The following is a 72,089-nucleotide window of genomic DNA, read 5'->3' on the forward strand; positions in this document are numbered from 1 at the left end:
CTAAACCCAACCCTAACACCCTAACACCCTAACACCCTAACACCCTAACACCCTAACACCCCTAACCACCCCTAACACCCTAACACCTAAACACCCTAACAACCCCTAACACCCTAACACCCCTAACACCCTAACACCCTCAACACCCTACACACCCTAACAACCCTAAACACCCTCACACCCTAACACCCTAACACCCTAACACCCTAACACCCTAACACCCTAACACCCAAACACCCTCACACCCTAACACCCTAACACCCCTAACACCCTAACACCCTAACACCCACACACCCGTAACACCCTAACACCCTAACACCCTAACACCCTAACACCCTAACACCCTAACACCCTAACACCCTAAACACCCTAACACCCTAACACCCTAACACCCTAACACCCTAACACCCTAACACCCTAATCACCCTAACACCCCTAACACCCTAACACCCTAACACCCTAACACCCTAACACCCTAACACCCTAACACCCTAACACCCTAACACCCTAACACCCTAACACCCTAACACCCTAACACCCTAACACCCTAACACCCTAACACCCTAAACACCCTAACACCCTAACACCCTAACACCCTAACCCCTAACACCCTAACACCCTAACACCCTAACACCCTAACACCCTAACACCCTAACACCCTAACACCCTAACACCCTAACACCCTAACACCCTAACACCCTAACACCCTAACACCCTAACACCCTAACACCCTAACACCCTAACACCCTAACACCCTAACACCCTAACACCCTAACACCCTAACACCCCTAACACCCTAACACCCTAACACCCTAACACCCTAACACCCTAACACCCTAACACCCTAACACCCTAACACCCTAACACCCTAACACCCTAACACCCTAACACCCTAACACCCTAACACCCTAACACCCTAACACCCTAACACCCTAACACCCCTAACACCCTAACACCCTAACACCCTAACACCCTAACACCCTAACACCCTAACACCCTAACACCCTAACACCCTAACACCCTAACACCCTAACACCCTAACACCCTAACACCCTAACACCCTAACACCCTAACACCCTAACACCCTAACACCCTAACACCCTAACACCCTAACACCCTAACACCCTAACACCCTAACACCCTAACACCCTAACACCCTAACACCCTAACACCCTAACACCCTAACACCCTAACACCCTAACACCCTAACACCCTAACACCCTAACACCCTAACACCCTAACACCCTAACACCCTAACACCCTAACACCCTAACACCCTAACACCCTAACACCCTAACACCCTAACACCCTAACACCCTAACACCCTAACACCCTAACACCCTAACACCCTAACACCCTAACACCCTAACACCCTAACACCCTAACACCCTAACACCCTAACACCCTAACACCCTAACACCCTAACACCCTAACACCCTAACACCCTAACACCCTAACACCCTAACACCCTAACACCCTAACACCCTAACACCCTAACACCCTAACACCCTAACACCCTAACACCCTAACACCCTAACACCCTAACACCCTAACACCCTAACACCCTAACACCCTAACACCCTAACACCCTAACACCCTAACACCCTAACACCCTAACACCCTAACACCCTAACACCCTAACACCCTAACACCCTAACACCCTAACACCCTAACACCCTAACACCCTAACACCCTAACACCCTAACACCCTAACACCCTAACACCCTAACACCCTAACACCCTAACACCCTAACACCCTAACACCCTAACACCCTAACACCCTAACACCCTAACACCCTAACACCCTAACACCCTAACACCCTAACACCCTAACACCCTAACACCCTAACACCCTAACACCCTAACACCCTAACACCCTAACACCCTAACACCCTAACACCCTAACACCCTAACACCCTAACACCCTAACACCCTAACACCCTAACACCCTAACACCCTAACACCCTAACACCCTAACACCCTAACACCCTAACACCCTAACACCCTAACACCCTAACACCCTAACACCCTAACACCCTAACACCCTAACACCCTAACACCCTAACACCCTAACACCCTAACACCCTAACACCCTAACACCCTAACACCCTAACACCCTAACACCCTAACACCCTAACACCCTAACACCCTAACACCCTAACACCCTAACACCCTAACACCCTAACACCCTAACACCCTAACACCCTAACACCCTAACACCCTAACACCCTAACACCCTAACACCCTAACACCCTAACACCCTAACACCCTAACACCCTAACACCCTAACACCCTAACACCCTAACACCCTAACACCCTAACACCCTAACACCCTAACACCCTAACACCCTAACACCCTAACACCCTAACACCCTAACACCCTAACACCCTAACACCCTAACACCCTAACACCCTAACACCCTAACACCCTAACACCCTAACACCCTAACACCCTAACACCCTAACACCCTAACACCCTAACACCCTAACACCCTAACACCCTAACACCCTAACACCCTAACACCCTAACACCCTAACACCCATTGCATGCCAAACCCCCCTCCAAAAGATTGAATTTAATCAAAATTTCCCTAGATCTAACCAGTTAGGTCACCTAACCAGAGATTTCCATGGAATAGGCCGCCTTCGGCGGCTTAAAACACTTGCCTAGGCTTAACCATCGATTCCCATGGAATAGGCCGCCTTCGGCGGCTTAAAATCCTTACCTTAGTCTAACCGGTTAGGTCCCCTAACCATAGATTTCCAAACAATAGGCCGCCTTCGGCGGCTCAAAACACTTGCCAAAGCCTAACCATAGATTTCAATGGAATAGGCCGCCTTCGGCGGCTTAAAACACTTAACTTAGCCTAACCGGTTAGATCGACCTAACCAGGAATTTCCAAGGAATAGGCCGCCTTCGGCGGCTAAAAACACTTGCCTTGGCCTAACCGGTTAGGTCCCTTAACCATAGATTTCCAAGAAATAGGCCGCCTTCGGCGGCTTAAAATCCTTACCTTGGCCTAACCGGTTAGATCGACCTAACCATAGATTTCCAAGGAATAGGCCGCCTTCGGCGGCTTAAGACACTTACCTAAGCCTAACCGGTTAGATCCCCTAACCATAGATTTCCAAAGAATAGGCCGCCTTCGGCGGCTTAAGACACTTACCTAAGCCTAACCGGTTAGATCCCCTAACCATAGATTTCCAAAGAATAGGCCGCCTTCGGCGGCTTAATAATCCTTGGCTTGGTCTAACCGGTTAGGTCTGGTTAGGGGGCGTTAGGTGACCTAGCCGGTTAAGGTGTATCGCGCACCCGAAACATGATCAGAACCGTCGGTTAGGTCAGTTAGGTCATCGCGCACCTTATAGAGGCGAAAAACGGGTCTACCTAACCTTCACCTAACCAGCAACCTAACCTCAGCCTAACCAGCATCCTAACCTCATCCTAACCAGTTACCTAACCGGTTAGGTTACATTTTCAGAAAAATTCTCCTTTTTATATATATTTTTTTTGTAAAAAAAATGCTAAAACTCCTGAATAAATTTTTTTTTAAAGTCCTTCAAAACCAAGCAGAATGATCGCTTTAAAAATGAACATTGCTTCTTATGCAAAAAAAAAAAAAATCCTCTTGGAACGACATTCCTTGTAAAACAAATTTCTCCAAACTATAGCCACAATTTAAATGTTATTAATAAAGATCTAAGGAACATTTATCTCTTTTTTTTTTTTACAATATAGGCAAGCAGACCCTTTTGGTTTAACGCATTACCAAGCATTTGCAATCTCGTTACAACTATAATGCGCTATTCTGAATACCAGAACATAAAAAATAATTATTCTAAAATAATCATAAATTATTTCAACAATATGGACCACAATGTTTAAAAAAAAAACCTACAGTAACGTTATTTCTTTATATCACTAGAACACACAGTTTTTTTTGCTCCTTTACCAAGAGAAACGCTCTCCTCCCGGAGAAAGCCCCCCCTCCAAGCAAAGAAACCAATCCCTCCCAAACAAAAGTCCGCCGGACCCTTGAGCCAATCACGCTCAAGTCTCGCTGTATGTAAACAAGCAATCCGTGGCATATACTTGCGCAATGGATTGTGCAGTCGCTGGACAGACCTTGATGTTCGCTGCATGCCCCTCACGGAGCGTCCAAATAATATGAGTCACAACGTAGGGCCACGGCGAAGAAGACCCTTGAACCACCGAAGCATATACAGGGTGATGGGAGACTATAGCGCTCGATGATAATGTAGTGCCAACATGAAATGGTCCAATAGATGATTAAGAAAAATGAGAACATGCTAGTTGTAGCAGAAAGAGGTTACTAAAGTAAAAATAATGGATGGAAAGTAAGAATATTCCAACTTTCCATTCATTATTTTTACTTTAGTAACCTCTTTCTGCTACAACTAGCATGTTCTCATTTTTCTTAATCATCTATTAGACCATTTCATGTTGGCACTACATGATATTGACCTATCTTCGAGTTTCCAAACATGAAATCTGCTATTTTGGCTTCAAATTCTTCCTGCATTTGTTTCACCGAGCCTAAGGGCCAGTGTCATCATATCCAACATAACTGTAAAAATCTGAAAGTACACATTTTGATTGGCCATTTTTCTTATGTTGGATATGAGACTTGCTGGCAGCGGAATATAGATTTCGTATTAACTATAGCAAATTTTACTATAGTCAGTTTTCCATTTAATTAAACGTAGTAACCAAAATTAATTGAGTAAAATGACAAAAGCAATTAAACTAAAATAAACATTAAATTGTAACTATCTACGCTTTTATTAAAATGTATAGTAAGTGCTTCATAGTTACAATCCTATGTTCCGCTGTTAGAGAGAAAAACACTGTACTTCTTTTATGAATTAAACCTCTATGCTCCATGTGCGAATTCATATACATACATATGAAACTTCAACATAAAATTTAAATAACGGGCATAACGGCATGCAAGGTAACACAGTGTGAAAAAATAATACTCCTCAAATACTCTCGATTATCCCACAAAAGAATACTTTAAATTTCAAAGTAGGTTAAGTGTTCTTCTATTTACATGAAAATTGTTCTAAACATTGTATAATATAAACATAGTAAACAAAGCCTATAAAATAAAATGCTACGCAGTGTCATAAATTATACAGTAAGATCTTTTAGAAAAAGAGATACATTTCAAATATCAATTTTAACAAGCTCAGAATATAGTTATTCTAGATTTGCATCTCGTAAAAAGAATGTAATAAAAGAGAAAAATGAATATGTTGCTTCTGAAAAGTTGGATTGCAGTGAAACAAAATTTTCACTGAAAGTTGGACTACACCACACAGATCTTTCAGAAAAGGTTCTTCAACTGGAATCTGCAGATGAAAGTATAAGGAATAAAGAGAAAACAAATAAGACATTAATAAAACCAAAAGTAACATTTACCGCACTAAAAGAAAATGATAACATATTAATGTAAGACTATAATTAAAACAAAAAAAGGTTTTCCAAGCCTAACCTATCTTATTAAAAGCAAAAGTTCTCTGGCATATTGAAACCTTTAAATATTTGTTTTAGATCCACATTGAGTGCTACTAAAAATCGCAAAATGCGAGAGAAAAATAACTTAATACTTTTAGAAGGTTACAGGCTCATTGAAGATGCAATTAAAGCTGGTGAAATTCCAGAAAAGATCTTTTTTAATAATACCTATGATTTAAATAGACTTAAGATACCTAGTGAGACAAAACTTTATAAAGTTCCATATCGCTCTTTAAAAACCTGGTCAGACTTGACAACCTCTCCTGGTATAATGGGTAAATATTTATAAAGGAATTAGCTTTGTTCTTGTTGTTACTGCTTTTTGTACTTTTCATCAATAATGTATACTTTATCCAAAACTTGATATTAACTTTGCAAGAAGAATGGAGTATATAAAATGTAGATAACAAAAACATCTATTATTTGAATTAGTATTGATGCAACTCAAATATTAAATCTATGATACTATTTGTAGCTATTTTTAGAACACCCAACATTAATGAAATAGCTTCAGCAGATGATACATTGCCAATTACAATTATTTGCGATAATGTAAGAGAGCCTGGAAATTTAGGTTCCATATTAAGAGCTGCAGCTGCTGCTGGTTGTATGAAAGTGATATTGACTCAAGGTAAATATTGTTATAAATTATTTTTATTTATTTCTTAATTTAAGAACAAACTTATTAATTAGGTTGCGTAGACCTTTGGAATACAAAGGTATTACGTGGTGCAGCAGGAGCGCATTTTCGGATACCAATATACAAAGATGTACGAATTGATGACGTTCTGAATCATATTGAAAATGAGTCAAATATTTATCTAGCAGATAACAAAACATTTACCAATGAAGGATCTTTCCCTAAGTCAGAAGACGACATGCACCAAAATAATGATCCCAAGAATGCATTAGCAAAAAAAAAAGAGGATAGAGAAATATTAGAGAAACAATTATTGGATATTCCTGTTTTGCCATATTTTAAAGTAGACTTTGTTCAGTCAAGTATTGTTTTAATCATCAGTGGAGAAACAGAAGGTTTAAGCTCAGAAACTATTCAGTTTATATTAGAAAAAAAAGGCAAGAGAATTAATATTCCCCTTACAAATGACGTGGAAAGCTTGAATAATAGTATGGCATTTGGAATATTAACATTTGAAATAAGAAGACAATTTTTAAAACTGCAAAGTGCATTAGAATGAAACAGTTCTTGCACAATCTATTAAACTTTATTTCCTTTGTATTTGCCTCAGACACACTAATCTTTGTAAAAAATAAATTAGTATTTTTTACATTGTAACAATAATTTCGTAATTTTTATGATTGTGAAATAATATATTTTAGCATAGTCTCTACCATATACCTATTTTAATTACATTCAACACAGGTATAGATTAATGAATTTAAAGTAATACTAGATGGCAGGCCAAATATCACTTCACGTGATCTTTATTTATTTACATTGATTTACAGTAAATGTAAAAACTGACATCATGCATTGTTAAGGTAGTCATAATGCTGGATTCATACTACACAAATCAAAGTCAAACACTTGATATGATTTAATTTAAAAAAGAAAGAAAAAAAAGTCTATGTTATAATTGGAAAATAATTGATTATGAAGTATTCAAAAATAGTTTTTTAAAAAATACTAGAAAATGTACGATACTTGAGCAAAATTCTAACATGATCTTATAATCTAAAAGAATATATGAGAAGCAGTGAAGATTAATTCCTTTGATTTGATTAAGTTTTCAAATTGAGAAAAAAAAATAGATTTCTGAGTATGTTTTCCAGTTTTAGAAAATTGAAGTAGGGAAATTTAGGGCATGTACAATAAAAATGACTCCCCTTGAATAAAATCGAGTCAAAAATATAATATTTTTTCGGCAATAGTTAATTTTAAAGAGAGACAAAGAAAAATATAGAACTTAAAATTGTATTGAATGTACAACTATACTATATTCATTTATTTGTCATTGTGTATTAATTAACTCTTTTTGTATATTCCATCACTAACCTGTCAACTATAATAACAGAAGTCTTTTATTTCAAAATTAAGGGATGTTTGACTTCGACTAGTATGGTATCAATCGCGCAATAGATAATAGTATCTCGGCTGTATTTTTTGTATCACTTTCCGTAAAGACACTATTGTGTTTCTTGGTCCAGTGCTATGATTACCTTAAGGACTCGTTTTTTCTCTCGGTTTCACATCCGTTTATACCGTCTGACACGTTGAAACAAAATATAACAGAATCGTAGATTACATAAAATAAGACGCTAAAGTAATTTTCATCCCTCTTGTCTAGGAAACAGAACATTTACAAAATAACATGTTTCAGCAAAATGGATTAATTCAAAGTGAGAAACAATTGTATCAATGGCATTAACCATTTGAAAGTGGTACTAAAGTAGCCATGAATTTTAAATTGCGTATTCTTGTAACATATCTCGAAAGTTTTTCAAAATATTATATTAGCTCCATTATGGAATAATTATAATTTCTTTAAATTTCCGTATAGCAACTGCAAAATTAGTCTCCGCACAATCTTTATGGCAAATGACTTTCCGCGAAAACGGTTGAAGCTTTGGAAAAAAAGTTTAGTTCAGCATCGTGAGTAAAAGTTCTCACGTATCTAATTCTGCTCAAAGTATTATTCGTACCCATGTGAAACTTATTAAATAAAATTAACAATGAATTTATGTAAAGTATCAGAAATTACTTCGTACATTGATCAATAATGTAGTCCTCACTGTGCATAGTCCTTTTTTTAAATCTTTCGGTAGCCAGTATTCTAATATGAATGTTTGAAATAATTACAAATATATATTTCAACTGGATTTTCATAAGTATAATAGATTTAAATATATACGAAAAACTTTAATAAATTAAAAGCAGCTTTAAGTCTCATTAGACAATCAATATTATCGTGTAACAATTGCTCAGCTTTATCCTCAAATCCGATTTAAAAACTTGTCTGGATAAGCTCTGTTATTTTGCTGGTCATTCGATCGCAAATTAACGATGTTGCAACGTCCGCATTGCCCAGGGGGAATCTTCAATTTACTAAGTTAATATTTACTACACGAAAATATTGATTGTTTAAGGGTTGCCGAAGCTTGTGTATCTATTACTGGTTAAATAGGATGAATGAAGAAAGAAAAGAAAGAAAAATATCTGCAGCAAGAATGTGACAATTTTAACATATATAGTTCAATAGCCTTAACATTTGACAGTTTGTACAATAATGGAAAGACTCGCTATATTCATAAAAGGCTGATATTTTCATATACTGCATTTAACAGTTTCTATCAGAGGAAGGAGTTTTTACAAACAGTTTATTAAATTAAAACAAATTATCCAATATCCTAGAGTCAATTTTACATATAAGAGAAGAAACATTTTGCAGTTAATAAATTTTAAGTAAACTTCATTTGCCTATCCCAACTAGCGCTTCGTCCATAAGCTCATCGTCGGTTATACAGGGAGAAGCTGAATGTGGAGACGGGGGGATGACTCTAGGAGAGGGAGCGGGACTTTTAACAATATGTACACTAACGGATGGACTCGGAGGGAATGCTGGAGGCGGTGGTGGCGGTGGTGGTGTATTTCTACGCACAGGGGCAGCTTGAGTCATGGCTCTTTCAGGAATGCTCGTTATACTTAAACTTTTCGAAACTTCTTTTGGCGTAGAAAAGTCAAGCAGCATCTCAGCAGCTTCTTGCGATGTAGTCGCAGGTATTTCCGATGTACCCATTTTCACCAAATTGGATACCGTCTCTAGAGGCACAATACTACTTATAGAAGTTGAGGTAGAAGAAGTCGATTGCTGCTGCAACTGTTGCTGTTTTTTCTCCTCCATTGGTTTGTTATACTTACTTAAAATAGTATCTGACGGCTTTGTGCTAAGATTTAAGCTCTCCGAACCACTTTTACTCACACCGCTATTGTTTGATCCACTACCACCATTGCCACTTATTGTGCTACCATCACTCATTGGTGGTTGAAACACTGATTTTGGAGTTATTAAAGAATCAGAACCTTTCTGTAATATCGTCATAACTGCTCCACTGTTGTCTCCTTCATCCTTTCCACTGACAGAACTATTTAATGCGTTATTTAAAAATTGGGAGTTAGGCCTACCAACACCAGTTTCCTTAGAAGAGGTTTCTCTTAATTCATTATCCGAAAGCTGCATTGAAAGATTCGTCGGAACATCGCACTCGTGCGAACTTGAAACTGAAGACGGTGTCAACATCAGACCGCTTATGCTTTCCGTTTCAAGATTAAGTGGTAAAACTGTAGTTGGCGGTAGTGATAAATTATCTGCTTTCAATTGAGAATGGTCTCTTCTATTTTGGTTAGACGAAACTTGATCATCCAAGGATAATTTTGTAAAAGACGACGCGCCACTGGATAATACTGGATGTTTTCCTTGATCCGAAGCCTGTTTTGAAGATAAATTGTCCAGAGGTTTTGAAGTTTCTGGCATAATTTGCAGTTTATCTGATGACTTTTTATCAGCAGAGTCCGCGTTAGCACGAGCAGAAAGTTTTGGTATTTGAAAATTTGTATCGAGTTGTTTCATGAGACCTTCTACAACAAGCTGCGGTGGCAAACTTGGTAGATTTGAAATGGATGCATGCGCAGCAAGTAACTTAAAAGCCCGCTCACTCTCACTCTCCTCCCTAATTCCTGATGGACTAGATTTTCTTACATCACCCATAACTTTTGGTCCGAATATACTTTTATCCCCGGATTTCGGGATCCGAGGCTTATCACGATTTCGACTAAGGTCCGTTGCACCAGAATTACTTGTTTTAGGTGATCCTGAATTTTTCGAAGATGCGCCTCTCATAAGTCCACTGCTTCCACCTGATGTAGCACCACTAACGGTACTTACAGTACCATTACCACCATTACCTGTATTTGACCCAGAAATTGATTTTAATGCTGATAGAACTTTTTGTCCTAATAAATTAGTTTTTGCCCCAGTTGACGACAAGTTACTTAATTTTGGAGATGTTTGCGATTGGGGCTTTTTCGAAGATTGCTGACTTGAGCTTATACCAGACTTTAAACCTGTATGTGTTTTAGGAGAACTGTTGCCAGAAACAGAAGCTGCTGAGGTTATCGAAGAAGTTCCTGAAGCGGCTACCATGGACGAAAGTTTCACGTTACCACTAGATTTTGAATCTTTCGTACGAGTTTTATTAATTGTAATTTTCATACCATCGGAGCTATGTTTTACCATATATTCTGCTGGATTCTTAGTGTCAATGGACGAGTTTTTACCAAGGCATTTACTTTCCATTACTTTATTAGAAGATCCACTTAAATTTCGATCCTTCTGATTAATCGAACTACTACTATTGTTGCTGCTACCACTGGTGCTGTTACTACCACTACTGCTACTAATGTTACTGTTATTGGGGTTTGAACTATTAGGTTTTGTTCCACCATTGCTACTATCATCAGTGCAATGTTGTGCATTTTTCAGCTTGTCGATGACAGCGCTCAGAGAGCCTTTCCTGTTTCGAGCTTGCTGCTGCGCTACTGCAGATTTTCCAATGTCAGAACCACTTGGCGGTGGAGTGTTATCACCGCTACTTGGCAAATTCGATTGAATTTCAGTAACAGGTACTAAGCTCCCTTCCAATTGCTTTGATGACTTGCTACTAGATGCTTTGGTTTTTGGACTTTGGTGACCACTGGATCCTCCAAAATTTAACGATGACGAAGTTTTTCGTTCCTTATCGCGTGCAGACTCTTTACTCGATGAGGACGATGAAGACTTCACTTTAGATTGCACTGAATCGCTATTTTTTCCTGAAGGCGAGTTTGCTGCAGATTTTAAAGCAGACATACTAGGTTTGCCCGTGCTTGTTGAAGTACCATGTTTTGGCGATGAAGTTCCATGCTTCGGACTCACATTAGCAGACACTGGATTATGTTTTGGACTACTGCTGTAAACAGGCGAATGCTTCGGACTTTGTACCGGCTTCGTACTACCTTGCTTTAATGTAGGACTAGACTTCCCAACAAGTGCTAAGGAACTGGTGTGTGTTGGAGAGGGACTAAATTTTCTTAGCGTTGTTGCTGGTGATGATGGTCTTGAACCTAAATTTGGAGGAGACTCGGTTTGCTTTATGCTAACAGATACAGGCTTAGATAATGGATCCTGTTTTGAAGGTAACTTATCAGGTGGTGGCCCCATGGGACCATCTTCCCTTTTCCGCTTTCTTCGTTTCTCTAATTTTGCTTTATCATCTGCTTTGCCTTTAGAGCTTTTCCTTTCCTTACGGTCATCCGTTAATGCTTTTGCCGTAGTTGGGCCAGCTATGGGTGTAATGGTAATTGAACTTGGCAGATTAGTCTGTGGCGCCGAAGTTATAGGAAATATTTCGATTCCCGGGCGCCTTTCCAGACCCATTCCCGTTAATACAGAATTATAATTCGGTGTCGTGCCTAAACTACTGCCTGAAAATGGAGTTATGCTTACTGATGGTAGCACTATATTTTTACTATCTTCGAAAATCGTCGGACTCTTTTTCTCTTCGCGCTTTTTTGGTTTGCGTCTTATGAGTTCTTCTACATCTTGAAAATCATGTACTTCCATTATCTCACTCTCATTTTCTATATCATAATCTGAGCTTTTATCCGTACCCATAATGTCTGCCGAATCCAAGTTAGAAAAATCTAAACCCGTTGTCATGCTGGTTGCTGAGGTAGGGGTCGATGCTCTTGTGTCAGTAATATTCTCTCGGCCGCTTGTTGGTGTTCCGAGCGGAGTAGAATCTGAGCTTGAACTTTCCAATAAAATTTCACCGTCTTCTGCTTTCTTTTTAGGGCTTCGCCATAAAGTATCTATTGTTTTTCTCTTACGAGTTTTTTTAGGTTTTTCATTAATAGGGCTTGATACAGAATTTTTTGCTTGACCTAACAAAGCCCCTAATTGAAGAGGATTTAACATTGCAGTTGTCGTATCGGCTTGGCCGGAATACGACGGAAACCCGATACTATTCTCCGCTCCGGCATCTAAAAAAGACTGCTGCTGTTGTTGCACCTGCTGTCTTCCAATCATTCCATTTCCATTATTTAAACCAGGCTCTTGTCTGATTTTGGTATCTCCATTTGTAAAATCTGGTATACCACCGGATCCATTTTGATTATTTTGATCTTTATTTGGACCCATATTGATATTATAGCTTCCGTTACTATTTCCTATCGAGTGAACATTAATAATATTTCTACCTTCCCAAATTTTTATAAGCGTTCGCATGGTTAAAGGTATACTAAGACATTTTTGTAAGATCTTTTCCGCCAACTCGGCTGTTTGTTCGGTATTTGCCATACTTAAACCATATAATTTACATTTTAACGCAGATATATCAGTTAAATCTAACTCTGCAGTAGCCATGGTTTCTTCAAATGGGTGCTCAAGACTTATAGATATGTGCTGCCATGACAATGCACTTATCTCAAAAATGGTTGCGTGTTCTGGATCTTGTCGTGCCATCGGTCTTACGCAACTCATTATTAATGAATTAAAAAGTGCTTGTTGTCGCAAGTAAATAAGAATCTGTGGAACATGTCCTGGATGAGTGAAGGGTATACTACTTACTAATACACCCTCCATATTTTTATTTTCCATCAGAAAATAGCAATGTTGCTGATCCGGCAGGGTCTATAAATTAATAATTTTAAATAATAACCGTAAAAGATAATTGCTAGATACTTTTTTTTGATTCAACCCCTTACTGGGTAGAAGAAAGATTGAGTTTAACAAACCAAAGTATAAAATCATCGCATAGCGTTCTTCTGGCATAGTTAAGAGTAAAAAAAAAAAGGATCTTTTGATGACATAATTTATTGATAAAATGCGATCTGCCAATAATGCCGTTCTGATTAAAACCGCTAAGAGTTTTGCATTTCGAACCTTACCACCACTATTGTATCAACAGTGCTTATCTGGCAATTTGAATAGCTCTCTCTCTCTAGTATCACAGTTAGTGCACCAAAAAACCCTTCAGATTTATGACATTTAAAAATTAACAATCGGCTTATTGGCGTGTAATGCTTTAATGCCCAATAAAATCCTTATCCAGTAAGAGGTTAATAATTTAATTAATACTCACAACATAAAGTCCTCTATTATTTTTACAATCTAGTTGTCCATCGCTAGTATGCTGTACTATTAAGCTGAGTAGTGGATGAGATGCAGAAACATCAGTACATTCCAGATCAGTAACTTTTTGTATTCGTTTTAATAGCTCCACACACATTGGCATTTTGTGGGCAAGCTTCAGCACAAAACACGCAGGTAGCATTGATGAATTTGTACCAGACAAAGTTGCATATGACGGTGTGCTACAAACAATGTTTATATAATTAATATTCTTCTATTTTTACTTATAGTAGTTTCATCATCAATGGTACAGCTTAATGAATAGCAGAAATGCAGTGATACAAATATAAAAAGGCAATGAAACAATTAATAACAAGTAATAAAATGATTAATAAAATAAAAGTTATGAAACATTAAAAAAAAAATTAAATATTAAAATTTTCGACTGGCCATGTTGTAAGAAATTTTTTTTTTAAATCAGACAGTTCGATATATATTTTTGCAGCAAAGAGAGATCAATACTGTTTACTTTTAAAACCATTTACAGAGTCTACCAAAATATTTTTAGAAGAAATGTAAAGTCTGGAAATAAACAAAACTCAAAATTAATGAATTGTTTAAGCCTTTTTCTCATATATGTTGGTTGGTGTATAGCATATTTTAAAATCTGCTATTAGATTTTGAACTACTTTAAAAATAGAAGAAGCTTTAAATTAAATTTTTATTTATTACCCTTTTCCAGTAGAGCTACGATTTATGGTTAAAATACTTGACGTTGGCAATTTGTGTGCAGTAGATCCTTCCATACAAATTGTAGCAGAGTGACCAATTTTTCTTTTTATAATAGTTTCTGGATTTAATAAATCACAACTATGTTTTTCTTGATCAATTAAATCATAAGGAGATACAAAATATGTTAATTTCATTGCATGTCCTCCTTTTCTTCTTTCTAAAATTCCTGTACCAAAAATAAATATTTACCTGTTATGTTGTACACAAAAATTAAATAGAAGATACTAAAGCACATAACTCATTAGTATGTACTTAAAAATGCTTTAAAATTTTTTGATATACCACTTTGTTATTCAGTTAAAAAGTTGACAATTTACCTAACTATATAACAGATTTTTTTATCAAATATCCAGATCACAAAGCCTTGAAGTAATAATTGCATTTGAATATTTTTTTTAATTAACATAGGGAGTGTTTCTTTTCAAGATATTGTGCTAATTTGATATCATACTTACATAAAATATTAAAAAAGTTTGGAAATGTTGAAATATTTTGAAAATTTTATAAGTCTAAGGAAAAATTTTTGATACATATGTATAGTATTTTTAAAAATCTATTAGATGGTGGCATTATTTTATCATTTGTAAAGTAAGAAAACAGATTACATTTTTTTTTTAAATAAAAACCTATATATATATATATTGTTATATATTCTAATAAGTTGTCTTAAGAGATTTTCAAAAGAGTATGTTTATGTCATATAGGGCAGTCAACCTGGTGTAAAAGATATAGAAATAACATTTTTTAATTACTCACCAACTGGACTCTTATGTACAAGATTAAAGGTATCCTTCATAAAAGTTTGTTGTAGCTGTGCCAATGCCCCTAAGTCTGTTTCTAATGATTGTAATGCACTAAAGGCTTTACATTTTACTTTTTTATCTGCATTTAGTTGATAAATCGAAGCTAATCCCTCAAGCTGTGCTGTAAAGTCTACAAAATCTCCTTGAGATAGACACTTTACTAATACTTCACAACTCTAAGAATGAAAAATTTAGTTTTTTATAATCACAAAGTAGATTTTATATTTCTCAAATAAGTACCTGTTGTTCATTTTTTCCTTCATGATGAATTTTAACATCTTTAACAACACCTGTTGGCTCTAGAAGAACTTCTAAGAAAAACATATCAGACGATATAAACAATTCAGTTCCAGGTGGTCCAGGAATCATAAATTTGAGCCTATGATAATAAATTTATTAATACAATTCTAACCCTCACAAATTGAACAAATTAATTACTTGATCATACCCTAACTGTCTAGTAAGGCTCTCTAGACGTTCTACCATTGACTGAAGAGATGTTACTTTTATGGAATGCTGCAAGGTATCTAAACATTTTTGAAGTTGGTTCTTTTCTACACTATCAAGTGCAAATCGCTTATCCTATGCAAAAAATAAAATCATCCAATTTTAAACTAAGTTGCTCTACTATTCTGTTTCATTGTAAAGTAATTTAAAAGTTTTAAACTTACCAACATAGCCATTCGCATGTTTTTAGCAGTTTCTACAAGAGACTTAAAAGTGGAAGACTTAGACCTTAACTTTTCCATCAATAATTCCATTTGCCATTCTTTTCCCTTATCTATGTTGGCACCCCCACTAGGACAATGCTGCCCAGCTATAAGCAGAACAAAAACATTTAATCATTCTCCTTAAAAAATACTAATTCTTAAGTATACTTAGAAAAAAATGTACGATTACCAAGGGTTTTCTGTCCATTTTTTTCATCCATGTCCTTCTGTTTAGAAAACATGGATATTATACAATCAACATTGTTTTGTAATTAGCAAACATTTTAAGCAACATTACTTTGCTATTAGCATTGCATTATTTTATATTTTTTCTTTTTACATTAGTTAAGCTGCTGAACATACAATGCACTAAATCTGCAGCTCATTGGTATTGGTTAAAATGCATATTTTTTAACATTCTTTCACACCAGTAAAAGAAATCAGAGAAACGGAGAATCGTTTGAAAACTTTATATTTAAAGAAGTACTAAACCGTACAATTTCAAACCAAATTGAGTTCAATTAAAGATCACGCTTCCTTAAAAGAAATTCTGAGAAAACTTAACCCTAACTACGCAAAAACAATCACAATAAACCAACGAATCACCTCCCTGAATCTACCTGCCTGAGGCCTGAACTTCCTAAAGCGTGTTCACTCACGCTCACGAATCACGATTCGAGAAATCGGTCTGAATGTCCTCGAACAGCCCGAGCGAGCCCCAAACCCCCCAAACCACCCGAAAGTCTCGGAGGTCTTGGGATGGCAGACCACAGTTCTCTGCGCGATCGCTTGTATATTATAATCAACCAACTCGTAATCTTCAGGGAAATGGATTTAATGGATTCGTCAGACATTTCGCCTAACAAAACGTTTTTAACATTTTACTGATTTTAACTTTAACTTAGGTGCGTTCCACACTTGGCGTTTGCAACGCTTATCAGCATAAGTATACATATACAATACTATGTATAACTATAGCGCAGTATGCATGACGCATACATGTGGTGGAAGTAGTATTCTGGTGATGTTTGGGAGTATGTATGTATACTTGTATAGTGTATTTTAAACTTTTTCAGTGCCTTTCAGTTTTCAGCCGAGTGGTGGTGACTGGCGAGTGGCCGAATCAGGCCGAGCTGCAGAAAGCTTTACTGTTTTTATGATTTTATTAGCAATCAACAATCATTATCTTTTTTGGTCTTCATTATGTATTAAAACTTGAGTAAAAAGACTACATTTGGTAATCTGATATAATAAATAGCTGTGGATATAACAAAATAAGTGAGTTTTTAAAAGCATTTTTCTCTCTTACTTTCTTACTATACTATTAACTTTTAGAATAAGCTTTGCACGTTCAGTTGGGCGTTGACCGACGCATTCCACATCGATGAATATAATTGTAGAAAGATACCTATTCGTACGTGCATTTAATGCATCGATTAACATAAATAGGGTATCTTTCTGTTTACATTTTTCAAATATTATAATTTAATGTCGAGTCTTCACAGCTTTATGAAGTAAATGACAGTGTTTCAAGTCAATGGGCGTCGGCTCTATTTATAAATTGAAATAGCTTAAATGAGTAAAATTGAGATATATTATTAGTATTTGAATTTTAAATAGGATTTAGAAATTTATCTAACTTTTCTACATTATTTTAAAGAAAACTATACTTTAAATTGACAACAATAACAACATTCTTTTTTTTGTTATTTTTGACCAATTTTCCAAATTTCATATAATTTTTTTACTTTTAAAGAGAAATATTCACTATTATTTATTTTTATATCCATAGAAACATGTGGCTGATACTCTGGTTAGTTTGTTTCAATACTGGGTTTGCCCAATTTCCTCAAGATTCTCAGTACCCACAACAGTCCCCAGGAGAATCAACCAGAGCTCCTTGGTATAATTATGATGACAGAGATCAATCTCCCAATTATGGCTTTAGAAGTCCAACCAATCCTAATGAAAATGTTATAATTAAAGAAGCGTATGTATACCTTAGAATATAAATATTTTTAATTAATAGTAATAAGAAAATAGAATATTTATATTTTAGGACATATTTTGTGGTAGCATCAAAAATGGTTCGACCAGGTCAAATTTATAGAGTTGCTGTAAATGTTCTTCACTCTCCAATTCCTATGCTTATACGTTCATCCATTCAAAGAAATGGTATAGAAATTGCTGCAGATTATCAAGAAGTTAAAGAAGGTATTCCGGAAACTTTGATGATGAGGATGCCTCCTACATCAGTTATAGGCGATTACAAATTAAGAGTTGAAGGAATGTTTAATAATATTAATGGAGGACAGGCATTTTTAAATGAAACAAAACTTATGTTTTCTCAAAGGTCTATGACCATTTTTATTCAAATGGATAAACCAGTATATATGCAAGGGGAAGTGATAAGATTTAGGACCATACCAATTAATACAGAGCTCAAAGCTTTCAATGATCCAGTCGATGTTTTCATCTTGGATCCAAATAGGAGAATAATGAGAAGATGGTTAAGTAGACAAAGTAATTTAGGAACTGTTTCTTTATCATATCAACTCTCTGATCAACCTGTTTTTGGTGAATGGATAATTCAAGTAATAGCGCAAGGTCAAGTAGAAGAGAAAACATTTCAAGTGGAAGAATATTATCAAACAAGATTTGAAGTGAATATTACCATGCCAGCCTTCTTTTTTGATAATGATCCTTATATATATGGTATTGTGCAAGCGAATTATACATCTGGAGCTCCAGTGAAAGGAAATTTAACATTAAAAGCAAGTTTTAAGCCTATTGATAGAACAAGAATGACATCTCTAGTTGAACCAGTAGAAAAATATTTCAATTTTAATGAATATTATCCTGCTTGGTTTAATACACCAGATTTTTATCAAACTTCTGTGCCAGTGATGAGATTTTTTAATGGAACTTATCATTTCCAATACCCTATGAGCGAGCTACTTAATTTTGCTTCTTCTGCTGATGGAATGGAAGTTACAATAGTTGCTACAGTAGGTGAAAGATTTCTAGATGAAGTAATCACAGGATATTCTACTGCTAGAATTTTTAACTCAACTGTACGAGTACAGTTCCTCGGTGGTACTCCTCAAATTTTTAAACCTACTATGCCATTCAACTTAGCAATAGTTGCATCATTTCATGATAATTCAGCTTTACGATCCACTCAGTTATTAGGAGCCCAAATGAGAGTTCGTGCAGATGTTGAAATTAGATCTGGTGGTGTGAGATCCATAAATGAACAATATCTTAGAGTATCCTCTGATAATAGTGCAATGTGGATTATGAATGTTGATCTTAGAAAGCAACTTGGTCTAGAAGGAAATATGGAAAATGCTCACCAAATTCTGGGTGATATTAGCTCCATGAGAGTTCATGCGTACTTTACTGATGGTGAAGGTTACAGTGCCCAGACTGAGTTATTATTACTTCCTCATGAATCCCCGAATCAAAAACATATTAAGATTTCCACTTCCACTGAAAAAGGCAAAGTTGGTGAATACATGGTGTTTGTTGTTCAAACAAATTATTATATTGATACTTTTAATTATATCATTATGTCTAAAGGCATTATTTTATTAAATGGAGAAGACACAATGCAACACAATGTTAAAACATTTGCTATTCCACTTAGCTCTGAAATGGCACCTGTAGCTACTGTTATTGTTTATCATATCGGTAGATATGGAGATGTTACTGCTGATTCATTGACATTCCCAGTTAATGGAATATCGCGTAATAATTTCACTGTTTTTATAAATAATAAAAAGGCTAGAACAGGTGAAAATGTAGAAATAGCCATTTATGGTGAGCCTGGAGCTTATGTTGGACTATCAGGCATAGACAGGTCTTTTTATACAATGCAAGCTGGTAATGAATTAACTTATGCGTATGTAATTTCCAAAATGTCGTACTTTGGTGAGGATACTAATGGAACCCATTCACATGCTTGGCTACATCATGATGGAGACCCAGATGACTTGGTTTACTATCCTTCATCAACTTTTGGTGTTGACGCTAATCGTACATTTGAATACATTGGCTTGGTTGTTTTCACTGATGCGATTATTCATCGACGTTTGGATCATTGTAATCGGACATTAGGATATGGAGAATGTCTTTCTGGCCGTTGTTATAGATTAGAAAAAAGATGTGATAAAGTTTTTGACTGTGATGATGGAACGGATGAGACACGATGTGTACAAGGTAATGCAACCGACTTGATAAACTTTAGAAAATGGCGATTTAATAGAGTGCAAAGACAATATGAAAATGTTTGGCTCTGGAAAGATATTAATATAGGTCCGCATGGAAGATATATTTTTAACGTAGATGTACCTCGAAGACCTGTCCATTGGATGGTAACAGCTTTTAGTGTATCTCCCAGTAAAGGTTTTGGAATGTTACCAAAAGCAATTGATTACATTGGAGTATTACCCTTTTATATTAATGTTGAAATGCCATTGCATAGTAAACAAGGAGAACAAATTGGAGTAAGAGTTTCAGTTTTTAATTACTTGAAATATAATATAGAAGCAATTGTAGTTCTGGAGAGTTCAAAGGATTACAAGTTTGTCCATGTGGAAGAGCATGGCATTGTTCAATCATATAAACCACGTACTTCATTTGGCGAACATCAATTCTTTATTTGGATTCCTGCCCAAGATGCATCGATTGTTTATCTGCCAATTGTACCAGTTAGACTTGGGGAAATCAAAGTTAAAATCTATGCTGCAACATTAATTGGAAAAGATTCAGTAACTAAAACGTTAATTGTAGAAGCTGATGGACTTCCTCAGCATCGTCATCAATCCATTCTTCTAGATCTCAGTAGCCGTGCGTACGTGTTTCAATACATGCATGTTAATATTACGGAAACTCCGATTATTACATATGACCAAAATCGTTACTACGTATTTGGTTCAAATAAAGCAGTTATAAGTGTAGTAGGCGATGTAGTAGGTCCTATATTCCCTACTATGCCCGTTAATGCGACTAGTCTTATGGATCTCCCAATGGACTGTGCTGAACAAAATATGTTTAGTTTTGCTGCCAACATGTACACTACTCTTTACATGAGATTAATTAATCAAAGAAACCGAACTCAAGAAAAGCAAAGCTTCTATTATATGAATGTTGGATATCAACGTCAGTTATCTTTTATGAATTTTGATGGGTCATTCAGCTTCTTCCGAAGTGATTGGAATCAATCAAGCCCTAGTGTTTGGCTGACAGCATTTTGTGCAAGAGTTTTTCAAGAAGCTAGTTTTTATGAGTGGGAAAATTATCTATATATTGATCCGGAAGTCATTTCCCAAGCAGTCTCTTGGGTGATAAAGCATCAAACACCAGAAGGATCTTTCTATGAAGTCAGCTGGTTGCCTGATCGAAAAATGAATAGTTCTTTAAACTATGATAATGATATTATTAAACACAGAAACATAAGTCTTACAGCCCATGTTTTGATTACACTTGAAACTGTAAAGGATTTAACTGGGGGTTTAGGCTCTCAAGTAGCATTAAGCTCGGCAAACGCAGTTAAATGGCTAGAACGTAATTTAAAACTTTTGGAAGATCATGGCAATCCATATGAAATAGCCATTGTTGCTTATGCTTTATTAATGGCCAAAACCTCAACTGCCGAACAAGCATTTAATATTTTATCGAGGCATGCACGTAGAGAGGGTGGACTAACTTATTGGGGAAGAGAAGCTATTCCCCCGCCTCCATATAAGCTAGAAAATCAAAAGCCTTTTCTTCTACCTCGATTACCATATAAATATGATTCGGAAAATATCGAAACAACTGCTTATGCTCTTCTTGTGCATGTTGCTAGACAAGAGACTATGATTGAACCAATAGTGAAGTGGTTAAATTCGCAAAGATTGACCGATGGGGGTTGGGCTTCAACACAAGATACAGTATGGGCTATGAAAGCTCTGATGGATTATACTGTCAGATCAAGAATAAGAGATGTGAGCTCTTTAACTGTGACAGTAGAAGCAACTTCTTTGCCAGGACAAACAAAAACATTATATGTTAATGACCATAATCTAGCTAAGCTGCAAACCTTAGAGGCAAGTAAACTTTTAATAATTAATAAAATTAAAAGAATACACACTCTTTTTTTCTTATAACAAAACTTTGAAGTTATAAAGGGTCCATCGTTTACAGCTCCACAGAGAGTAAAGATGCAATAGAACAATTAACTTTGTAATGATAAAAGCTCTCAAACCTTTTTGGATAAGACCTTTTTTTGCAGTTTCTTATTTGCATTCCAAAAGGTCTTATCCAAAAAATTCATGTTTCTAGTAGTTATTGAGATAAATGTTTTATTAAATGTATGCTATAATGTGTTTCCAATGGTGGATCCTATGTAAAAAGTATTTTGTAATTTTTTAAAAACCTTGAAAACAGATAAACGAGATTCAAGAAAAATGATTAATAAGAATCAATTTTAAATTGTATGCTACTAATTAGACATCATGCAGATGCCAGCAAATTGAATAACAAGTACAGAGAAATACGCTATAAATTAAAATTATTATTATGTATAATCCTGTTTGAAATCAGATTCTATGTTCAATTTGTTGGCACGTTTGTAACTCTTAATAAATACCCTTTGACTGCCATATCATCAAAGATCCTTGTCTGTTTGGAGTTTAACACTGAATTCAACGAACTGAAGATCGTAAAATGAATTTTAAGCAATGGATCGTGGTTAATATTTATATTTCTGGGCCTTTTTACCCTACACTCGTTTTAGTTTCCTTAATTTTCGTTTTACAAAAAAAATTGCAGTATATTAAAACAAGGCATTTTTGCAAATTAATCAATCTTTTATGCAATATGAAAATTAAATACAAATCGTTTTGGAGCATATCTCTTGCTAAATTTAGATTTAATTCTATATAATGAAAACATAAGAATGCAAGCCAAAGAAAACTTTTCCGATTCATGTAGGATTTACAAACCAACGCCTCTGATAAGATTACCAAAAAATTGGGTAGTTTAAGCATATTTCATTGTGCATGAGCACGGTAGTCAAGGGTTTTAAAATTATTTTTTAATAATAAATAGTATGTCGATGATGAGTACTTAAACAACAAATTTTCTCAAAATATTATTTTTTTATGATCTGATTTTATCTCCATTAGTTATAAATACTTTCTATATAAATTATGAAAAAGTTTAATTTTAGATACCGCAAGCATGGGGAACAGTAAAGGTGCAAGCGAAAGGTGCTGGATATGCAATTTTGCAAATGTCCGTACAATACAATGTAGACATTAACAGGTTTCAAACACAACCACCAATAAAAGCTTTTGATTTATATACCAGAGCTAATTTTCATGGAAGAAATCAATCTCACATATCATACATTAGTTGTCAAAGGTATTTTAATTGATGTTCAGTTCCTTTAGTGGTAAAATGAGGCATATTATTAACTCAATTACTCTTATAAATTATCATTGGAAAATGTGTAAATAGGTGGACCAACATAAATGAATCTTCTCGTTCGGGAATGGCAGTATTAGATGTAGCCATACCGACAGGGTATATTATTCAGCAGCAGAATTTAGATCGATATATATTGTCCAAGCAAGTAAGAAATCTTCAAAGAGCTCGTTTCCAAGAAAGAAAAGTTTTATTTTACTTTGATTACCTCGATGAGGAAGAAACCTGTGTCAATTTCACAGTAGAACGATGGTACCCTGTCGCTAATATGTCACGGTATCTTCCAATTCGAGTGTATGACTATTATGCACCAGGTGAGAGTCCTTATTAAAACAAACTATTAACTTACACATTTTTAATTTTTTTAACTAGCTATATTTGACTTTGAGCAAATTAAATTTATAAGTATAATATGTACATTTAGCATCTATTTATATTTAATAAACTCATTTTGAATAATAATGGAAATAGAATGATAAATAGAAGTTTCAAAGCAAGTAATCTGTTATAACAAATTTGATTAAATTAAAGTTTATTAATAAATCTATTCCTTACAGAGCGGTTCAATGAATCTATATTCGATGCATTACCAACGTATACATTAAATATTTGCGAGGTTTGTGGCAGCTCTCAATGTCCTTACTGTTCAATATACAACGCCGCTACTATTTTAGGAATACCAGGAGGTATGCTAATAGCTTCTTCATTATTAGTTTTAGTAATGAAATATTTTCAATTGCCTGAATTTAATGTAGGCTAGTTTAAACATTTATGTTATGAAAAGTGCATGATAACTATTTTAGAATCTCTTAAGAAGCTTTTTATCGAACGAAAAGTTAAGAACCATTTAATGAATAAGAAAGACTTATTGAAATATAAAGCAGAGCTAGAAAGCTATGACTGCATTCCGTGGTACGTACTGAACGCATAGACAATTGAAAACTTTATAAAATGTGTAACTTAAAATAGGCTTTTCGGCACTCTATGCTTTCAATGTGTGAAACGGAATGTGTAGCTTATGTAAACAAGTATTTAAAACTTTTGAGAATGTATCGATTCCGTCCAAACTTTGACATTGTACATATGTTAGATAATAATGTTTTATAGTTAAGAAAAACATTAACTGAGATAGTCTATGCTCTATTATGTTTTTTATTTTTAAAAACAGTGTAGTTTTTTTAATATATTAGCAATAAGAGAAATTTAAAAACACGCATAAAAATGAGAAGCGTATGAGTCTTTGAACGCCTTCATTTAGTATATTGTGCTTTTAAAAGTTAATATTCGACACATTTTAAATAGTTACTAGCAAACTATTTAGACACGATATTTAAATCTGCATATTAAATATAAAAAAAGAATCTCAATCCTTTCACTGCCTTGCAACGTATAATACCGTTCATCCTAGAGTGTATGCTGTGCTAATTAAAATTGTTTATAACAATAAAATAAGTTACATCGGAATTTAAATTATTTACACCATTTATTATACATATCAACCGTTATAACCAAATCACATATAGTAGCAAATTGATGGTTACGCCTACTATACACAAAAGTCAAAATAAAATTTGAACAGCGTTCGTCTATGTAACGTAAATATGCAGTGAAAGAGTTAAAACATGATTTCATGGCCTTATAAAATGAATGCAATGTATTATCTGTACAAGGAATAACTTGTGTTTAAAGTTTAAACTATTTTTACCTAAAACAAGTAGTTATAGAATATTAGATTATTCTTACACTTTTACGCTACTTTGTATGATACTGATAACCAAAAAAATAAACATATTTTGCATCACGTTTGTTGCAATATTGACTTGCAACAAAAATTAATGAATACTGAGGAGACCCGTGTGTGTTTTCGTAACTATTTTAAATGTACACAGCTATTTAAAATTAATTTTTTTTAATAGTTTTTTCTCGGTAATAAGTTTTTCATACAGTTTTTTATCTTTTTATAACATGAAATTTACTACCGTTATGGCACTACTTGCTGATTAGTCCTCAATTTCTGATCAGTCTGGCGAATAAATAAAAGTTCAGTTTTATAGTTCCAATTAAGAGTATTTTAATTTTAAAAAATTCAGTAAGTGAGAAACAACCTGGAAAAATTAGTTTTGTTAAAAAAATATAATAATTATTGAAATATTTTAATTTCAATAAGTTTTCTATCATTTCAATCAAAATATCGACAGTATATCCTTAATTAGAATGTAGTTCCTGAACTGATCAAAACTTTGCTCTGTAGAGATGAAACAGGTGATCAGAAATTAGTCTTTTTTAGTTTATGATAACTTTATTTTATTATAAATTGAATTATTGTTATTTAATAATTGTTTTAATTCTTACATACAAGTTCAATGTTTATCTTTTACTGGAAAAACAAACATTTTGTAATTTCTTCTTATATTTCGATTTAATATTGAGTGTAATATGAAAATTTGTCTTCACTGATCAGAGTCTAGTACCTTGACGGTACACTGTTTTTAAATTATCTATTATTTAGAAATTAAAAGGAATATTCTTATTTGATGAATACCAATGCAAATTACAACTGTATTTGTCAATTTATGTTTTTGAAACGTAAACAACAGAAGTTATTGAATCAAAATATTTTTTGTCTGTACATACACAGTATAAAACTTTCGATGGACCATGTTTTAAATATAAATTCTTTAAAAAGACGCCAGTGAAAAAGTGAATTTTTTTCACGTCGTTTCATTGTTGAGATATAATCATTATTAGTCTAGTAAATACGGTAAAATGAGCTGTAAAATAAGAAAGGACGAAAGCCTTGCTCTTTTATCTCCTTTCATATTTTCTTACTCTACTGGTCACATGCCACCTTATTAACTAAGAGATTAAAAATTCTCTGATAATCTAAAGGTAGTTATAAAAGAAAAATTATTAAATTTATTTGCCAAAAATGATTTGATAGTACACAAATTTAAATTAAATTTCCATTAAATGTTTGACCAGTGAAGTACATAACGGAAACATTTATTAAAAAGAATCCACTAACAATAAACTTGGATTAAGCAGACTAGAGCTTGTAATAATTACAGAAATAATTGTTTTAATTTTATATGTGTAATTTAATATACATTTTAGTTCACATAGCAATACCTTCCCATTTAGAATTTCATCATTATGTACCTGTTAAAATCTTCTTAAGCGCTTATTTAACGTTTGTAATTCTTAGAATGCCGTCCATGCAATGATTTTGCAAAACAAAGAAATTATCAATAAGGTATACAGAAAACTTTTAACATAGATTTTTTAATTATTCCACTATTGTTAAACATTTAAAAGAAAAACGTGAAAAATGTGTTTAGATTTTAATTCTAGAAACAAATTTTTGAACTATATAAGATGAATATAATGTATTTTTATAATATAATTTTTTCTTAAACTAGCTTTTTTAACAAATGTAAAACACGTTTATAGAATATTAATTAATAAAAGCTACCTAAGACCAAAACATTTTCATTTGTAAACCATGTTATGTTTCATTTTTTTGTATTTTATAATAAATGCAATATACTGTTTATGTATATTTGGCAAAAAGACTGTTTTTCAATATATGGCCTGTTCCATACAGCAGCCTATAAGGCAAGTATATTTTATTTTGCATGCTTTTGTAACAGCGTAGTGGGATGATATACACTGAACAGATTATTTACTTAAATATATATATATATATATATATATATATACTAGAGTATTCAATAGTGTGTTAGCGAACATTGTGACAATGATTGAAAGACAAACGAGACCTAGGTCATTGTTAATACAAAATAATCGATAAAACGTAAGAAAAAATGGTTGTGTTCATCTCAATGAAACAATAACAAATTTCGTTTGATTATAAGTAATGGAAACTCTTGGAAATTAAAAGGAAAAGTTTCAGTTATCAGTGATTGCAATCCAATTGTCGCAGCTTGCTCCCGATGAACGCGAATCTCTGATATTTGACAAGGAATGCATTTCAAGCGTATTTCCATACATCGGCCCATTCTCTTTACATGTAAGGTACTTACATTCACTACTTTCAAATGCAAATAAATAATAATAATAATAATATAGGGTGATAAATAAAGACTCAATAAATTTATAAAAAAATGTTGGTTTATTCTTCAATAAATATTACTTATTCTCGTCTTCAAATTTGTGAGATTTTCTTCGGTCTTCTGTAGCCACAAGATCATTCTATCATTATGGTGGTACATATTTTTCACAAACTGCATTATTTTCTCCAATAATTTTACATCACACTTTGCTCTCATATGTGCATAGCTAAAATAAGAGTTCCTTGTTAATATTATTAACAAATACTAAAAATTAAAAAAAAATAATTGAATGCATTAAATTATAAAAAATTTTGTACTGTGTTAATTACGTTAATTACTATGCAAATAATTGCAAAAATTATTATTTTTGTTACTTAATCTCTTAACCCTTTGACTGCGTCGCACTCCCGGAGGAATCCATTAATATAAATGGTGTTATTTGTATGTTAGTCGATATGAACTCGTCGTCCACTGACTAATGGCTAAAAGAATACCCGGATATTTAATACCATTCTTAGGGGTGAAAAAAATAATAATGGTAGAAAAACAGCGGAGGGCGTAAATTTACGCCTTTCATACATATTGATAGTCCTGTAAAAGCGTATACATACGCCTTTGGCAGTCAAAGAGTTAAACAATGATAGAATTTATAGTTATATTTGTCAATCAAACCTTTGATATAGCGCTACAACAAGGCTAATCCAACTTTCTGCTTTGCTAGGAAATGAAAAAACTATTTTCTGTGTTAAAATTATTCCTTCTTTTACAAATCGCTCATTTAGTATACATAATGAGAAAGAACAAACTGAGACATCAATGACATTCGACATCAAAGTATTTCTTCTAAAAAATAAAACTTTCTCAGTGCATACTTGAAGAGCAGTAGATTTGGTTTTTAATAAAACTTTGATTAAAGACACCCAGCATTCTGCATCATCTATATATGTTAATAACAGAAATTATTTTAATCATCCTTAAACTGTGCATTAAAGCAATTCTTTGTAATAATTACTTTCCTGGATAAGCATGAATCGCTTTCGATATAATTCTGCTAGCATCTGTTATTCTGCCTTGTACCAAATAAAAATATGCTGAAAGGGAAATTATATGATGCCTATACTCAGTCTTATTCTGATATTGCCTTAGCTCTTTGAGAACTAGCATAGTCAATTTATAATCTTCATGTAAAATTCCTAAAGCAGCAGCAGCTAAAAATCCTTCAATAGTTGGTGGTGCAATTTGAATACATTGAAAGAGTAAAGTTTTTGTATCTTCTGGTCCTTGAAATACATATGCCATAACTGCCATAGCGCATAATATGTTAGCTTTATCCGACTTATCGTCAGTTAAATGGTGAAGGGCTACTTCATAAGCATTGTATGAATCTTCATAACATTCAGCTTTAAATAATGCTAATGCTAAGTGACATTGAGAAGTAAAGCTCTTATTTTTTATGCCTTTACACAACTTAATGGCTTCAGTATATTTCCCCAAAACTATCAGTATACGAGAAAGATTTATTCTTGCAGCATCTTTATGCTCATCTTTACAAAGATTTAACATGCTGGTAAACTGTTGTGCAGCTGATTTGTAAAGCTTTTGTCTTTCCAGTAGCAAGCCATGCGCATTCAGCGCATATTCGTCGTTTGGATTTTTTTCTAAAAATGAATAATTAGTTTGTATTTTGTTATACATAATATACAAATTATAAAATCATTTTTAAAAAAATATACTATTTACGAAGAAAAATATTATACAACTCAATATATGTATGTAAAACAAACACTCTATATAAGAAAACATATTTTATCTTTATGTTACAATTTAAGTTTATTATATTTTATTGTAACATTATTAGATATTATTATAATTGTGACACTAACCTATATACCAATTAAGAGCGTCACTAGCTAGTGGTATAGCATGCAAATCCTTTATAGAAAACTTAAACAGCGGGTCATCCTTAGCGTTTGGATCTAAAATTGTTTGAAGTACCCAGTGAGCATATCCAATCGCTGCACAATCATGATAATCTAATTGCGTCGAATGCCTAAATAAATCCATAGCTTCTTGACTTTTTAACTTTTCAGCTATAATTCCTTGTCCTATCCAACTATTAACGTAAGATGGATCTGCACGCTGCGCCCGAGAGAAAGCTTCATTCGCTTTGTATAGATCATCTTTAAATTGTTTAAAAAATTCATATAAAAATTAAAAAGTTAGGAAATCCTCAATTAATATTTTAAATGATTTTATTCCTTAACTATTTTAGAGGCTATGTGCCATGAAAAAAATGTTACTAAAAGTGCAAATCGTGTCACCTAAAAAACACAATTAATGAATTTCGATTCCAATATGGCCCGTATCTTACGATTTTTTGTATAGCTGAATATGAATTTAGAGTCAGCGCGATCGCAAAAAGATAATATATATTATCTAATATAACAATTAAAAACATTTCGTTTTAATACGAAAATGGCACAGCTAATGCATATATGCGTCTCAACAGTTAAAGAATTAATTAAGAAGCATTTAAAGCACCTAGGTATAAATATAATGTTCCTAAATTACTCCAAGCGATGGCGTTATATGATTCTATATCAACAGCCATCACAAAACAATGTTGAGCCAATGCAAAATTCTTGACTTCTGAACTCATACAAATAACTCCCAAAAGATTCCAATGAAGCCACGAGGATGGAGACAGCAAAATAGCATGCTTTGCAGCAGCAATGCATTTTTTAATGGTATCTGATCTACAATCAGATGTATTGTACTGTAGTTGAATAAAATAACAACAGGCCAAATCATGCCATAGTAACGCAGAATCTTTAGAAAGACTTAATGCTCGGCAATAACATCTGTAAATACAATACGATAATTGAACACATAATTGAAATTTAATTGATAATGAAATACCTTAGAGATAATGAGAGTATATCTTTTCTATTAATATAATCATATTCCTCCGTATTATTGGATTTTGTTAACATAGGAGAGACTAATAAGCGGCAATATTTGTCTGGTAATGATGCCATGATATAGCAGGAGTCGCCTAATAGTTTCCAAATACAAGATATATTATTTTGCTCCCTAATTAAAACAGTCAAATTATCAATTGCTTCTTGAAGATTATCGCGTGCACGACCAAAAAGTTTCTTGTCTAAATTTTGTTTTGCCAAATTTAAACATGTTTCAGCCAATCCTTTTAAAGCTGTTACAAAACAAGGCTTCTGATGTAATATTTGCTCAAAATCCATCTTTGCTTCATCAAACTTGCCTATAATCTATATAAAAGTTGATATTAATTTATACTACTATCATTATGAATTACTAGTGGTACAGATTTTGTCACATAAGTATTGTCTGTGATTAAAACGATTAATTTTAACAGTAAAATAATAACACAAAATAAGCTTTTTACAAATTTGTTGTAAACTTGTCTCAAGTTGGATTATATTACATTTACCCACAAACTTTACTTGGCGTGACCCTCTGTCCTTTTTATAAAACCTATAAAATAATTTGTATCTCATAACCAATTTAATATTTGCGAGCTGTATCATAGGGTATAATGAACTAGGATTCAACTCAAGCGCTCGTTCATAGGATCGTAATGCAGATGTGTATGCACCTCGTGCCCAATATGCATCACCTAAAGATTCCCAACTGTAGCTGTAAAAAGGAAATAATTCTAAAATTTTTTCACACAAAAAAAAAAAAAAGAGAGAAAACAAAATAATTTTAAATTTACTTGTCATTTGGATCAGATCTGATAACAGTTTGAAGGGACTTAATAGCTGAAATCACATCTCCATGTTCTAACGATTGTAAGCCTAATTGTAACCAAGCCCATTTTGGACCATTATTTTGGACAGTAAAACGTTTTAGCAGCTGTATATTAGCTTCCTGTTTATAACATTTGTTAGTACTTCTTAATATATTCAAAAATATCGTAACAGTTCAATGAAACTTACAGTATTTTTCAAAACTCGATAAACTGTACTTAAACCTACACCAGCTTCTTCAGAATTTGGATTTATCTGAAGTGCTGTTTGGTAACATTTTCTTGATCGTTCCATATCTTTACCATGGTCTCTATAATATTGTCCTAGATAAACTAAACACTCCCAATTATAACGATCTGTTTTCACACCATTTAAGAAAGCCATTAAGCTATGATTATAATCCATTATTTCCCAATATATTTTTCCAAGTATAAGCCATGCTTCAGAATGTTCAAGAGTGGAATCAAGAACATCCACTGCTTCTTCATAATGATTATTTTTTGTAAGATATTTTGCATGTAAAATTAAAGCTTGAATCTTTGTTTCATTTTGGGTTTTTAACCACTCTAACTTATCGGATATGTTGGATTTCTCCAAATAGATACTTGCACGAGTATAATGAAGCTGAATTTGTATTGGAGTATCCTCATTTAACATCATCTTAAAATTAATTCATTTTTAGATCTATTATACACAATGTCATTTATATTTAAATAATAATAAGTAAAAAAATACCTTTTCACACATAGTTATGGCTGTTTTTAAATTTTGCTTTTTTAAACTTCGGCTTAAGGATTCAATTAAAATTAACAGAAGTCTCTGTTTGAACTGACTATTAAATTCATCATTTACCATTTTTAATGCATGCTCTGCTGCATTACCAGCATCATCCCAACAATATAATCTTGTATTAATTTCAGCAAGAAGAAACCAAGCATAAAAGGATGTTGGTTTAATTACTGCAGCTCTATTTAAGCATGTTCTTGCTTTTACAAATTCTTTAGTTTCTTTCAGAAAAATTGATTTAGCTATCCAGCCTGATTCAGAATTTTCTTTTAACTTTAACAAGGTCTCACATAAAGTATTTATATCAATATTCTTGCAATGAATATTTAAAACTTTTGATTTATAATAAAATAGACAAATCCATTCTAAAAATAATACACCTGTATAATTACTCTTAATGTAAAAATATTTTATACATTACCTACCTAATAGGCTAATATCATCCGGATATTTTCTAATTAAAGTCATAGCTGTTTCTAAAGCTTTTGATAAATTGCTTGAATCACATAGTGATGTAAAATATATTTCATAATAATTCGTTAAATCAATTGTATCATCGCTATTTATTAAAGACATTAAAATATCTTCCCAAATATTAATAAATTTGTTAATTAAGTTTGGATGATTTGCTAATATCTGAATTATTAGTTTTTTAATAGATTTCGCTTGATCTGAATTTAAATGCTCTACTAATGAAAGTAATTTTATTATAATTTCAGAAACAACTTTTTCTTCATGTAATGATAAACAAAAATTAGATATTTTTGTTAAAAAAAAGGTAAATTTGTCCAAATTACTGAAAGAAAAAACAATAATTCTAAGTATATTAAAAAATTTGTGGACAAAAATAGGTAAAAACACTAATAAGACTAATTTACCTGTTTAATTTTAATAATTGACAATAAGTAAGAATCAATTCTGATAAATTACTATTATTTTCTTCTTGCAACTCTTTTTCATAAAATGCAGCTAAGCCCTGCCATGCTGGCATACTTTCTGGCTGTATAATAGTAGCTTTCTGAAATGCTAGAGGTGCTTGGGCTTTAAACTCTTCAATTTCTCCCATAGCAGCTCCTAACAAAACTAAAGCAGTATAATTACTTTTGTCCTTCTTTAAAGCAGCTTTACATTTTTGCATAGCTTCCGCATAGTTTTTCTCTTTATAAGAATTTCGAGCTTCTTTTAATAAACTTTTGGTTTCAGATGACATATTGAAATCTAAAAATTATACATACATAATTATTTAAATAATGAAAAATCTATATATACTTTCTATAGAAATATATAATACAAACAAATAGAATTTAGATATTTCTACTACATAAAATAAGCTAAAGAAAAGCTGTGTTAAAAACAATGAATGTTTGTTAACAAATTCATTTTAAAATATTACATAAAATAAAGAGAGAGAGAGAGAGAGAGAGAGAGAGAGAGAAAGTATTAGCAAAACTATTAATTATTTATATAAAAATAGTTACAAAATGTGATCCGACAACTTTTCAGTACAAATTAGTTTATCATTGGCCGTATTCAGTAAGAAAACAGCTGTCAAAAGATACGTGCGTGTGACAATGACCCTTTCTGGCTTAGCTTAATTTTATCTAGTTTGTCTATACAACAAATATACAATTATAATCTGTGATAAAATATCGCGGTCTCTATAGGTCCTATCCTATTATTATTATGTACAGGTTTTTCTCTAACAGCGGAACATAGGAGATTTCGTGTTATTTGACTATAGTAAATATTACTATAGTCAAATTACTGTTTTCCATTTAATTTAAATATTAAACGTAGTAACCAAGATTAATTGAGTAAAATGACATTTATAATGGATAATAAAAGTAATTAAACTAAAATAACCATTAAATTGTAACTATCTACGCTTTTATTAATTATAATAATGTATAGTAAGTGCTTCATTACTATAGTTAAATAACACAATCCTATGTTCCGCTGTTAGAGAAAAACCCTGTAGAAGAGATGACCAAAAAATTGTGGACAATTGTGTCAATTGTCCACAATTTATTATTGGAATGGATGAAAAAAGGAAAAGGCGACTTTTCAGTTAACTTCATTGTACATATGTATGTATGTATGTGTAAGTACTGTGTATGTATGTACTACATATGTACATACATTCTCTACGAAATTCTCTTGTTGGAATCGGGCCTCTCGCCTCAGTCTACTACAGGCCACTACAGGCTAGTATGTATCATAAGTGACCACCACTACACTTGACTACAGTTGTGAGCAGTTGTGAGTTGACTATACTGGACTGGACTACACCGTCTACACCACGACCACACAGTACACTGTACAGTCCACTACCACAGTCCATGAGGTTCATGAATCCACGTGTCTTTGCAGAAATTTATACAAAATGGGTAAGAAAGGCAAAATTGGAAAACAGCGAAAAGACAAATATTATCAGCTGGCAAAGGAAACTGGTAAGATAAAAGTATTCATTTTGTAGTGTTTATGAAATATTAATGTTTCTTTTGTTATGACAAAATTGTTATCACAATTTACTTTTTTTTATAGGTTATAGATCCCGAGCAGCTTTCAAGTTAATACAATTAAATAGAAAGTTTGAATTTTTACAAAAATCTCGAGTATGTATAGATTTATGTGCTGCCCCAGGTGGCTGGATGCAAGTGGCAAGGCAAAATATGCCAGTTTCTTCTGTAGTTATTGGAGTAGATTTATTTCCTATTAAACCTATCCCAGGATGTATTAGTTTGGTAGAAGATATTACAACAGACAAATGCAGAGTTGCTATTTCTAGAGAAATTAAAACATGGAAAGCTGATATTGTATTAAATGATGGTGCTCCGAATGTTGGTAAAAATTGGCTGCATGATGCATATCAACAAGCAGTTTTAACATTAGCAGCAGTTAAAGTAGCAACTCAATTTTTGAAAGCTGGAGGATGGTTTGTTACTAAAGTTTTCCGTTCAAAAGATTATAACCCCTTGCTATGGGTGCTAAAACAACTATTTAAGAAGGTAAAGAAATATGGAATTAATAGTCATTTATATCTGTTTCAATGTTATTTTATTTAACAGATGACAGTTCTGCTTTTATTTATTCACCTAGCAATATTTAATCAAAATTTAATAATGACTACTAGTGGTTTATAATCATTTTTTATGTTTAACATTAGGTGCATGCCACCAAACCTCAAGCATCGCGTAACGAATCTGCAGAAATATTTGTTGTTTGTCAATATTACATTGCCCCTGATAAACTGGATCCAAAATTTTTTGATTCAAAATATGTTTTTTCCGAATTAGAAATAGAATCTAAAAATAAACTAAATGTTTTTCATCCTGAGAAAAAGAAAAATAAACCAGAAGGTTATCCAGAAAATGATTACACCTTATATCATGCTTTATCAGTTAAAGATTTTATTGCATTTGACAATGGAGTAGAAGCTTTGCAAAATGCGTCTGAAATTATAATTGATGACGAAAAAGTTGCCAATCATGAGAAAACTACAAGAGAGATTAAAGAATGTTGTAAAGATATTAAAGTTCTTGGAAGGAAAGAATTACGGTCTTTATTAAATTGGTGGAAAGTGCTAAAAGAAGCGTTTACTGATAAATCAGAAACAGATAAGATAGAAGAAATTTCTATCGAAGAAAAGACGACTGAAGCTTCATTACCTACTGTGGAAGATCAGGAGGATATGGAAGATGAAGAGATAATGAGACAAATTTCAGAATTAAAAGCTGAAGAGGCACGAGAGTTGAAACGTAAAAAGAAAAAAGTGAATAAAGAAAGACAGAGACTGAATGAACGTCTTAATTTAAAAATGGTACATAAGGGAGATCAAGGTCCAACATTGGAGGGCGAAGATATGTTTGATCTAAAGCAAATTCAAACGTTTGAAGAGTTAGAGAAAGTTGTAGATCAAGTTCCAGATTTAGTAGCTGACAGTGATGAAGATTTGGAAACTGATAATATACTAAAAAAAAAAGTAGCATACAAAAAGGACGAAGGTCGTTTGGATAGTTCAGGACTTTATTATAAATCAAATGAAAGTGATATTGAAAATTCTGAAGAAGTAGGTTCTGATAGTGATAGATCAGACCTAGGTATAATAAAAAATTTATATATTTTTTATTTACATCATGTACTGATAATAAAAATGTTTTGTTTTTTTATTTCTCTTTAGGCTTAGAGCCGTCAGATGAAGAAAATACAAAGAATTCTCCAGTAAAAACGAAAAACGTGAAGAAGAAAAGCAAATATGTGGGAGAAGTGGATGATGATAACAAAAATCCTCTTTTAGCAGATCTTGATGAGAGGGACAAGCAAACAAAAAAAATTCATAAAGCTGAACTTTGGTTTGAGAAAGAAATTTTCAAAAATTTAGAGGATGAGAAAGACGAAGATTTTGAATTAGATAAAATGATTGAATCGGTTAAGAGGAAAGGAGGAAAGATTGTTGGAGAAGAAGCAGAAATAATTGGAGAAGATAGAAAAGGAAAGAATGATTTGGACAAAGGAGAAGAAACAGATTCAGATTATGATATGGAAGAAATAAAATCTAATAAGAAAATTGGGGGAAAGGATGGTTTTGAAGTAGTGTCAAAAGAAAACAGTAAGCATTGTGTATATATTTTTATAATGTATAAGAGTAATAAATCAAAAATTTCACTAAATCCGCAGCTTTTGCTTAAAAACTTATTGTTCTGTTTTAGCTATAAAACCAAAGAACAAAAGAAAATTGTCAGAAGAAGATTTGGCATTAGGATCGCTGCTTATCCAAAGTAAAAAGGCTCGAAGAGACCTAACTGACGCAGCGTGGAACAGATACGCCTTTAATGATGAAAAGTTACCTGATTGGTTTGTGCAAGATGAAGCAGCTCACATGAAAAAAGAGGCTCCAGTGCCTACAGAATTAGTTGACGAATATAAAAAGCGTGTCGAAGATTTGAACATTAGGCCAATTAAAAAAGTAATGGAAGCTAAAGCGAGAAAAAAGAAACGCGCTATGCGTAAGTTGGAAAAAGCGAAAAAGAAGATTGAAGCTTTAATGGACAATACTGATATTTCTACTCAGGAGAAAGCTAAACAAGTAAAAGCGTAAGTAATAGTAAATTCATGTTTAATAAGTATTTTTCATCAGAATCAATTTTTTTATCAATAAAAATAATTTTTAGGCTGTATAAAAAAGCAAAACAAGAGCCAAAGAAAGAAGTGACATATGTGGTGGCGAAGAAGTACATGGCGCAGAAAAGAGCTGCTCGACCTGCGGGTGTTAAGGGACGGTACAAGGTTGTAGATCCTAGAATGAAAAAAGATTTACGTGCTGCAAAAGCAAAAGAAAAGACTAAAGGTCGTGGAAAAAAAAATCGAGGTAGTAAACCTCCGAGAGGAAAATCATCTGTAAAAGCTAAGAAATTTAAATAAAATATTTTTTAATACAAGCTACACAATAGATAATTATATTTTATTTATTTTAAAGCCATCTTGTAAGTGGAGTGCTTAAATGTACGAATGGGTACAAATAATTTGACTTGTACATAAAATTGACGTATTGTTTATGTTAAGCTTTACACAGAATTAATCTAATAAAAAATTCTAATATAAAATTTAATCTCTTTCTTTTAAAACAATTAAAGCCAACAATAAATTTTAACGTACTTTTTCTAGAAATATTAAAATGATCAATGACAAGATTGGAATATATATATTAGGGTGGTCGTTAAAAAAAATTTTTTTGACGGATCCTTAAAAAACACTAGTATTTGATGAGAAACTACAGTGGTTGAAACCTGCGGCCTGACAAATGATGGAAACACGTGCCTCATTGCGATCAAATATAATTTTTGAAGAATTTTACAGTTTTTCGCTGATAACTCATTAAATATTCGATTCTATGAAAAGAAGCATATAACCTTTTCTCTGCAGAATTAAATTCTACATAATAAAGGTTCTATACATTTTTCTTCTAGAATGCATACTAATCGAGATATTGCTGAAAAATCGATCCTCTTTTTCGTTTATACACATTATATTGACATATGCTCATATGAGTAGTTATTCTTATTTCGCTGTAGTTACACATTTTATTTCTCTTAATTTAATAAAATATGTTAATTGTACGGTAAACTAAAAATAATTATTCATATAAACATATCAATATAATGTTTATAAACGAACAAGAGGATCGATTTTTCAGAAATATCTCCATTAGTATGCATTCTAGAAGAAAAATGTATAGAACCTTTATTATGTAGAATTTAATTCTGCAGAGAAAAGGTTATATGCATCTTTTCATAGAATCGAATATTTAATGAGTTATCAGCGAAAAACTGTAAAATTCTTCAAAAATTATATTTGATCGCAATGAGGCACGTGTTTCCATCATTTGTGTCAGGCCACAGGTTTCAACCACTGTAGTTTCTCATCAAATACTAGTGGTTTTTGGGGATTCGTCAAAAATTTTTTTTTAACGACCACCCTAATATATATATATATATATATATATAATAACCAGAAATTTTACAAAAATAGATTTATAAAAACCTATTATAAATTAAAATAATCATTAATTTATAAAATTAGTACGACTCCTAACAAAACTTTATTGATAATTACTACAATATCGTGTTGATGTCAATCGACAAAAGTTATTATATTTTATACAGGATGTTAACCATTTGATTGCTGAGGAGCGCTATCGCGCTCCTCTTATGTTACGGCATAAATTGCGAAGAGTGCGATAGCGCTCCTATATTATTTTGATGCCAAGACCGCGAAGAGCGTAATAATCCTGCTTCAAAACATTAGAATTTGCGCGTTATTGTATGAAAAGTGTTTTACATTTTTCCCCATATACGCGCAATTAGTGCCGCAGTTTTGGCATATGTCCGAAAAAATACGTCAGCAGCCAACAGCTAAACTATGTACCGGAGAAATTTAAATGACAGATTGCTTATAGTTAATTATAAATAAAAGCCAAGCCTTATAACCTTGTGTATATATTATAGCTTTTTTTTAAATTAACTAATATTGTTTCGGTAACCAAATAATGAGGTAATAAGGGATTCGCGCTGAGTGTTTGTAGGGAGGGACGCTGTTAGGTTTTAATACGCTCTCCCTACTTCCTGCAACCCGTTATTGGTTAATTTAAAAAAACGGAATATTTAAACAAAAGGAGGTGATAGAAAACAAATTAGATAAGGGTCATTTATTTATAACTATCTCAGGTATCTGTAATGTAGTTAAAATTTCTCCAGTGTGCGTAACTCTATATTATGTGTGTGTGTGTGTGTGTGTGTGTATAATATCGATTGGTACCCCCCTACACCTACTGATAATTAATCCAATACAGTTTTGATAGGACTTGCAGCCATGTTGTATGAGTTAATTCAAAACTTCGACTCTCTTTGAACATATAGATACACTGTATTTAAAGTGTAAATAAAAACAAGAAACTTCTCGAACAGCACGTGTTCACGGTAAGAATGATTCATACTACAATATATCGTTAAATAAAAATAATATGCATAAAAGAAGATAATCTTACGCCGCAAAAAAAGTTTATCCGATACTATAATAGGTCGTGAGATTTTCGAAGGTTTATAGTCGGTTTTTACATTCATTTGTTACTTTTAGCCACGTTAAAAATTCTAACATAATCTTATTTATTACTGATACTAACAGTAGGCCCATCGGTACTTTTAACCCAATATTAATACGTAATAAATAAAGTTTATCTACATATGTAATACCACTTACCTGCAATAACTAGTTTCTTTGATATGCTGTTTATCTTACCGTTTAACTTTTTACCTTATATTATCCCTCTTACTAATTATGTTATATTCTGATTGTGACCAATACTGACTGAATTAATTAATCCAAGTTTACATTGCGATTGAATAACCACAGATGTGGCGACTTGATAACATTTTATAGTACATAAGCGCAATGAATTTGAAAAAATTAAATAAAATATGCTTTTCCCTATATCTTAATCCTATAAACGGATAGGCTTTTTGCATAGAATAAATATATAAGCGTTATTATATCTTAGGAAATTTAAGTTAAAAAGAAAACCATAAAGATATTTACTTCCCTCTCTTATTTTTAAACCCACTTCTACTTATATTTATATCACTAATTTATTAAAATAAAATGATTATGTATATTATCATAAAAGCGCATAATAAAAAATAATATTTTCTTATCTTTATTCAAATATAAGTTTGTTTAATGTAATAATTGTAGTTAATATTTAGTACGTTTAGGATTTCAAAATAAGAAAGTACTAGGTAAGTGTTGAGAAGAATGTATATACATAAAAATAATAAAAACTAAAATGCTATTTTCGTAAGTCCGTAGGGATTTTGAGAAGGATGTAGAAAGAGAGAGAGAGAGTTCGCGAGGAATAATAAGGTGTATGTATGATGTGTGAAGTGGGTGAAGTATAGCGCCGCAACAAAGTGTTACAAAAATACTATAAAGGTGTTGATGAAACTTGTATGTAACTACAACGTCAACCTTTTTGCCGATTCGACTTCGGTTCCTAACTTCTCGATAGTTGTTTGCATCTTTATTCCTCTCGTAGTAGTATATGTACTATTCCGTCTCTCTTTTTAAGATCCCCTCTCCTGTTAGCTCCACGCGCGGTGGGTGGCGGTGGTGACGGTGGCGGGTGGCGGCGTGTGGCGATGATGGATAGGTTAGCTTGGCGCGCATCGAACATTCTGATGCAACATTGCAACGTTTGCAACAGTTTGCAACTACGGACGGTACAGGCACAGCTTTGCCCGCTTTGCCTGCGTAGCATTGGGACGCAGAGGTCGATGAAGGCCAAGGTCGATAGCACTTAAAGCTCGCTTTATGTCGATTAATATCGAAAGCACTAGTAAATAAGCCTATAGCTATCGGTCCATTCGCGTACCTTGTACCGCTTTTTTCAAGTATTTTCCAAGCAAATCTACATTTTTAAATTTCTGCATTTATTCAGAAAGAAATGACTTGACAATTCGATTTATTAATGGGAAATGTTAGATATATTTAATTAAAAATATTCTGTAAATAGTATTTATTACTTACATCGATTAATATTGAAAGCGCTGGTAAATAATAAGCTATCGGTCCATTCTTGTAGTACCTACTGCCTCTTTCAAGCATTTGCAAGCAAAATCATTCTTAACTTTTTATAATTATTCCAAAAGTAACAGCACGATTTAATGTTCCCTTTTATTAATGGGGAATGTTTGATACTTAATTATAAAAATATTATGTTTAAATGGTATTTATTACTATCCTCGATATTGACGGAACTCTTTTCACATTTCAATATTTGATTTCTCACGAACAAATATTTCCACTAGGTAAGAAAATATTGTCAATGAGTCGTAATTGTAGTCGTGTTTACGACTTAGGAGACATTAAATACAATACTGTAATAACGTAAAAATGACGTTGTGTTTTGTGACAATAAAGGTGACATTCGTTTACAAGTTTAATTTTAATGACATGAATTTTTACTAGTATACACTGCAAACGCTAAGTGTGCAATGTAATTTGTTTGTAATTATCATTGATCTGCTTGCTTGTGTATATGTGTATATATACATATATATATATATATATATATATTTTTTAAATAAATTCGTACTAACAAGCTTTTATATGATATAAAATAATTCCACTATAAATTAACTATATATATTTTTCCATTTTGAAGAAAATTCTATAATTATTATTTTATGCAGTTTATATCATCTTCTTTCTGTTGAGACATTAAATTCGCACAAACTAAGTAACTCATGCTAAGAGTCACTTTCTGCAACTGTGTGTTTAATTTTAAATGGTATAGTCAATGCAACGTGAACTATGACTACTTTTAAACACGGTTTAAAAGTGGCCATATTTTATGCTGCGGTGAATATACCGTTGAAAATTAAACACGTTCGCAGAAAAATGGTGATGAAACTCTATAGGGGAAGGAAGAGCTTTGATATCGGAAAGTGCATTTTCCCCAGTATTCTCCTCTAGGGTTTAATTATTTTAATTTAATCGCCAGGTCTCACTTGTATAAAAGGAAAGCACCGATTATGAAGGTAATGGCAGTAGTTAGGCTTCGTATGTGCTCCCGACTGTACAATAAACGCTACTGCAATACTAATCTTTTTCAAGGATCATTTATTAGACGGCTTTCAATAACAAAAGTCACGTATTTGTCTTTGTAACTTTAACAATGACTAATATAAAAGACTTAAAAGAACACGAGAACGCTTTGTGATATTTATTAGTCTGTAACGAACGATATTTTAATATTAATGTTTTTGACCGAGGTTGCAAATAATTGCATACATATATATACACCGCAATTGCTCGATAATTGTCAGACAAGAGATATATTCAGACAATGCAAATAATTTAAAGATAAATATACGTGTGTCATTTATTTATATTTAAGCCTCAATTAAATCTTACTACAAATTATTCGCGATTCTAATATATGAGAGGTTACAAGATTGATATATCAATAGAAAGCTTTCAATTGCGTAACATTAAATCCTTAATTTCTTTTGGCCCTTGACTACACACTGAGTTACAGCAGCCTAACTTTTTTTAGTATTTAAAGTTTGATTCTTTTTATCATTTAGCTTTTATTAAAATACTTCAGACCCCCATGTAATTGGAGGTTTCACCCATCATTTCCTTGCTTTATTTGTAATCTAGTGTAAAAATGAAGAACCAATACATTACGTCGAGCGATACATGCCAATTAAAAGTGATGGGTTACATAGTTATGTACTATGTAAAATTGTTACTCGAATGTATATAGTACTACGCAGCTGCAGATTAATAAAGGCTAAATTTACAAATAGTAAATGAACTTTTTTATCAGAATTACCAATAATAATAAAACTTTTTCTCTATATACATACAAAAACACATATAATATAATATAATATATTTAATAAGGGAAACAAGTCGATCGTTTTTAATCCACTACAACACTAAGAAAAATTATGCACAAATTTTTTGTCAGTGTAGGTAGATAGTCATAGGCTATATATGGGCTAAAACTAGCAAATGTTTACTTGCTATCTAAATTAAAAGAGCAATCGTGTTTGCACTTGTATAATGTCAATTGTAAACACAACAATGATGTCCAATAAAAGTATAGTTATTTTGTCACGCTACTAATCACCGTTGTAAGTGACGAAGAGTTACGTTCCAACGATTTGTCGTTAAATTCTTTTAGTTCAGCTTATATATTAAGCACCAATTGATTTTATTATAACTGACCTGACAAAATTTTAAGAAGAAAAATAAGTTTTGAGAAGAGAATTATTTATGAAGATCTTCATTGTAATCTTTTCTTAAGAAATATTTTCGACACTTTATTGGCCGAATAACGTAGAGACTGTTCTTTAACCATAGTAATAAAATTAATTTATATGTGACAACTTAAGAAATTATTATTCTTAAAAATTATAATTAACAAATAGTCAATTCAAAAAGTGTTATGTACTTATTTCTTTAAAATGCTTCCTATATATATATATATATATATTTTAATTTTCGTGTTAAACACAATTGATATCGGAACCTGTAGCATAATACAGTGTTGTAACAGTCTAATACATTTTCTGGGGTTATATATACATTTTTTAGATAAACTAGGAAAAGAATTCACTCGATGTATTCAAGTCTAGTCCTTAACTTTTAATAGTATGGTAATATTCTCGAGCTTTATGCCGAGCATCTTTTGACACTTGTTGATAAGTAACATGTGTTCATGTGTATAGAGACGGTTAAATTACTACGTTCAAGGTGAAAAATTAATAAAGCAATCGTTTAATCTTAGGAAATTGGTAAAATTTTAACATGCTATGATTATAGTTAAAGTTTTTAATCGATATAACTATGTCCTCCTGATATAATTACTATTGTACAGCTATACATGTCAGTAGTTTAATATAATGCTGTTCTTATTATCATATACTTACGATTTTATGCTTATTTTTCATTTCTGTTATTTCCTCTGTCTCTCTCTCTCTCTGCTTTTTTTTTCATATCTCTATTCATTTTTTGTAACATATAATGCTATTCAGAATTCACACGCATCTCTCAGTAACTTTTTTCACACGTTTTCACAATATCCATATAAGTTCGTATTTGCACTGCACTCACAAAAAAATCCTTTATTTTATATAAAATAATTTTAAAATATGTAATTATGAATGGCGAAAAAACTAGAAACACCTACGTTTTAAACTTTGCCAGTTTATGCTCTCTCATAAATAAAAAAGAATTGAAATCGATTTTTATAAAAAAAAAAAAAAAAAAAAAAAAAACAATATAACATAATTATTTTAAAAATCATTTAATTATGATGTTCATAGTTACAGATATCGTATCTTAAATAACTGAATTTCATTAAATTAATAACAGTTTTTTTAGATACTTTCCCCGTATCTCGATATTCCTATTAAGTTTAACTGAATGTCATCGCTTGATATAGATTTTCTGAACAACGAGTTATACATTTCTAACAGGTTTTTCTTAAAATGTTTAGTTTTTGAGATATTTGGAGAGCTTTATGTGTTTACGCATCCTTTCTACTTTAATGTTTGCAGGAGGATTGTTCTTACAAGGTAAACAAAAAAAATGATGTTTAAAATTACAGATATAAAGAGATATTCTTAAAATATAAAATATTTAAGTTTTCAGAGTTTTTCCTTTACTTTTGAACATAAAACTTTTATTGGCGTATATGAATGCATATAAGTTCAACAAAATTAAATCTTAGATATCAGTATTTAGAGAAACACTCGTAATTCGTTAAAAATCGTCATTAAAAATAAGATTGAAGAGGAAAGAGGGAGAGAGAATTTACCAGACAATTAGAATTAACAGAGTGCCCTTGCGCACGTGAAGTTATTTGATTGGTGACCGAGCGAAGGTTAACGAAAAGAGAGAGCAGCAAAAATTTCTCGATGCACCGATAACCCTGAATTAGAGAGAGAGAGAGAGAGAGAGAGAGAGAGAGAGAGAGAGGGGGGGGGGGGAGAGGCTAGGGTGAATGATAGTAGTGGGTGAAATGAGGGATGGAAGTGGATGGGAAAGATGAAGTGCAGAAAGGAAATGGCATGATTGTGTAGGAACAGATGAACCCGAGATTCCGAGCGATAGCTCCTTGGCCCACAGGGGATGCCGGCTGCGCGCTTGAGGAAAAGCATTTACTACACATATACTATATATGTATACTAGAGGACGGAAGGTACATAAGGTCAAGGTTCCTCTGTTGTGTGTGTGCGTATGATCTCTGTTCTTGCACTTGCTCTCCTTTTCCAAATGCTCTAGCTACTCCCAAGATACCTGTTTATAGTATATATGATTTGTGCATTTCACCCTCCCTTCTTTAAACCTTTCTCTACTGCTCCCTACATATTTTTTCACACGCACCATGTGCCATCTACTTTATTCATCTTTTTCAGAGCTTCCTACACTTTGCCACTTTGTATAAACATGTATCTCCACTTGACTTTTTGTAACAATTTTATGTTTATATTGCATTTCTACCTTACTGCAGCAAATGTACATATACATTATACGCATTAAACTTACTGTAATCAGACAACAGGTCCATGCATTAAATTCGTTAGTCTTGAATCTTCGAAAATATGGAAAGTCACTGTAGAGATTTTCAAAGTCAAATGATTATTGTATCTTAAGAATATTGCCTTACGTTTCATTTGTAATAATTACAGCAGCCCTGACAGCTTGGCTCCTTAATATTATGAATTGATCATCAACGATGCAAGTCAGAGTAGTGGTCTGACTTGGAAGCGGTCTTATTCGTTGGTTAAAGTTTATGCCAGTTTATGCGGGCGCATTGAGTGACATGCGCGCGCATGCGGCGCCTGCGTCGCGACATCTCGCACACACAAACACACACACACATGTAGCGAGCCATGGCCAAGGTCTTTTGCTGCTGGTCACGGGCAAAGCGTTTATACTTATTCGTATACTCACACACCAGTCAAGGGCGTCCCCGCTAACCTTAACGCGAGCGCGCTGTATCCTTCTTCTATACATTCCTAACCACTGAATTCTTCTCTCGACCCATAACCTCTCCTCTTGTCTTCTTCCCTTTCCCTCCTTTACTCATAGACAGCTGTAAATCTGTCGCTTTTGTTCTTTATAGCCCAACAAGTGCTAAGATGCGATGAAGTGAAGAAAAGTAAGTATACTGGCTGGCAGGCAGGCAGGCCTGGGGTTGATGATAGAAATCGAAAAGTAGCTTGGCGGTGACGGTTTGGCGGGAAGAATGGCGAGTTACGAGCTTTCCGGGCGTTCCGAGTGAAGCGCGTGCGTCGCTTTGGCATGCCTGTCGCGCGACCATGGCCAAGGTCTTTCCCGGTCACGGGCAATCCGTTATGCGCCGCCGGTGCTCCCCCGAGGTCACTTGCGTGATTTTTTTATGCACTTTAAATTGAAGAATAAAGAAGGCCCAGAAAAAATACCAAACTCGGCAGAAATTTTCTGCGCTTTTCGCCGTATATTTCTTTATATATAGCTAGTCCCGAAGCAAGGGCGCTATAAATTGTTGTTTATTTCTTCAAAGCTATCATGACCTTTGCACCAATCGATCCTTGAAATAAAATCACCTACAAAGTCGATGTTCGCTCTGCGTTTATTGATGCGCACTCGATACCTTGAGAGCTTTTTCGTAAGATATTTAAATGTTTGATTCGATTCAAATCGTTTTAAGACTAATCAAACTATAAAATAAAGCAAATTGCATCAATTTTCCCATTCAGACTACAATTAGTTAATATAAAAAGTATTAATATTTGTTTCAAAGGAAAACGCATTATCTTTTAATAAATCCATTACGCAGCAGTATTTTCCTGACCTTGGATTGTTCTTGATAATCTCTCTGAAGGTTTACGTGAAAATATTGAAAGAACGGTTCGTTTATTGGATATTTTCATTATTTATCTTAAAAGAGTTTCAAAAAATAATAATAAGTACCAGTTTCCTTTACGCAAATTATCGCCTAGTTTCCTTCTTCTTCTTCTTCTTTTTTTTCGGAGAACGAGCCATAGGGCTATCTTCAAAAACAATGTTCTTACGTTATTTAAAGATTAATGAATGCAGCAATGTTTAAAGGACAGTGGAAATGAGCTGACTCTTTGCTATACGTTAATAAATGTAATTGCAATATAAATTGTTATATACTACACATTTAAAGTAATAATTAAAAATTAAACATTAACATAATTTCAATTGGTATTGGCTATTATAGGTAAATATTAATGTTTTTGATATTTCGTAAACGAATGAAGCGTAAAATTTAAAAGAAACTCTGAAATTTGTATCTCTAATACTATCAACGAACGATTCCAACAAGTATTTGATGTATATATATACATACATATAATATCGACACTGAAGCATGCTATGGTTCAGCTTGATTCTTCGAGTGGATGGCTCTTACGCAATCCTCCATCATTGGTTGGTTATGTAGCAGGTATATTAGCTGAGCGAAGGCCCCTCGGGTTCTGATTACTTATTTATATCCAAGACCATAGTAGGCTTAAGTTGGTCCTATTCAAAAATAGGTCAAGGTTAATATTTTTCTATAGAATAAATTCATGAGTGAAAGATCCTTTCATAAAGTCTGTCTATCGCAATTCTGTTAGCCCAGATCGAATAAAAGTCTCACTACTCCTTTCACTGAACAGTCAATTCACCATGCACCCTTGATAAAAGCAAGTATGCATTTTTGGCGCCTTTACTAAATAAATCAGTTGGTTATATATTTTTCGACCACGAGAGGTCGTGACCGAGGCGTCAACGCATCAATAACGTGTAACTTTACCATATAGAATTTAAATTTCCACAATTATAAATTTAAATATTTTCAGTAGAACAATTATTTTATCTCTATCGTTAATTAATATTCATTTAATTAATATTTAAACGACATTAAGAAACATTTAATCCCAATCTTTTTGACCTGCACAATTAATACCATGTATAAATAAGGATTGTATACATTAATATTTGAATTTCCATGGAAACAAAGTATCTTATATAATTTAATTCTGCTTTGAATAATTGATTTAATGAAAGCTTTATAAGCACCTTATGTCTATACAGTCAAATTTTTATTTTTAAAACCATTTATACTTTATTCATCGAAGAGAGAATTCCAAATATACAATACATAAATGTACCTAACGCGATAATGAAAAACAGTTTTATAAATATAGTTATGAAAAAATAGCTAGTATATTTAAGTAAAACTGAATATGCTTAATTCTGATGTTTTCTTGATTCTAATTTTATTTGTGGTAAAACTCTTACTTTGTCCTTTTTCGTTTAACTGTCGAGGAAAATGGACTTGAGGAGAAAATTAGGGTGGGGGCAAGTTCAAGGCTTCCCCGTCCAGACCACGTCCGGACAAGCTAACCTTAATATAGTTACGATCTTCAAGTTCAAAGGCAAGCGAAAATTGAAAATTGACAATCTTTTTATGAAATAAAGATTTGGCCAACTTCTAGTGATAATCTTTATATTCTATTTAAGAAAAAAATTTGGCATATTGTGTTTACTCTCAGCATCTTTAAACATTTTTAATCCCAACTTTTCATATAAATCAACTTGATTTTAAACAAATCTTCAGAGAAACTTATACATATATACAGTTAATAAACCAATTATTCTTTAAATGTGTTTAATTTTTGGCTAAAAAATTTAACAGCCAATAGGGGACGTAACTTTCAATATACTTAATTAATTATGATAAAGTCAGAACGACCATAGTAAAATTAAATTAAATCCTTTGACTTGACTATTTTTACAAATTCCAATACATGTTACCGTACTATAGACAAATGCGAATGTAACCATCAAGTAAACCAGTATATATATATATAGAAATTAGAAATATATTTCTACACTTATAATTTGATTTTTGCAACCCCACGTTGATCGATAGAGTTGTTTAAAGTTACGTCCAATATAAATCCTACAAATTTTTCCCATTGCCATCGTAAAATGTATATACATATATACTTGTGTCGCACACGCGCAGGCATCTCTGAAGCCCCATATTCGCAACACCCAGCTATTCGTATTTTCCGTGTGATAAGGGCATTGGAGCGCGGTAACCTTGAACTTCATCTCAATGTCCCTGTGCCCACTCCTTTCGAATCACTGACGTCACGGCAATCTACTTGAAACGACGTGCTTTGTTAGATATTAACAGGCTACACACACACACACACACACATATATATATACCGACTTGCACTTTTACTTGTCTTCTGGCATGAACTTGAACTTGAGCTTGAACCTCGACTAAAACGTCAACTAACGAATTATATTCATTTTAACACATTGATAATCGAGTCAAACATCGATAACGTATATATTATATGCACATCACTATTTTTATAAAGGAAATGTTGAAGCAAACATCTTTATCCCTATATCAGTTTTTCATCATATTTAGCACCTTTCCTATATAGACATCTTAGAGATTGTCAATTATTGTAAGTGTTGAGGTACACATAAAATTATTTAATGTTTTACTTGATTTTTAAGTGAAAATCACATTATAATTCACTTTTGTGCAATGAAGAACTATATAAAGCATAAAAGGAGTTGCATGGTTAAGCATGCGTTTTCTAAATTGCAGGCTATAGTCCATTGTCGAATATATCTTAAAATTTGTTACGCTTATTTCCGGGAGTGAAAATATTGACTAGTTGCCTCACTGGCTGTAAAACGATTTCTTTTTTCAAGTTCACACCTCCGACTTGGTTTTCTTTCGTCGGGCGGGTGTATCGGTACATAATCATAGTCCTTTCCAACGAGCGGACTCTCTATAAGGAGTCTTTTGACTTTTTCCTAGTAAGACATCTCGCAACGACTAACTTGTTATAAATCTCGAAAAAGTCTTGGTCAACTTGTGCCGAATGAGCGAGCGTTTTCTTTCAGGTCACAAATCACACTTGGCACTGTCCTTCGACCGTCCACGATCCATTACGACAGCTTGGATTTGCCGTGCAGTAAAGCGAAATCCTCTAAAAATTACCTCTAATAACAGTTTTGCGCAAAGAACTGTAAATCAGCGGGAGACGAGACCGCGAGCGACGAGACTAATATTGTGCACCGTAATTTTCCAATTCACCACGCAGTAGATGATGAATATTTGTGAGCTTCCTTCACTGATACGAGAATTTACCATAGTCGACCTTATAGCTGAGTCAATCCTATAGCGTTAAAATTCTTTTGCACATATACAAACACAGTTTCGTTACACATCATAAATTGGACATTCACACAGTTTTCATTCAATGTTTCTCTTCTTTTACATTCATTTTGAAAACTCGAAAGTTGAAAAAACATTAATTATTGACATTATAAATTTATTAAACATATAAGTTTCTTTGATCGAAGCGTGTTTTAATTCAATTGTATATCGAGTCATTTTTTTCCAAGTATTTAATATTGAGTTTGGCCATAAAATTATTAGTATATAGCCTTGATTATTTCGTAAGCGTAATAATTTAAATGAAAAATGACCTAGAAAAGCATGGTCGAAATGAAAACCATGCATAGTTACCACGGACAAGATAATCTATTGATATATAGATACTCGTTATATCTTGTAATATATATATATATATATATATATACAATCAAATTAAATCATATACTTATCAAAATTCTATTTCATGAAAATAATACATATTCCAAGTGACCATTTAATACTATACAAATGTATAAATTAGAACTGTATGAATAATTGAAAAAATTATTTAATTCGAAAAACTTTTTACTAATCTGAGAAGCATTCTAAAAGGAGGTCTGACTAGTGAAAAAAGATTATTGGATTTCTCTAAAAATAAACATAGAATAAAGTACAATTTGAGTCCTTATATAATTACTCCTTTATTGAGAGTTATAAATGATTTTTTTTTTCTTATAATTATTCGTGTGATTCAATTGTTTAAAGTTGGTCATAATTAACGAGTTACCCGGTATATATAATTTGTAGAACAAGTTTTCCAAGTTGAATTATATACTTTAACGAACGTAGTTGAAATGATTTTGAGTTTAGAAACTTTCTTCGAGTTAAAAATAAATTTTTTATGTAAAAACTATAAACAGACACGTGTAAACAATACAAGTGTATTATTGATATACTTTTTCTCGTAAAAAAATCATATATTCTATATCATATTTAATATGAAACAAAGCTAAAAGTTTTTTTTAGACTCCGACGATATTAAAGCATATAAACTCGAATATCCAGTCACGCTTGACAATCTAATGGAACCGCGCGCGGGTGGTAATATGAGGATAGAATCAAAATTAAGTTAAATAAATATCACACGTTTGTGTGTAATATTGGTCGACGGTTTATATAAACCGTATTAATCTCTATGCTGTATATAATCGGGTGAAAAAAACCTGAAACCTCTCTTTAATGGAATTTTAAAAATTGGTTGATGAATATTCTTCTTATTTTCATTTTCCGATAATCGAGAATAAAATAGCACTATATATAACAGGCATATGGGTTTGTTTAATTTATTTTCGATTTATACATCTCTTGATGTCATTTTTCAATTTAGAAGTCGTTTTACTTATATTTGTATGCAAAATTTTAAGAAAAATGTATAGATAGCTAAAAGCGCTCTGTTTAAATATAGTTACCTGAGGTTGATTAAAAAATTGAATGAAAAAGTTTCAAACTTGAGATTTTACATGCACATGCAAATACTCTATAGATTACTCTAATCCAATGGAATGCTGCAGGGGGTTATAACAAATTGATCGTCGCACTAGTTTTACAGGGATTGCCCGTGACACCACAAGAAATTTATTATTATATTATACATATAGCGGAGTGGAATATTATCTATATTAGATAACTTGTGGTGTGTATGATTGTGTATAATGAATTTATTTTACCAAATGGCCTTATGGTGATCCCGGTGGCGGTGAGACACGCTTTCCATGGCGCCAGCGCCAAATTGAGTATCGGCCGTACCGGCGATTTCCCCATGTGCCATGTTAAAAACATTTTCATCTATATAGGTTCAGTTCCCTTAAAAAAATGTCTGTTGTGTAAAAAGTAAATAATTGTACCTTCAAGTCAATTGCTTTTACTGGTAGAAAAATTGCATACCTTAAATTTTTCAAAATAATTAACGAACAGATTTGAAGTAATATATTTAACTGAAGTCACAAGGTCATTCAGGGATCCTAAATACACTGCTAAATCAATATCACATATATGTATAGTAAAGGGAGAAAAAAATATTTATTTTAAGAAATGACAGAAGGTTTTAAAAATTACATCTTCCTATAGGATTAAAATTAATGAAAATGGCAGGGCACATTTGTCGATACACACTGTTGATTTAAACATTACTTACCATTGAAACCAATCCTTTGGTAAAAAATTTGCTTTGTGTAAAAATCATAAAATTATGAAGATAATATAGTGTTCCTATATTTTAAAGTAATTTGATCTGTGTAATAAAAAAAAAAAAAAAAAGAGAGATAAGTTGTATGTTTCTATGTAGAAAAGGCTGTTATATAAAACTATTAATAGAAATTGGCTCGTGGAGGTATAAAAGGAATGGGCATTATGGTAGGGATTGGGTATAGAATTCGTCAGGTCAGATACCAGCTGGACACGGTCATAAATCTTGGGTGTAAAGGCCGCCGAATCTTTTCACTTTCGTTTGAGACTAGCGGAAAATGTGTGTCAGGAGGCCATCGGGCCATTGGCCGTGTTCCACTTTCGCGCCTCCTTTCCCTCTTCGGAGAAGCGGACGATGCCATGCCACGCCACGCCACGCCACGCCACACGTCACGTCACGTTTACTCTGATCTCGTACCTCTTATGAATCAACCGCTATATTTCTTCCTTCAAATACAATTCAACTAAAAAATATCTTTGATGAACAAATGTCAACATAAATTCTACTTCCTTGTATAATTCAGTTGTTAAAAATATTATTTGCATACTTCAATATTTAAGATTGACATTGATTACACAGTATAAAATATTACTATATATATATATGTGTGTGTGTGTGTGTGTGTAGAGAAATTGTAATATTTTGGCCATATCGAGAGACCAAGTCTGGTTAATCCACCTTGATTTAAAGTATAATGCAGTTATTCTTACGCTTAAAATAATAACACTTTAATTTATCTTTAGTTATATATATATATACTATATATATATATACTTAAACTATGTCGATAAGCAACCCTTAATATATTGGTATTTGTATACCATTATTACGACTATTAACTATGCATATATAAGATGCAACCTGATAAAGTATGGTTAGAGCCTCTTCTGGTCATCTCGTAAGCGTTGAACGCTTTCACATTCATTATCCCCCCCCCCCCCCCCCTCCTTACCGTTCCACCACCAGACTTCGCTTCGTCCACCTCCATCTATTTATTTTCACGTTCGCTTTCTCTATTGCAGCGCTTAATTTTCGTTACTTTCCCTGACCCCTTCAACGGAAACAGTCTTGTATAGCGCCCAGTCGATATGGCTGTGTGATGAGAAAGATATGAACTGGTGAAAAACATATTTCTGGGTTTGTAGGCCAGTATACTAATGGCGAAACTGGGAACTCTTACTTCCTTTATTCAACTCTGCCCCCTTTGATCTTTCTGTCACGGAAAGCCCTGACTCATTCACCAACTGGCTACTCTCTCTTTCTTTTCCTTGGTCTTTGTCAACTTATACACCCACGATATACCTTCATCTTCGTGTATCCCCTTCCCCCCCTTCCCCCAGCTACACCTCTTTCTCTCGCGCGTGCTCATCTGAATTTCTATCGCACCAGTCCTATTCAATTTTAAATCAAAAATTAACTTTTATGTTAGCTTCTGTCAACTTGAAACATTTTTATAAAAAGTATTTTATTGACACTATAAGCCAAAGTTTAGAATATACAGTACGTGTAAGGGATGTGAAACGAAAGAAAGTTTCTAATCAAACCTTTTGTCTAATACAGATGCTCTAATTATCCTCATGCAACATTCTTTAGAAACTCTTGAATGATTATTTATTTCTAGTTCTCCTTCAATCGATTTGGTGCTTATTGAAAAATGGTTTCTCTATTTGACATTGACATTGTGATATTTGACACGTAGCATGTACACTGTTCTGCACCCCGCAATGAACCCTTGATAAACTTACATTGTAGCTGTGACACCGCGGTACTTCCTATACAGGAAATACATATACGACACAACCGCTTTCCCCCCTGCACGCTCATCATCAAACGTCCAGTTGCATAACAAACGAAAAGCGAATGATTTGGAGAAAAGTGACAAAGCAACGGACGTTTTATATGAACTTGTTAAAAGACACAGTACTTAGGGTTTTTAGCACTAATTAATTATAATACTACCCTGTTTTACAAGTAAATTTGGGGCGGTAGTTCTAACTTGAAAATATACGAGTTGCAACTATATAATTTATTCTCAAAGATAATAGATTGTCATGATATAGAACAGTAGCGTTATTGAGATATATGTATATGTATATATTAAAAGAGCTTTCGAATGAGCTGACCATATAGTCACAAGAAACAGATCATACAATACAGAAATTTTATATAAAAGTTTAGGAAAATATTCGTTGGAGAAATATTCAATTTACGAAATGATAAACGATATTAGTTTACTATATATATATAAGGTGTTTGTCTATAAAGGGTGCGCGCGATTCGTCAGTATATAAGAATGCGATATGTATGTGTATATATACGTTATTCAGAGAAAAATGTCAGATTCTAGAAACGTTTACCATTTTGTTCAACGATTACGAGATACCGAGAAACCACGGAATGCCCAACAACGCAAACCGAACAAAGTACTTGGACATGATGTTGAAGAGCATCGTTAACAGGCACCATATAGCCTAGATCTATTGTAAAACAAATAGCCATGTATTTTTAAAGTAAGTGTGAAGTATGCCGAAGTGAGAAAGGTTTGCATCCATTTTAGGTAAAAGGTTAGTTTAGAAAAATTCTTTCTTTTAATGTCCTAGCTGTTTAACCTCTGAAATTCTCTTAAGACATATATATATATATATATATATAATATACTGTTACTGAAACACTTTGTACTATATAAGTGAGTATTTAAACGGCTAATATGCAAAGTTCGACTTTAATGCTAGACTCACAAGGACTTGGGGAATGTCGTAAAGAACGTAAACGGCTCGGTCAGTAAATTGTCTTATTCGAGAGAAGATGCGAGTATACATATACATACATATATAACGCCCAAGTGGCACGCGTTTAGTTGGCTGAGCTGTTTGCGCGCGCGCGTCCCTTATTCTCTATCCATTCTATTCCCGCGCCGCGCGATTGCGGCAATAAACCACGTTAAGGCTGGATCCCACCGGCGAAAATCAGTCAATATAACAGTAAATGCATAAAGTGAAACGATGAAGGATGTATGTACAGAGAGACACGCTATGGCCACGCTCTTCATTCTCATTCTTGCAAATAAATTTAAGGAAGAGACCTTGGAGACAGCTGTATCAGGCTTCCACATTCAAACCAATAATGCGTAACTGTATAATACTTGTATATAACATGTACTGTAAAATTGTATAAATTTTTTAAATCGACGTCACGTAACCTGTATAGGATTCTATCGTGGCAAAGCAATTTAAATGACTAACGAATGCACGAACATCAAGTAGGAAAGATTTTGGTGCAGGAGTAGTCAAAGTAATGCGAATCTTGCACTCTGTGCTACAAGGGAGATATATAAAGGAATAAACGAAAAACTGATGTACAAAAATTAAATTTTAATTACTCAAAAGACTTTGCTACGTTATTTGCTAATGAAAGAAACAGCTAATTGAAACATTTTAGCGTGTAAGGGGGGTTAACTAGATCTCGCAAAACAGCAATACTTTTTTATGTATTTTTTATTAGTAGACGTTAAAAATATATTGCTTTACTAGCAGAGTTTTTAATTATGCAGAGTAATTCAAGTAAGTGAGGGAATTTGGGAAATATTTATCCTTCAAAATGATTTTCACGATAAAAGAAACGGGGATAGTTGAGCTTATTGAGTAGTGTAGGTGGAGGTTGATGCCTTGTTAGAGACTATGTGTAACAGTTGTGTGTGTATATGTATATATCGGTTTCGCTAAGCGTGTGTGTCTCGCTACTACGGCCGTGACACATGGCTGAGCTGAGCTAGCTGCGTCTCTCGCAGGGCCGTTCTTAAGTAGGTCACGACCCCAAATGCTTTTTGTCCTTTGTTCTCTCATTATACTTATTCCATTAGCTATGCACATAAATATTCAACTGCCTTACATCGTATCCTCCCCATTATTTACTCAAAATTATTTTAGTAAATTAAAAATGGAAAAAATCTATCATTTTAACACTTTTACTAATTAAGTATTAATTAAACAAATATTGTTACAAGTTGAATACGTACGTATTATAGAAATCCTCTAACAAAAATGGTATACCATTAAAAATTAGAATACTCAATTATTATCTTTAAATCAGTTACGCGAAAAAAGATGTAAAAAGTATTAATGTCATATATTTTGTTTAAAATTGATATATTGACAAAATAATTTGAACCAAAAGAGCACTCTTCGTTTTGCTGCTTCTTTTTAACAAACATTATTACGATGCCATTACAATATTGTTTGTTGTAAATTAAAAATTGAACTATTTTGTGGACCATCATAAATTCTCCAAGCTCTCCCTGTATAGGAGGAATTGAGGTAGAAAGTATGAGAAAGACATCTCGCTGAAGCATTTAAAAATGCAAGGCATATCCGATGTGAGACAAATTGAATAACTGGAGAAATTTTGAAAAAAATTGCAATCTTTAAATAGCAATATCTCAGGATTACTACATGCATCAGCTTTTATGCATATATATATATATATAGATTCATTTTAAACCTTGTTCGAGTCATAAATTTTAATTGATTCATGAAAATCGATATTCATCGAGATGAATCAATTTTTTATTTTTGGACTACCAATACAATGACTCGAAGGTTATATGCCTGTGTTTCCGTACTTGCCATCGAACGCACCACTGTTTCTCTTGATTTCGAATGGAGTTATTGTGATGCTGCGAGAGATAATGAGACAATAGTAGAAACACTTTGCTAGGTCAGAAATTCATACTGAAATTCAACAGTGTCGAAGTAAGAAAAAATGAAGAATTTTTGTTCTCCACACTGATAGGGCAAGGTTAATCGAACACTATTCTTCTTGTTTTTTATTTGGCCTCGGTTTGGGTTCGTATATAATTGACCATGCGATACTCAAGTACTATATATATATATATATATATATATATATCTACATAGTATTTAAATATATGCTTAGATAAGAGAGAGAAAGAAAAACAGTTAAATATCAGTCGCGAATTGGACAAAAACTGACAAATTGAAATGCAAGACATGCTTAAATGGAATAATTGAGAGCAGAAAAGTAGAACGTGTACATAGAAATTCTCCCTTTCTCTTTTCCTCTTGGGTTTCTCATCTCCTTATATCTCGCTCCAATTTTCAAGAAACTATTGCTCGTATACTTCATTTTTTAGGGACGGAAGATAGTGATAAGTTGAAGCGCGAGTAGAGCTTGCATGGCCTACACACGAACGTATACGTTTTCTTGTCGCTCTCGCGTGATCATGCTATAGTTTTATCCAATTTAAGCTTAGTCCATTTGTACAGTTTTGTCCACCAGTCTTACATAAAAACTTTGCTTTATCTGATTTTGTAAAATTTTATTTTTTACACAACACGTCCAACTTGATTTTCTTTCATTTATGCTCAATGAATATCATCTTGTAAAGTTTTTCTCACACGTAAAGTTCTGCAGTCGTGTCTTGAATGAAAGTTCAGTTCATCAATCGTTCGAGAGAGATTTTGTAAAACTATTTATAATAGAGAAAAAGAGACCAATTTTGGTAGCTTCACTAGCTTGTTAGTTCTTAGAGAAAACTTGGAACGAAAAACTTTTATTTTTAGCAATAACCATTCCTGCAGCCACTTTGAAAATGACAGGATAACCTGTTTTTCTTACCCCCCTCCCCTATATAACACAAAGTATTTTATTAGAGTTATTAGTCTAACTGACAATTCTTATTTCATGAGGATTGCGGAAAGGCTCGATCCCTAAAATTAGGCGAAAGTTTAAATGGCACAGTTGCACGATTTGTATATACTATATATATACATATACTAATCTTGATGGACTGAAATACTGTCTACTAGTATACGAGTGATGACAAGTTGTCAAGTGTTGATGGTCTCTGCTCTGAATAAGAGGACCATTGCAATTCTGTTCCTTAAATGTGAAGAGCCTCAGTAACCTAATACATTATATGTTTATACATTAATCCCCATATTCCATCTCCAACCTTTCAACACTTGTAAAAATAAACAATATTGACTATTTTCATGTACAAAACTTTGGGATGGATTTTCAGTAAAAGAGAAAAAATTATTATATTGAAAATTCACCACACAGAAGGAAAGTGAAAAATTAGGATTTTTTAATAGAATTGAATTTTTATGAATGACTGATTAATTTGAACTAGAGAATATATTAACTTATGTTTATATAGTTTACTTTTACTATTATACCTCACGTTTATATTTTTGGTACATAATATTGGTTTTACATATTTATGTAATTGTTTTTACTATTTTAATTGTTAGAGAGAGAGAGAGAGAGAGAGAGAGAGAGAGATCGTACTTGGAGAGTTTCCTAATATGAGAAGAGCAAGGAAGAATCTCGAATGGGCAGGGATGAAGAATAATATATTATAATAAAGCATGTATGGTGACCTGGAAAAGTGACTGGTTTCGGCACGGTGGCTGGCGAGTTCAGCACACAACTCTCACACTCTCACTTTCTCTACGATATTCACCACGACGACCTGCTTTCAGGTGACACGGTTTGCTCAACCAGCCAAATGAGAAAGTAAACGTCTTCTCTATACTCGAAATACACGAGACATCTCCAGACCCCGACTCACAGTCAGCTCGAGAATGGGCAAAAGAGAAATTAGCTCAAGCTGTAGTACTATATAGTCACGTATATACATATACGTCTATAAATATATATATATATATATATATATGTACATATACTATTTAGCTTTTACATCAAGCCCTATGACCTTATCTATTATGGATATAAATTACCTCTGTATAACAAACGATAAAATTCATACTTGAACCTCGCGCTTGTTTTTCATCGGATGCTTTTAAGCTACTGAAATAAATTTGTCTTATAATTTTTTAACAATAATCTCTTCGTTTACCGTTTAAATTTCAATGCTGTAATATTGAAAAACTATAGAAATCTTTTAGTATTAAGGCATATCTCGCATATGTGTCACGATCACTTTAGTCTATTCTGCTCTTTCATGCTTTCACTGCTATTGGACAACGCAAATTAACATGGTATACCATGCCTAAAAGTGAGGTCCGAGTCTAATTACTATACTGATAAGTCTATTAGGTCTTGGAAGAAACGGTAATGGGATGCAGTAAAAAAGATGTTACATCTATATTTTAACGTTAGCATTATTAACATTCCTAAGTCAAGCGATAAGGCGTCAGAGTGAAGAATAGATAGGTAAGTTGACGTCAGAGATGAACAAAGTAGGAATACAATTATTTTAGTATTATGCACTTGCATAGGAAATACTTGTTCACTTTCAAGGTAAGAATTAATTTTTTTAGTCCATGTGTTAACAGCAATTGTGACTTATATACAAATAAGTACCTAAAAGCAGAATACAATAAAGTTGATAATGATTTATATATATATATACGAATTCAAGTTCGCATCACTGGTAAACATTGCACAAAGTTTTGTAAAATTCTAAAATACACGATTTAATTTCGCGATTCAAGTGAGAAAATGTAAGCGAAAGCTGTTCCACGATCAAACCTACAGTACTGAATTGTGTGTGTGTGTGCATGTATGTGAAAGTTACTAGACTATTATAAAAGCAATCTACTTATTATTGCTATTGTTTATCTCGACTAGAAAAATGTGTCCTTGTAATAAAATGAATCATTTTAAGAAAATACCGTAGGTTAGATAATAGCATGTCCTCTCTGACTTGACATCAAGGTAAGAACCATTTGCTAAAGATAATCCTGCGATTGCTAATTTCCTGTAAGTGACAATAAGACCAATTTAGTCCGCTAATTGCTTTTTCATTCATCTTATATCCATACGGCTTTTATAGAATGGCTGCAGACACATTTACACGACGAGCTAATGTATATATATACAATACGCAATGATGTATGTATATACTACAGGCTGGTTGATTTTCACCCACACTCACCGTAACTTTTGTCATTGAACGTCGTGAACCCTGACACACGTATATTTTAAGTCGCAAAACATTCATTTCTCACGTACGTGCATTTGCACGCGGTCTTTTTAGTATATATATATATATATATATATATAGTTAACCGTCGATAGCACTCGCTATTCTTACGCGTGCATACGGTAGCTGCGCATGTGCAAGAAGAATCAAGTGCCATTCACACAAGAGTCAAGGTCGGCGTCCAAGGCTCGGCTACACTTATTTCCTTGCTGCGATAATGTTTATTGGAACGTATCGAGGAATGAGGAGCAGCTCGAAAATTGCAGCTTTACCAATCACGCATCTGTTTAATATATGTATACTGATTATAAGGAAATTAAAAGCAGCTGGATGCATGCATGCTTTGACGCTTCACAAGCGACTTATATATTGTGGCCTTGGTACAGGCGAAATCTGTGAATGTTTCCCAAATAAATACACCCCCGGCTCCACCATGCACTTTCGTAATCGCGCGCGTTCTTGTCAGACCTATTATATGTATATATATATATATATATATATTTGTAAGATTTTAACTTTATCGAAAAAATGGTTTAATTATTATTAAATAGAATAATGCGTGTACAAGTGTGTGTAACGAAAAAAGAGAAGATATTAGAAAGGTGCGATGAAAGTGAGAGAGGGTATTTTGCACCCAACTGTATATCCCAACGCGATGCTTACGCCAATGACAGAAAAGGGGTGGAAGAAGTACGAGAGAGACAAGGTCAGGGCAATTATTCTTGCAAGAGTTTCACAATAAGCCATACCGGCCACCGGACAGCAGAAAATGCATGGTTAAAGTTTTGAGGAGCTCGTTTCCCGTTTGTGTAATTTAGTTAAAATAAGGGTCTGCGCGCGCGCGCGCGCACGTAACGCACCATTAGTATACACGGGGATCCATGGGCGAGGCTCCGCTATGGAAAAGCAATGACGCGCGGTCAACCGACCCTGACTTTATTTAGGTTTCCCCGGAGTATGAAAGACAAGTTATACGCGTGCTTTGAAGACCTCGCTATACTTCTTTGCATGTCTATGAATTTCGTTTAACTGGTCGAGCTAACAACCTCACTCATATGGTATAGGTGTGGAATGACCCAATAAGATACTTGGAATATCTCCCACTTTTATTTGCATATATTTATTTTGTATATATATATAGATGTGTTATTCACATCATACACAGACAAAATATCGATTTTCACCCTTCAAATTTCTCCTCAATTTCTAATTTTAACTACAACTTATTGCTGAATTGTGAAATTATTTTCTTGTTCCGCTTATACCTATATATTGAATTCAATTAACTAAAATAATAAATTCTAAAGCATTTGTCGTAATAAACAATTTATTAAATCAATCGAATGTAGTCTATTACTCTAATGGGAATAAGATGGAATAATATATTAGGCGATTTATTTTGTTGAATTTTCATAAATTCAACAAAATACCAAAGCAGTATGGTAACAACTCAATTTTTGCACAGTCGATCGACCAACATGTTTTTTATATTACTTTGCGATTAAATGTTACGCGAGACTTGATTTATTTATGTGTTTGATTATTGAAAGGTACACAAATATTTGCCTCTTTATATCCAGTCGATTTTTAATCCGGATGAAAGCAATTTATGGCGAGTGCCTATTTTAAATGTGATTCACCTCCACCTTAACCGGCTCTTTTGTCGAGAGTCAAAGTGAATACACAATACTATATGGCCGACAGAGCGCGTCGGAATTATACAAGGGGTGCATGATCAGCTGTGTTACAACTTACAATACTTACTTACGCACAATGATCGACCTTGGTTTGTCACCGGATCTTTCATGACGCTTACTATACTACTTGGCATATTACCATTTATTCTCCTAGACATCATCTAATGGTTTCACATCAAATTTATATTTATTTATGCTGACAGGGCTTTTTAAATGTAACACATTTTCATTGTTATTTATTATTTCCAACTTGGCAAACATATTATAGTGCCAAAAACGTTCTTAAAATCTTTCAGCAAGTTAAGTCGAGCATACATATAGGAGCCTAGGGTTTGGGAAGAGAATTCTAATATGTATATCAATTATTTATTTGTGTGCATATACAGACTTTGGAAAATATTAAAATCAACTCTCAATTTAACTACTTGTATAAGAGTCTTGAATTTGTGATTTTATCTCATTCTGTCAGCGCTTGACTTTTATATATATTTTTTTTTTACAATTCTTGGTAGAAAGAAGCACGCGCGTGCAAAAGTTGGTTGAATAAGTGATTGTGCGAGGAAAGCTCAAGCTAAGAAATTATAGTATAGCGAATGAAATTGACGAAAAGGCTTGCTTTTTGTGAAAGTAAAGTTTGAGTTGAAAGAAATTGACTCGATGCTTGGAGCTTGCTGCATCGCTCCATAATAAACAATAGTTTTAGTATGGATTTGTAGTTACCAGATGGAAGGTTCATTTTGCGAGGAAGCCGTCGTTAGCCGCAGCTTCCGGTTTCGTATTTCACGTCCGACACCGTGATCTCGTTAAGCAACCACAATTTCCTTCGAACATATTTGCTAATTTGCAGATATGAAACCTTCTTTCCTCTATCCCATAAGTTTGAAAGCTTTCTTCTTTCACATGCCTGTACTTTCACTTTACACATTCTCAATCGCTTAAAATTATGAAACTATTGTTGTAATACTTTATCGCTTGGATGGTACCTGACATTTTTTGGCAATTTTATCAATGAAAATTAAGCAAGAGACATGAAATTAATTACGTATTGTTCAGGTCTACGATGCAAATTGAACCGAAGCATTACAAATAATTAATTGATATACTTACGCACATGAAGCATCATTAAAAATAATTTATTCCTTATTGCTGAAAAAGTCATTGAAATAAACACATGAGAGATTTAACAACTTTACTCAGAAAAAAAATTGTATCTCTAATTATGCTTAATGAAAACTTAATTATAATGCATGTACTACGTACTTAAATGATTGTATGAAAGTCTCGAATGAAAAATTAAACTGTCTGAATTGAGGGTTTGCTCTCAGGCAGCGTTCAAGATGGATTTGATTCGAGTAAGGAAATTACCCCAAGGGAAGCTTATCGAGGGAGTATATTTAATATTCATAATTACTTAACGAAAAGAGGCAAATGGAGGAAATGTGACTAAACAAAAAAAGACAAGATTCATTTATCTTTCGAATGAAAATTCATGCATCAAAGGGTTTAAGAAATGTTGTTGAGGTTTCGAGGAAAATGACAATATTATCGACGGATTACTCGTATATCTATAGTTAAAGGTTTGAGAAACCTTAAAGCGACCAGTGACTGCAATGTGAATGAGTCGATGTGACGAGAGACGATGTTCACGCGAATTCTTGTCAATTTCTTAGGCGATGGGTAGTCAAGGACGTGTGTGGACCTCGTCTGAATATGAATTGCGCCAATTAGACTCACCTTTATTCTCGTTCCGCCTCTCTGTTTGTCCGCTGATTGGCCAGGATTGCTGCGCGCGCTCTCCGCACTTGCAGACGCGTTCGCTTATTCTTAACTTTGCATCGGGGTCGTGTCAAACTTCATATTCAAGGGCATCCAAGGTGAGTGAGACTCTTATCAATCTCACGTCTTACCCTTCAACTTGCCAAAATGTGTAAACAAATTTTCGTACATATGACATTTATCAGCCATCGTTTTAAAGCTCAGCGCAGCTTATTAGAATAATAAATGAACAATAGGCACTTATGGGATGGCCAGCCAGAGCTGGAAATAAAAATTCAATAATCTCCGTGATGATAAAAAATGTTAATTATTTTCTAAGAATTCTTGGAATATGCTGATTCAAAGGAATTTTCAAAAGGTTTCATAAACAGAATAATACATCTTTTATATAGTTACAGAGATATAAACATTCTCTTATGTGTTTATCCTCTGAGGCGTTTTGTGCCTCTCATCCTTTATATATATATATATATATATATATATATATATATAATAAAATTATATTAAAAAATAATAATGTATATATATAGCGTTTGGTCGTCTGAATGAATGCTTGTACGATCTGGTGGATGTTTAAAGCAAATAAAAAGAAGTAATTAAACAAACCATTTTAATTCCTTTTGAAGACGGAATGGGGGAAAATAAGTTTAGGGGTGAGCGAAAAGAAATGACGCAACAAGTGGCAATTCTCTGAACCGCGCGATTTCAAACATTTGGCGAGGAATTTTACCAGCTCGTTGCTCTTGGCAATGTAGATAGAATAGTGATAACGATGAGATATCATTGTCACAATAACGATGGAGTCAAGGGTAGATAGATAGCGAAGAGTACCAAACTGACAAGAGTTGCCCTTGTCACGGTCTGCGAGCTATCCCATGTTTTACCGCAAAAACACAGAGCTACGACATACCTTATTTTCCCATCAGTTATTCCATTCTTGTTGTTCATTTATTTATTTCAACGTATTGTGTAAAAATTCTATTTCTTCATTAAACTTATTTAAAATCCTCAAATGTAACATGAATTTCAATTGCATGGCTCTGTAAATATTGTATAAAATTTATATTGCTGTCGTGTAAATAATTTCCATGCGGAGATGCTAAAGAATAATTTCATAATTAATTACTATGATAATTTATTTTTAAGAATATATATATATATATAGTTTTTATGGTTTGATTAATATAAAATTATAGAAAGAGAGAATAGGTGGAAAAATACTTGACATTTTAAATTTCCACAAGTAATATACGACAGTTATCAGAAGGCTGTAAAAAAATATTCACGTTTCTGTTTTTTACATGCTTGTCGTTCTCTTTTTTTGTTGATATTTTCGACTAAAGATTGAAACCATTTATGGCAAGTAACAAGGTTTGTTATAATTAAGAAATAATTATAATTCCTTGATAATTATAAGCGTATACGCATATATAGTCGCATTTTTTTATGCCTTCGGATCAACCGGAGCAAATTAATCTGTTTTTAAAAACTAGATTGTATAAATTCATCAGAAGAGTCATTAAAAAGATAGTACTTTGAATCTTTAGCTTAGTTTGACTTTAACGAGCATTACGAAAAATTGTTCAAAGTCATTTTCCATTATGGAGCACAAAATACGCAATCGATTACATCGTCCTTGCACCTCAGCTCAGCGTTGTATAAACTCTTGCAAAACAAAACATACATACGCATGTACACCAGCTGATACATATTATGTAACTTTCATTTAGAAACTTTATGAACTTTAAGACTTTAAGTTTATTATAGCATTCTTCATAACCTATACTTTATTAAAATGAGGTTTCCTTTTTTTCCATTCATGCACCTGTTGTGATGACATAATGCTAAATAAACTCTTTAAAACGTATATTCAAATTATTTGCAGTATTTATGAAAAAATATTTTGTTTCAACCAAACGTGTGCATATGTGTAATGAAATATAAAATAGTATAGATGAGCAGGACAAGTTTATATAGGAAAGTGGTGGGGGTATCTTTTGGTTTGGCTCTTGCTCCGTATTTTCGAAATTATAATCTGTTAATATATTAGTTGTACGAATTCGTTATTTTCTTATGTTTAATAAATAAATAACCTATTTTTAAAATCAAGATATTATCATATCAAGATATAGCTTTCGACCATTCCTTTTAACAGTGATAACGTTAAATAAATAAAATCTCTCGTTTTTAAGTAAATTTTCTAGTATTTTTTATTCCAAAAAGAATTTCGCTTTAAGGTAAACACATATATTTTGTAGTGCGCGACACATAGACTCTTCGAGAATGGGGATGTTTTCACTGAAATTGTCTTAATTTTACATAAAACTTATACCACACATTTCTGGCATGCTCTACGTTCCACAGAGGCGCCAAGTTTGTGGGTTGAGACACAAAGTAGCCAAACTCGTCTGGCAGACAAAACTGTAAATGAGAAAATTTTCAAATTTGGATTAAATTATTTATTCGTATTTATTATATGTCTGATATACTCTTATAATAGTATCAGTGACAATAATAATTCTCGTAGAATATTAATGTGTTATTACTTATCATCATCCATACTGCTTACAGCGTATCACGGCTATTACATTGTAGATATTTGTATTCAGTAAATAAAATCGAACATAATTTTTTAAAAACAACCACTGATAATGTATGGCTATACTTTATTTTGTATATTATTAAACAAATGTTCAAATAAATGTTTACATTTCACTTTACCATAATAGCGAATCTCGTTTCCAAAAAGTTATTCCGAGTGAATTAACTTCCCAAAATAAAATTTGGCAATAATCTTAAAGACGATTTGTTATTTAGCTCCTAGAATACTCATTTATGAAATTTTAAGGTTTTAAATATGAATTTCTACGGGGAAGATCATAATACTATAGCTTATTTTGTGGGAACTATCATTTAAGCTTAAAGGACCATTTTTTTCTAACCCTCTAAAGTGGTCCTACCCTAAAGGTTATTGATTTCAAAAAAAGATCCTGTAAATAAAAACATAATTGTCTTAGTTTCCTGGTATCACCCAAGAATACATTTTGTGCGTCTTAACTTGGTCGGGCAACTTGTCAACTACAGAGAGACGCCAATTTTTATTGTTCAATTCGTATAGTTCAGGCAACAAGCATATACATAAGATAAAGGTTAATCGTATTATTTCTTCTTACACATGTAAGGCCTTTATCGAAGTGAATCATCCACTAAATAAGTTTTTGTTTCTAATAAATTTACTGTTAAGCCACACGTGTGTGACATTATTCATATTTATTTGGAGAGCAAAATCGTGGTTTTTTTTTTTTTTTTAACAATTGATTAACCTTACAAGAACGTAAATAGTCGTGAAAATGTGCGAGCATTTATGTAGATACTGATTATTAGTCAATAAGATGCACGTGGACTGGCTACACGTGATCGTCCGTGAGAGTTTCAATAGTATGTGTGCGCGGATTAGTAGAAATGATGAGACGCCAGGATCACGTTTGCTTGTAAATAATATTATATAATACTTCCTTCCCAAAACAAATTAATTAGATCTATTGCAAATATATTTATAGCGTAGCACGCACACACATACACACACACAATTGCACAATTAAAAAACTAGAGGAATCATAAAATACAAGGTATTCAAAGTCACTTATATCGACCCCTTCCACACAGAAAAAAACCATGCAAATATTTAAAAAGAATAGGATTAAATTTGTTCAACTCGAAGGCTGCAGACGTATGATAATGTTAATTGGTTGACCTCGAAAAGTGATTTTGAGGTATCTTTCCTCGAATATCTTAAATGGAAGACTCCACATACCTCTCTGCATATACTTATAGTGCATCTCGAGAGTTTCCTAAAGCACACTATTTAATCCAAGTGATTACGAGGTATATGACTTTAGAATCGTACATTATAGGTGTGTGCGTCTGTTTTTCTGAAGATGATTGCGCGATTGCTGTGTTTGCACACGCATATTAGCTCTTATACATATATATATATATATATATCTATATATATATATATAGATATTATTTCAAATTCACAAATATCTCGTAAGTCATTGTGTAAGTGCTTGGTGCATGGTACAGTAATATGTGAAATTTTTTTGAATTTTTTTCACAGAATGCTTTACAAGAATATAAGTATATAAAAATAATATACTATACAAAATGAATTGTTAAATTATTATTGCAGGAAAATAGATTTCTTAATAAAATGAGCATAGAATTTTGTCTTCATCTCTCTTCCCGGAAGCGAATAATAAATTCTTAGTTTAATCTCAAATGTTATAGGTATTAATTTATGTAAATATCACTCATTTACAAACATTTATAATTTGCAATCATATAGTTATTTTTCTTAGCGTTAAAGGATACATTGCGCTTTGATTATAAATTTTACACTTTCTATTAATATTAGTTAATATTTTTCTCTTCTGTCCAAGTATATTAAGGTTCTTTGTTTTAAATATTCCATCTGACATTCGCGTGTACTTTAAATTATATTTCAAGGGCATACCATTCGCTTCATCCGGTTTCACCCTACATGTAATTTGAATAACCTTTCTCTGAGATATTCTTCTATTCATTTTCCCCTATGTGCGTGTAAGTATTCACGCGGACAGTCCACTTTTATAAACGATTAATTGCGATTGAAAAAGAATAAAATGTAACGTACCCTACTTGTAACAGCTCTTCTTCTGCTCTCAATTACCATACTGCAGTATTCTACATTTTCTCGAATTCTTATTTTTCAAATCATAATCAGATGTCAATGTTTTGACTCGTCGCATTTCTTTGTATTTCTTTTATTATCAAACGCACGTGCAAGAAATTCATGGAGAACGTAAATAATCACGCATCGATAAGCATATACATATATGTACACTCGTTAGAGATTACTATACGCGACATTGTATCAGCATTATCTAAAGTGCAAGAAACTTTTTTCTACTTCGCTTCTGATTCCTTCTCGCGTGCAATACTTATATACATAGATGCCTTATCACGTTTTCCACGTCCTTGAACTTGACTCAGTGACAGTATTAGTTGCATAGCATCGTCGCCAACATTTTTATATCAATCTTTATTCCGATTCGATAACATCTTCTTAATTTCATAGACAATTTTTAATTATTTCCAACTTGTCACTCTTACCTAGAATCGATGACACAAAAATCGTCCTTGCTTATCAAATTACAGTTAAAAATACTAGACCAATGTTGAAAGCTCATTACGCGTGCTAGCGATAGCTAGTCACGTTTCACTTATCCTTGAACTTGGTTTACGTAGGACACACGAGCAGAGAGCTACACACACACACACACACACACACACAGATAAATCTCTGTTATTCTCACTATTTGTTGGCTATTTGATAACGGCCCATTGTCACTCTATGCCCTAGTGCTTGCTCTATTCTCTTTTTCATTATTCTCCATCTATTTTACACCAGATTCCATTACAACTTTCACACACACATTTATAGTTATTGTATACCTTATGGTCAACGTAGGTACAATTAAAATATAATTGGTTTTAATATTTAGTTTAAAGCTCATTACCATTTTAATGATAATTATTGAGTAAATTAATTAATGTCAACTAATTGTCTTTACTTGTATTCTAAAAATATATTTGTATGTGAAGTGTCACTGTCATCAATTTTAATCTATCGTAGAATAATAAAGATTAATAGCTAATTGCAACAAGAAATAAATTATAGTGTAATTGCTCTTTAAAACAAATACAAGTTTTTAATAATAATTGATAATATTGGTTTCATCAGTTTTGAAATAAGTAATCGGTTATTAGGTAAAGTAATTTTTTTTTTTATAAAAGGGTATAGTGAGAGAAACTGATGGATTCTCGGTTTTCTCTTTAAAAGAATATAAAAATTATTTTTAATATTATTAAAATCAATGTATAACTCATAAGAGAATGGTTTTAATATTTGTATAATTATATTTAGAAATTTTGATTAATGCATTATGCAAATAGCATTGTATAAACAAAATGCGGACAACAATGAAGTTAAGACCATAAAATTTTAATTAATTAGTGCCTGTGCATAATAGAGCAAATTAAGACTTGTATGTTTCGGTAATACTTTTTGTTGACAGACAAGGGTTCAAGGTTATCAAAACGGATTTTACGTAAAATGCTACACGTGCTGCTTTGTATTTACATAATCTATGTATATACGGATGCTTGTGAAATGCACTGCATTACTCATTATGCCAATTGAATTTTGTCTCAGTCTCAGCTTACCAGGAAGCCTTCCACTTAAAAATCTTGCTCGCGCTATCCTATATTTTCCTGTTTTCGTTAAACACGCGCTTTTCTTCGCTGTTTCTTGCACAAATCTGAATGTTAAACGATAACAATATTTTTGCAGACTATATTCACTCAACATCAAGAAAAACTAAGAGTAATAATTGCATATGTAATATAAAATGTCGACGCATTTTATTTAAATTTATTAATAAAGAAGATGGGCAAAGTTCGAAATGTTGGAGATGACAAGAGCTCCCTCGTACATATTGTTTCAGTCGCTTATTTTGAGACATGGAGCACAGTAAAAGTGTATATATATATATATATACTATATACATATATAATTTGTCATGAGAATAATTTTCAAATAGACAATAGATAGAGGACGATGGTCTTACTCATGTTAATTTATTTTTCCTTGTCGACTTTTATCCTACGCAGACTTCCTTTAGTTTTCTAATAACTCACTGATTAAGCTATTCCAAAGCTTTGTAATGTGTCATGGGCAATGATACCTTATCTAAACAGGATTTCAACGAAAATGCAGCAGCAACTCTGAACTACTAAGAAAGATAAACTCGAAAATAGGATCATTGAATCATATCATTTTATTTATGTTTATCATTTTACATTACGCATTTGGTTTTGATAAAGCTACATGGTCTGAAAAGGATATTAATGAAACTGCGATGTATCTAAATGCTTAAGAGTGATAACTTTTTATTTTCAATAGAGAATCATAGCATTTTATTTATATTCGTCGCAACGTCATCTCCAGTCTTTTGCGATTAAACTTCCGGTTTGAAAAGAGACACATGCATCGCGAAAATGCAAAGTCACCTGGATTTCTGAGAATGATAATTTTCTATTTTTAATAGGATCATATAGCGTTTCATTTATATTCATCAACTTTGTCCCCAGTCGTTTCTCGATTAAACTTCCGCTTTTAAAAAGATCAGTCAAGTTGCAAAGCCAACTGGACTAACTGCACTTAAGAATGATAATTAAAATTTTTATCTTTATTAAAACGATCGATATCACTTTATTTGTATTTTATTACTTTGGTCTTGAGTCTTTTTTCAATTAAACTTCCGGCTTGGAAAAGATTTTGACAAAAATGCGCACAGCCAAATAGAGAGAGAAAAAAAAAATGGTTAATTTTTATGTCCAATGCCACAATAGTAATTAATTATATTTCTTAATTTAGGTTTTTGTCACTTTTTAGTTGAGCTTTCGGTTTGGGAAATATTTCGACAAAAATGAAGAACAACCTGAACTATATACTAGCCGATAATAAAAATAAGCTTTTTATTTATAGTAGGGCCATTAAATCATATCATTTTACATTACAACTCTTTTTTCGATAAACTTGCCTGCTGATTTTTCTCCCGGCTGCTGCATGACATTTGTTCAAGGTGAACGACAGCGAATGTTAACCGTTACTATTGTATATAACGGAGAATGCCGGATTCTGACGTTTTAGCATTACGGATCACACATCACGGTCACGTCTCCCGTCCATGAAATTATAAAAAAAAAGAAACAAAGCTGCTTTTATCCTTGCCGATCTATTGCGCAAATATCGATCAACGTTAATTTGAAATTTCCTTAATTTCTTCAAAGGACATTGCTTTACGTTCAACTTTCTCTATTCTAAAATTATAAATAAATTTATGTCGCCTACTGCAATGTCATTTATTGCATATACTTATACAACATTTATAAAAGCTACGCAAGGTTAACTATAGGTTCTCCTTTTTTTTATTCTAAATCACAT

At 32.9% G+C, this 72,089-nt stretch overlaps 5 protein-coding genes across 7 annotated transcripts; 3 read left to right on the forward strand and 2 right to left on the reverse strand.

Moving 5' to 3' along the window:
- The first annotated feature begins 4,718 nt into the window (after positions 1-4,718).
- LOC136784814 (rRNA methyltransferase 3A, mitochondrial) lies at positions 4,719-8,957 on the forward strand. 2 transcript variants are annotated; one of them, XM_066745727.1, is made up of 4 exons: positions 4,719-5,476; positions 5,579-5,817; positions 6,018-6,173; positions 6,236-8,957. In XM_066745727.1, the coding sequence occupies exons 1-4, from the start codon at positions 5,136-5,138 to the stop codon at positions 6,739-6,741; spliced, it is 1,242 nt and encodes a 413-aa protein (XP_066601824.1). In that variant the 5' UTR covers positions 4,719-5,135; the 3' UTR covers positions 6,742-8,957. The 2 variants fall into 2 exon arrangements, with proteins under 2 accessions (XP_066601824.1, XP_066601825.1); XM_066745728.1 differs by having other exon boundaries at positions 6,245-6,803.
- On the reverse strand, positions 6,955-16,307 carry MED1 (Mediator complex subunit 1). The gene is made up of 8 exons (XM_066745724.1): positions 16,167-16,307; positions 15,938-16,083; positions 15,715-15,848; positions 15,507-15,645; positions 15,220-15,442; positions 14,404-14,629; positions 13,682-13,913; positions 6,955-13,230 (listed from the first exon to the last, which is right to left on the reverse strand). The coding sequence occupies exons 1-8, from the start codon at positions 16,216-16,218 to the stop codon at positions 8,974-8,976; spliced, it is 5,409 nt and encodes a 1,802-aa protein (XP_066601821.1). The 5' UTR covers positions 16,219-16,307; the 3' UTR covers positions 6,955-8,973.
- A 549-nt stretch (positions 16,308-16,856) lies between these two features.
- Mcr (macroglobulin complement-related) lies at positions 16,857-27,024 on the forward strand. Of its 2 annotated transcripts, XM_066745725.1 has the most exons (7): positions 16,857-16,881; positions 17,053-17,254; positions 17,769-17,966; positions 18,036-22,068; positions 23,193-23,386; positions 23,483-23,763; positions 24,007-27,024. In XM_066745725.1, the coding sequence occupies exons 3-7, from the start codon at positions 17,773-17,775 to the stop codon at positions 24,207-24,209; spliced, it is 4,905 nt and encodes a 1,634-aa protein (XP_066601822.1). In that variant the 5' UTR covers positions 16,857-16,881; positions 17,053-17,254; positions 17,769-17,772; the 3' UTR covers positions 24,210-27,024. The 2 variants fall into 2 exon arrangements, with proteins under 2 accessions (XP_066601822.1, XP_066601823.1); XM_066745726.1 differs by lacking the exons at positions 16,857-16,881; positions 17,053-17,254 and adding an exon at positions 17,345-17,426.
- A 448-nt stretch (positions 27,025-27,472) lies between these two features.
- Positions 27,473-46,392, reverse strand: LOC136784809 (superkiller complex protein 3). Its single transcript, XM_066745717.1, has 13 exons — positions 45,711-46,392; positions 32,975-33,314; positions 32,522-32,892; positions 32,046-32,461; positions 31,500-31,970; positions 31,277-31,431; positions 31,062-31,197; positions 30,442-30,809; positions 30,064-30,383; positions 29,406-29,702; positions 28,541-29,180; positions 28,195-28,461; positions 27,473-27,748 (listed from the first exon to the last, which is right to left on the reverse strand). The coding sequence occupies exons 1-13, from the start codon at positions 45,730-45,732 to the stop codon at positions 27,589-27,591; spliced, it is 3,963 nt and encodes a 1,320-aa protein (XP_066601814.1). The 5' UTR covers positions 45,733-46,392; the 3' UTR covers positions 27,473-27,588.
- On the forward strand, positions 34,297-38,203 carry LOC136784807 (pre-rRNA 2'-O-ribose RNA methyltransferase FTSJ3). The gene is made up of 6 exons (XM_066745714.1): positions 34,297-34,546; positions 34,641-35,104; positions 35,263-36,196; positions 36,277-36,705; positions 36,806-37,190; positions 37,268-38,203. Exons 1-6 carry the CDS (start codon positions 34,480-34,482, stop codon positions 37,515-37,517), a joined length of 2,529 nt encoding a protein of 842 aa, XP_066601811.1. The 5' UTR covers positions 34,297-34,479; the 3' UTR covers positions 37,518-38,203.
- Positions 46,393-72,089: the final 25,697 nt, after the last annotated feature.

This window comes from Prorops nasuta, unplaced genomic scaffold, assembly GCF_024137725.1.
Source record: "Prorops nasuta isolate Cenicafe-Biocafe unplaced genomic scaffold, Cenicafe_Pnas_1.2 PNAS00073, whole genome shotgun sequence".
Classification (NCBI taxonomy): domain Eukaryota; kingdom Metazoa; phylum Arthropoda; class Insecta; order Hymenoptera; family Bethylidae; genus Prorops; species Prorops nasuta.

What these genes read in the sequence shown, in the direction of transcription:
- LOC136784814 (XM_066745727.1), top strand. Translation starts at nt 5,136, where the DNA reads ATGCTACGCAGTGTCATAAATTATACAGTAAGATCTTTTAGAAAAAGA. An exon ending in GAAAATGATAACATATTAAT is followed by an intron (nt 5,477 to 5,578) that starts GTAAGACTATAA and finishes TATTTGTTTTAG; the next exon opens with ATCCACATTGAGTGCTACTA. An exon ending in GAAAGTGATATTGACTCAAG is followed by an intron (nt 6,174 to 6,235) that starts GTAAATATTGTT and finishes CTTATTAATTAG; the next exon opens with GTTGCGTAGACCTTTGGAAT.
- MED1 (XM_066745724.1), bottom strand. Translation starts at nt 16,218, where the DNA reads ATGTTTTCTAAACAGAAGGACATGGATGAAAAAAATGGACAGAAAACC. An exon ending in CGTAGCTCTACTGGAAAAGG is followed by an intron (nt 13,914 to 14,403) that starts GTAATAAATAAA and finishes CATTGTTTGTAG; the next exon opens with CACACCGTCATATGCAACTT. An exon ending in ATAATAGAGGACTTTATGTT is followed by an intron (nt 13,231 to 13,681) that starts GTGAGTATTAAT and finishes ATTAATTTATAG; the next exon opens with ACCCTGCCGGATCAGCAACA.
- Mcr (XM_066745725.1), top strand. Translation starts at nt 17,773, where the DNA reads ATGTGGCTGATACTCTGGTTAGTTTGTTTCAATACTGGGTTTGCCCAA. An exon ending in AATGTTATAATTAAAGAAGC is followed by an intron (nt 17,967 to 18,035) that starts GTATGTATACCT and finishes TTTATATTTTAG; the next exon opens with GACATATTTTGTGGTAGCAT. An exon ending in TCATACATTAGTTGTCAAAG is followed by an intron (nt 23,387 to 23,482) that starts GTATTTTAATTG and finishes ATGTGTAAATAG; the next exon opens with GTGGACCAACATAAATGAAT.
- LOC136784807 (XM_066745714.1), top strand. Translation starts at nt 34,480, where the DNA reads ATGGGTAAGAAAGGCAAAATTGGAAAACAGCGAAAAGACAAATATTAT. An exon ending in TCAGCTGGCAAAGGAAACTG is followed by an intron (nt 34,547 to 34,640) that starts GTAAGATAAAAG and finishes TTTTTTTTATAG; the next exon opens with GTTATAGATCCCGAGCAGCT. An exon ending in TAGTGATAGATCAGACCTAG is followed by an intron (nt 36,197 to 36,276) that starts GTATAATAAAAA and finishes ATTTCTCTTTAG; the next exon opens with GCTTAGAGCCGTCAGATGAA.
- LOC136784809 (XM_066745717.1), bottom strand. Translation starts at nt 45,732, where the DNA reads ATGGACCTGTTGTCTGATTACA. An exon ending in CAATTATTAAAATTAAACAG is followed by an intron (nt 32,893 to 32,974) that starts GTAAATTAGTCT and finishes TTTTTCTTTCAG; the next exon opens with TAATTTGGACAAATTTACCT. An exon ending in ATCGAGTTTTGAAAAATACT is followed by an intron (nt 31,432 to 31,499) that starts GTAAGTTTCATT and finishes TGTTATAAACAG; the next exon opens with GAAGCTAATATACAGCTGCT.